Source organism: Hyalella azteca, unplaced genomic scaffold (genome assembly GCF_000764305.2).
Source record: "Hyalella azteca isolate HAZT.00-mixed unplaced genomic scaffold, Hazt_2.0.2 contig3106, whole genome shotgun sequence".
Taxonomy (NCBI): Eukaryota; Metazoa; Arthropoda; class Malacostraca; order Amphipoda; family Hyalellidae; genus Hyalella; species Hyalella azteca.
Window position 1 is genome coordinate 946 of NW_025933359.1, and position 72,089 is coordinate 73,034.

Below are 72,089 nucleotides of genomic sequence, written 5' to 3' on the forward strand. Positions count from 1 at the left end.
TCTATGATGTTAACAGAATCAAGAGGCTTTGTTTTGAATTTAATAAACAAATTGCGATGCTCATATTCTGACGGACGTGGTGACTGCAATGTCATGAAATTTCACAAAAGATTTTCAATAAAAATAATATTTTTTGGCAAAGAAGGGCAGCGTCAGCCTATCTTTAAAATACTAATGCATTCTAATAATAAATAAATCTCGCATGTGTAAGAGATTTTCTTATACCTCCACATTCGCAATGTTATCAGTTTAATGAATTGAATTTTCTGTAATCAAGGAATTTATGAGGTCGATTAATTCCTGATAAGTTCATAATCCCTTTTATTTAAACTGTCATCAATGATGAAACTGAAATCGATAATTTTTAGTATTTCTTATGTTTAATTTTTATTCTATATAACTTAAGATGGCAGAGATGTGCAGAACAAGAGCTGTCATAACAGACAAAGACAGAATTGATGATTCCTCAGTAGAGTGAAACTATATAATTGCAACGATGCTATTATCCAGCAGCCATTTCCTCGGAAAAGCCATTTTCTAGCTATAACAATATATAAAACTATATATAAATGTGGTAGACGAGCAGCCGTCCTGTGATAATTTAATCTATCAAAGGTGGATCAAACCACGATGGATGGTTAAATCTGCTGCACATCTCACTGTACTGTAACCACAAAGATATCAATTGAAAATGTGTTTACAGCAGTTATAAAGGTAATTGAAATTCTGTATGAGCTGTCATAACAGTAATTGAAATTTGGTATAAGCTGTGATAACAATGATTGAAATTTTGCATAAGCAGTGATAACAATGATTGAAATTTTGTATAAGCTGTCAGAAAAATGATTTAAATTTTGAACAACCTGTCATAACAATGATTGAAACATTGCATACAACAGCCACAACATCAATTGCAACGGCGAAAACAAAACCCATAATAACGAATGGAACCTATAGAACAGCAGTCACAGCTGTTGGACAGCAACATCAGCTGCTGTGAACAGCAGCATTTAAATAAATTTCAAAAAAAGAGCTAAACAATAACTAGAGTCCCAAGCATGACAGCCCCAAATGAGAACTCACCCTCATGAGGGGAAAACTTTATGTGTACGGCGGTGGAGGCTGAGGGGAGGGCAGGGTGGGGAGTGAAGCCCTGAGCAGGGGGCGCACTCTCCCCTACGCCCTTCCAGTCGTTGTCATGCGCGTTCTCTTCAGTGCCAAAGAAAATTTTTGAATTAATATTGTACGTTTGTTTTTTGAAAATTTATGATTTTACTGTAATAATTTTTGCATGTCAACAATATTTAAAAATAATAAATACATATTGCATTTATTATTGCATATCGAGAAATTATCAATGCCAAATTTATAAGTTAGCAATGCCAAATTTACGTATAAATTATCATGTGTAATAATTTATAGCTACTTTATTGCGAGTTAAGAGTATATGAGACTTTACCAAGAATCAATTACTGAATCTTAGCTTTCAACGTCATGCAGACGATTTCTCTGTTAAGAGAAAGACCTCGTGTGTGCAATAATCCTCAACGATAAACAATAATGATTCAACAACTTGTCTTTTATTGTAAAAAACAACATCGAAGCGTCCATGAAATCTCATTGGGCAATACCGAGGCATCTGTCCAGCCGGTAATTGGCATGGGAAACTTATCGAGAAGAATTGTGTGCAGTGTACGTTCAGTAACTTTTATTGCTTAAGCCCTGGCATCAAAACTTTGATGTTTGCTGGCGAATTATGATGAGTAATTATGATTAAAAAACAATTAACATTAGCCTCGCTATATTACAGGCTACCTCTTGCTAAAGGGTATAACGATCCGATATTCTATTGAAATGCAAGACAGAGGCGACCGATAACCAGCCACGCGTTTCCTGTTATAATTTAATCTATGAGATCAGCTTCCCATTCAATGAAAAGGGAACATGAACTTCTAAGAATCACATGATTCGGTTACAAAGCAGCTCTCATTTAAGCAGCACGGCTGGAAGGCCGGTGTGGGAGGTTATATTGACGATAGGTATCTGAATACGTAAAGTGGACGTCGAAATTCGGAATTTGAATGTGGTTACAATAATAATAATCATAGCTTGTACACAATACTTACTACACGAGAACTTAACGCTTGGTTAGTTCCCAGTAAACGAGCGCGATGAACCAAGAGACTTTAAAAACCTTTTACCATCACCATATATTTATCTTGAGTCAATTCTTCGTTCTTTTAATTAGAGGACGTGATCACGAAATGTTTCAGTTTCAGATAAATATAGAAGGAACAATAACTTTATTTCATTTGTTGAATAGCTAAATATGTTAACACTAACCATTCGCTGCAAAAGACAAATTCGAAACACCTTCACGATGATAGTATTGACGTCCCTTTCCTTGTTTGAATCGTAAATTAACTAGATATTTAAAAGCTAAGAAAAGAAGTAATTAATTAAAAATAACGAATAACGATTGCGTGACATCATCCCAACGTACGCAGATGCACATCGTGCACAACAATATTGATAAACTACGGACGATCGCATTTGAACAGAGAGCACATCTTTGAATCTAAAGAAAGAGCCGAGTTTGAAATTGTATACCAACACAACTTGAAGATTGACATTTGGGAAGTATTTGTTGAACAAAATTTTTAATTCTGTTGGCATAGTTACGGACGCAGGGCCGAAGTATGGAAAAAAGCAATAAACAAATTTCTTCTCATCGCTTTCTGGAGCAACCTCACTGTATCGCTTTGACATGAATTTCTTGATTTGTGTACACCAGACTTGCAGAAAATCTATTGAGCGCGAAACTATTGCGCAAAAATTCAAATTCAGCGTGCATAGCATGCTATGTAGAACATATACAAAAGCATCGGTAAAATAATGTTTGAAGACCATTCAACTTGAATCAGAATGACCAAAAGCTAAAGAAACTGGTACTTAGGCCGGTGAATGCCGGCTTTCGGAACACGTAAGACTGAAAACGGCCATTAGATTTGGTAACATTACAATCGAGGAAACACAAACTATTGTTAGATTCAACCTCCATTGTAAATTTGATGGAATGATGATGGAAAATTGAAAGATGTCAACGACGTATCTGCCCTAGAATATTAAATCTTCCAACTGACTTCGAAACGTTTTCTATATGATAAACTTTTATAAAATTTTCTTAGCTTTCAAATTTGACGATGATATTCCCATTGGAATCCTATATTATTTTAGCTACTCCACAGTCACACAGTTCAATTCTCCCGCTAGATCTGACTATATTTGGTATTTTTTTGCATTCTTGAACGATTTAACCCTTCACCCTCTCAGCATAAGTAAGCGATGGTACCAACCGCTCACTGACACCGCTCACCTGAATCATTCATTATCAGTTGCTCAGCCGCGGTTTGATCATCCACATTTAAATCCCCAATAAGTGATGACTCAACCAAATTTCCGTTCTCATTTTGGCACGATTGTAGACACGCGGATTCCTTTTGTAGACCCGCACACTCCGTCAACTTTTGTTCAATGTTCTGCTGCCAGGAGCTTTTCTTTTCTTCGTCGAGTCGCGCGTTGGGCAGAGCGCTGAGGGCGCCTCTGTAGCACTGCAGCGCCTCCTTCACGAGATGCAGCTGCTGGTAGCAATGACCTGCGCGCTCCAGCACCTTAAGTAATGTAAATAAACCAATAAATTGATGTTGTTAATCTTCATGCATGAATAAATAGCTTTTAAGGCTTGAAATTGTGCATTCTTGTAGGAAAAAGTTACATGTCATATATTTAAGAATTTAACTCAACTCCATTATTGTAGCCTAACTTATAATAGCGATATTCTCAGATCCTTAGTCATCTAACATCGTTGAGCCTTCGCCTGTATTACATGCCACATAGCGTGCCTCCACACAGCACATGCCGCTTACGTAACTTGTTCTCTCAATGCCAAGCCACATTGTGAGTTCCCTCATGGCACAAGCCACATATAACATGCCACATGGCGAGGTCTCTTCATTTCACTAGCCACATTTCACCAGCCACATAACAGGTCACCACATAACACATGCCACCTGTCACCGGCCACCTTATAGCGCAGGTCTTGGGGGTAATGATACACCAGCGCCAGACGTAGGTCACGTAAGCACCACCTGTAGAGCTTCAGCTGGCACAGCGCGGCAGACCTGTTGCCGTATGCCAGCTGCAGGCTGCTGCCTTTATTAAGCAATTACATTGTTATTCATTCTAAAAATAAATTCAATTGAAATAAAATAATCAAAAGTCTCATTCAATATAAAAGAATTAAAATAATTCATAATCTATCAATAGTGCAGGAAATAATAGCAAAATACCATAAATTTAATGCTGAAGTAATGTCTACGTAGAAGTGATAGGCCGGTGTTACAAAACATCAAAATACTTTAATTGATTCGATATAAGAACAAGCAGAAGAAGACACTTTCTTCTCTCGGAGAATTGATATATTAATTATCGGCAACAATTACTATCAAATAAATATTAATAAAAACATAACTGTGTGACGCATCATGAGCATGAACATAGGAGTAACATGTAATTGTAATTTAACTTAATTCCCATTCAGAATAACAGTTCCCTTTCACTGGATTTGGTTCAAGGCTTTGTTGTCAAGCCACCGCCAATCATCATTTATCTGCTATTGATACTCTATAACTACACATCCTCTCCTCTCCCTATCTGCACTCCGCAGTGTATAGCCAAAGAAATGCTTTTGAAATAAACTTAAGCCTGAACATAAGAAATTTGATCAGTACTCACTGCAATGAGTGACAGAGAGCGCATTTTCTCGTTCGTCCGTCTGTGAAGTCACGGACTGATGGACGGACGTACATGACGAGCACAATAGCGCCTTTTTTCCATAAATGAGAAAATGCGATAAAAATGGTGCCAACTCCTTTGTATTGTTTCCTATGAAAGAACCATAACTCACCAATACATGTTATTTATACGAGGGAATTACGTTTCGTTTTAGTAAAGCAGTACACATGCATATATCAATGTCAATACCATACAATATCGGGACATGAAAACATGGAAAATTTCTCATTCTTATTCGCTTATTAAATGCAGACAATTTCGGATAAAATCTCAGGCGTTAATATATCTTGAAATTTTCCATGAATTTAGTTCGTAAATCAAGAAAGTAATTTTTCTTACTCGTGTAGATTTTAAGCGTATTTTCTCATTTATGGAAAAAATGCACTATTGTGCACGCCATGTCCATCCGTCCGTCCGTCCTTGACTTCACGTTTTCGTCGACGAGAATATGCGCTCTCTGTCACTCACTGCAGTGAGTCACAGAAAGCGCATTTTCTCGTCCGTCCGTCCGTGAAGTTACGGACGGACGCGACGAGCACAATAGCGCATTTTTTTCCATAAATGAGAAAATGCGCGAAAAATGGTGTTAATTACTTTGTATTGTTTTCTATGAAGGAAACATACCTCACCAAGACATGTTATTTATACGATGGAATTAAGCAAAGTAGTTCTCATGCATATTTTCATAGTCAATACCATACAATATCGAGACATGTAAACATGGCAAATTCGTCATACTTATTCGCTTATTAAATGTAGACAATTTCCGATAAACTGTCAGGTGTCAATGTATCTTGAAGTTTTCCATGCATTTAGTTCGTAAATCAAGAAAGCAATTTTTCTTACTCGTGTAGATTTTAAGTGTATTTTCTCATTTATGGAAAAAATGCACTATTGTGTTCGCCATGTCCGTCCGTCCGTCCGTCCTTGACTTCACGTTTTCATCGACGAGAAAATGCGCTCTCTGTCACTCACTGCAGTGAGTACTGAGTTACATTTTTTTGTGTAGTACGTGCTCGTGTTGTATTTTTTGTATGTGTATCACACACCTGTATGAGGAGCCCGAGTCACAGCTTGGCTGTATCGCTCCAGCGCCGTGCGCACTTCACGACGCTGGAACGCAGCGTTACCTTCCTCCCGTAACCTCGCGGACGCCTCGCCGTCCTTGCTCTTGTAGAACCTTCCTACCTGCAGGCTGTGCACCGGCTGTACCGGTGTTAATTATTGCTTTATGTGTAATAATAGAATACAATAATAATATGTAATAATAATGTAATAATTCTATTACTAGTAATAATAATAATATAATTATTAAAATTATCATTATTATTGTTACTATTATAATTATTGTTTTCATTTATTGCTATTATTAAGTATTATTAGGAATATCGTCTGTTGTTATTAGCAGCATAGAGTCATGTATGAAAATTTGGGTCTAGTTTTTGCTGTAATTTCTTACTTGGAGTTATGAAGCTGAACACAACTGTTCAGGCTATGTTAGTGTTCTTTATAAACGATGCTTTAAATAATAAAACAATGGTAATTCAATGGACGAATTAATGTACTTCATAATCACTTGCCACCAATTGTGTGTTGTTGCTTGCAAGTTCTTTTTTAGATTTGTTTTTGTGAAGTTTTTTCGTTTGTTAACACGCGGGAGAAATATTTTTAGAAACCCTTACAAGTGACACGTTATACATGTGTGAAAAATTTTGCATTTAATCAAAGATGTTGGTTACGAGCAGAAGTAATTTGAAATTGATAAGCCAAAGTAATTTAATTAATTCTAATCAAGTTATTTCAAGCAGAAGTGATTTAAATTTGATGCTCCAAAGTAATTTAACTAATTTTAATTAATTTAATTTAACCAGAAGTAATTACAAATTTATCAGCCGCAAGCCCAGCCAATGAACCGTTGCCTATGGTGCCTTATTTTCAAAGGCATAGAAATCATTTTTGCAATCATTGCATCATTCATCCTTCCACTTATGATATTAATTATGTCCTTGTCAAATTTTATTTAAAAATTTAAATTCAAGTAATATCTTTTTCGCTGTCTCGTGTTGTCGGAGAGTAATTATACTCGTAAAGGTTTGTGCCATTATAAGCGATGAACAAGACTACATTATACTGTGTATGAAACTTCACAATCAAGTGCGATGGTATAAACCTTTCCACAGCCGTGATATATCAACTGGATTAATCGTTACCGTTCTTTGTAACGGCAACATAGTCATTTTCTTCAAACTTTCGCTGCTGAAGGCTAGAAGTAACTTTCAAATGCAAGTTTGTGAGTGGAGGCTCGGAATAGCTCTTTCTAATTTGTCACAGCGGCGCGGAGTAGCTGGGACCAGCCAAGCAGTTAACTTCTTGTCCTGCGGACAGCGTTGCTGCCCACATCTTCTTTTGCGTGGAATTTCCTCATTACAAACTTCGAAAAACTATTAAAACGGGGTACAAATTCATCTTGAGCCATTCAATGAAGGCACGATTTTTTCACGTGAAATAAAAAAAGCACACTGCATTATCGACCATGTATCTTTATTTCCCGTTCAGCGCAATCATGTTGAATATTTTTGTTCATTTCCATCAACGATTAAAATATTAACGATTCCCATTTCTCGAGCTTTAAGACAACCTTCACAATTCTCAGACGGATCAAAAAAAGAGATGTGGCGCAGCAAAGCTCGCAGCAATATTATTGCGAAGATATAAAAAATTAGGCAAACAGTCATCAATATCGCAAATAGCCAACGTCTAGCAAAAATATAATATCTTTATCTTCGACCGCAAGCAAAGTTGGGAAGAAAAAACTCCGAGCTAAGTTACCGAACTCGGAACTTTGATCACGGAAACTTACTTTAACTCCCCAGACCATCTTGATCCTGTCATAATCAGTGGCTAGTCGACTGAATCTCGTCACGAAATCTTGCGATATGTAGCCAGAGATTTGGTCAATCCAGTGCGTAAAGAAGCCGTCTTTGTCAGCGACGAGCGTGACGTCTGAGCAAAGCTGTCGCAGATACGAGGCCAGCGCAGCTTCGCCGGCGCTCGCGGGCGGCTGCCTGCAGTAAAAAACGATATTCCAGAAGGACTGGAGTGAGAAAATTAGTTTGAAAATAATGAGGATTTTAAAAAGAACAATATTGGAGACCACCTGTTGAATATGCGTTTAAAATTTATAATCTAAGAAATTTTGATGCAAATAAGAGGGGAATGTTTGAATTCAGTTTTCGGGATATCTAGGTACAGATTTTGTAGGAAATTTGTTGACAAAAAGACATAATTAAACAGTGGTCTTCAAAGCCACATATAGTCTGATTATATCTAAAATACTGTAGGCATAAGGTAGTGCAACGACAATTTTTTCGAAGCAAACTATAAGTAAAGTCTCAAAAGACGAGAAGTGGGTGGCAGCTATATAGGGGAAAAATCAGAAGAAAAATAAATACCGAGTGCTTTCCCAAGGGCACCCATGTACAAAGCATGAAAAAACCGCAATTTATATTAGTAAAAATCTAATTCAAAGTGATTTATGGAGGACAATAGATGTAGAATGTAGGCATTTTAGATGCTGTATTAAATAAATGATGTGGGATATTCAATTAAATTTATCTGAAGCTAAAACACACAAATGCCGTTATTTCCAATAATTTAAAACAATTTAGTTCATCATCTTCGTGTAGCTCATTGAAGTATTTAATTAGTTATTCAAGTATTTAATTAGTTATTGAAGTATTTAATTAGTTATTAGTTGGTTAGTCTTAGCCTCTACTTTATGCAATGCATTGTCATATGTTGGATCTCAGTAGAATTATTACGTCTTTTTACAAATAACAGTCAACCATGGAATCAATTTGAAAAATATTTATTGGAATCATCAATTTAATTACTTTTTAAAAATTAAACTGATGTTTCGTTTTCATGCCCAAATTCTGAGCAGAAATGTAAATGAAAACCTCGCTGCACGTACGGAAAAGCATGTTTCACACACAACACACGCAAAAACAAACATGTTAAAGTTATAAATAATACACGTAGAAGCGCAGGAGCAACCTTTGAGGGAGGACTGTTAATTTTTTTGCAGGAGGTAGAGCTGTTGTAAGCCGATTAGCAATTATTCAAAACACTACTACCGCACTTCGTTCAAAAATTTTATGTTAAAAACAAACCCTGGTATATTTAAAATATCACGTAAAATTGCGGCATTTCTTGCGTGTTTTTAAGGGAGTCAAATTATTGTACGTCTGATTCACAATATTGTACTAACACAGTGCGCATACATGTGTCATGAATTTCAAAAAAATTATATGGTAAAAATAAACTCTCGTTTATCTGAAATATCACTTAAAATTACGGTATTTTCTCGTTTGTTTTTGAGGGAAATTACTTGTCTGATTCAAAGTATTATACTAATACAGTGTACAAACTGTACATGCATGTGTCACGAATGTCAATAAAATGGGTTCTGTTTTACAATCATTTATTATAACTCACCCGGACCTTGACGACTGCATCCAGCTGGAGACGTGCGAAGAAATATCGATAGGTTTTACTATAGATTAGGATATGACGTCATGGTAATTATTTAAACAATGCTCACGACTTAAAACAATGTTTACAAACGGAAAATTCTAAACCGAATATTTTCCAAATTTTTATTTTTACATTTAAGCCTAAAAATTATATCACATGAAAATCCTGAGAAAATAATACATTTAATTAAAAATATTTTGTAAATTTTTTTACCTTTCAATGAGAATTAATACGTTGAAGCAACAATAATATGCCGGACGCCGCTGCTTTTATATACCCGCTTAATATATATATAAAAAATGTATCTCATATCTGAATGTCATAATTACTTTTTGAAACCGACAGATATTTTCGGAATTTACTTCATTCCATATTAATAAATTTCATTAATAAAATTAATGGAAATATCCAGAGTAATCTTTAAATTGTTAATACCTAAGCATTTTAGGGCCAAGCAATTGGTTTGCTTTAAAACTTGTCTGACCACGTCATGACCATCTGGTATGACTGACCACGTCATGACCATCTGGTATGCCTGACCACGTCATGACCATCTGGTATGCCTGACCACGTCATGACCATCTGGTATGCCTGACCACGTCATGACCATCTGGTATGCCTGACCACGTCATGACCATCTGGTATGACTGACTACGTATCTCATATCATTGACATTACTCACCTTCATGTCTTATCTCTGAGCATGTCAACCATTTTTATATCAGTGAAATGATAAGAAAAATAAAATATTTCCAGGCTCGTCTACCTAATCCTATGTCACCGACATCGTCAGCATGATTCGTTACATATCTTACGTTATTATCATTCTAAAACGTTGCTTCATTTACTTACTCGCTCGTAAAATAATGTTGATTGTAACAGTAACATGTCTTCAATAAATATCACTTATTTTTTCAATAATTAAGTGCAAGAAGCCAAATTAAAATATCCAACAGCTTTCATTTTGACTTGAACTGTGAAGCAGTTCTTCATGCACCTTTTGTAAACTCAATAACACGATGACATCTTTCCAGCCCGGGAGTTCTACTAACGTAAAATGCAATTCATTACATCAGCATCCCGAGGAAATACCAGCCTTTCTCAAGTTCTGAAGAATCTCAAATTTTCAAATATTCCGAAAATACATTCACATAAAAAGCTAATTAGTTTGTTTGAAGTTTAAGTTTGTTTGTTTGTTTTTTAAACGAACTTCGTGTCAAGTGCCGAGGCAAAAGATTTGTATTATAGCATAGCACAAGCTGAGTTCAGGCCTCGATCATAAGTTGTATTCTAACTTTGTCATGTGCTATTTTCAAAACGTTCTTTCCCAGATCGATTTTATAGACCCGTCGAAGATTTCTAATTACATTAAAAAATATAACTCAGTACTCACTGCAGTGAGTGACAGTGAGCGCATTTTCTCGTCGACGAAAACGTGAAGTCACGGACGGACAGACAGACGGACATGGCGAGCACAATAGTGCATTTTTTCCATAAATGAGAAAATGCGCTAAAAATGTCAATTTATTGACGCCAATCGAAACTGCAGATTTATAGAAGCGTGCAAGTTTTGTGATACTATTGCAAAATTCGTCATTATATAATCATTGTTCACTCGTTTACTGATACACTGTATTTATTATCACTGGCTGTCATTAGTTTACATGTTCAGTAGGATAACATCTAAATGCTCGGAAAAGTTGCGGTAAAATATTTCTCACCATAGAGTCAACTGGATTTAATACTTTATTGCTATAACTCAATGCAGTAATCGAACATAACTGAATTTCAATGGCTGATTTACTGTGAACTTTAGAAAATTTCCAGTATTTCATTCGTTTTTTGTTCCTCAACTTTGGAGTTCCATATAACACGAGAATCTTCTCTTAAAAACAATTCCCCTAAGAGGCAGTTTCTGCAATGCGCCGAAATGAGACGCTCTCTATTACAATGGCCAACTCAAGATCTTGAGCAGTTATTCTTAGTTCTACACTATAGGGTTTTTAACGCGAACGCCGCTATTTTAGTTTCTGTTCCATACGCATCAGCGTCGTACAATTTTATGGAATATTGCACATACGAGTTATGTATTTAAAATCTCTGTGCTTTCATTGGTAATAAAAGAAAACGTTTAAGAAATGACCCCCAAAGATACGTACTCCTACATCATTTTTTTCTGTTGAAGATTTTGTAGTTTGTTTTGTATGACTTAGATGCGTAATTCGACTAATGCATGCGCAATAAAATAAACTTTAAGAAAAGTCCGCATTTATAATAAGTTTTAAAGGGACTACTAAACGGAGTGGTAAAAAAATCACGATAAAATTTATGAAAAGAAAAGCTTCATGTGAGCAAGTTTTCGCTTAAAATTCCAACGTTGCAAAGAGCTCTAGAATATTTCTTTTTTCCCGGAGACAATTGGATGAACGCACTTCACTAATGCTAAGAATATTATGCAAATGAAGGATTGACGTAGGAGAACATCAGCATTTCAACGTGACTCCTCAATGTGATCAAATTGTTTCACGTAAATATAAAACAGATGTTTCTGAGTGATCACAGCGCCTGATTTTTTAGGTGTTTCCGTAAACAAGTTATTAAATGCAGCGAATTTTTGTTGCAGGTCATTTCATCTGGAATCATCAATCAAGTTTCGTAATTCCATTTTGCATGAAAAATGTTAATGAAATTTGTAGCTGCAATCAAGAAATTTGAACTGGAAGTGCGATGTTATTATTGCTTGTATTGTTGACGTTATTTTAATAGGTCGCAATAATGCTGCCGAAGATTTCGAAAATTATTGATCACTGATCTAGCCAAGTAAATGCGCATTTGCGAAGCAGTGCTAAGTTAGGAATCGAAAATACGGAGTCGGTGACGACGCGATTGAAGTTATGAACTCATAAAGTATAGCTTTTCGATCGCCATTGCAAGCTATACTGTCTATACACATAGAGTTCAATCGCAATTGAAAAAATATAACTCAGCACTCACTGCAGTGAATGACATGCAGAGAGCGCATTTTCTCGTCGACGAAAACGTGAAGTCACGGACGGACAGACAAACAAACAGACAGACGGACGGACATGGCGAGCACAATAGTGCATTTTTTCCATAAATGAGAAAATGCGCTAAAAACTGTTAAAAATTTTAGGATTTCGCTGAAGGTTATGAAAATGACTTTTTTGACCGGAATTTTGCAATAAATACATTTTGTTTGTCTCTTGTTAGGACACTGGCCCGTTAAAGAATGACTAAGTTTCTCAAATTATCGTCATGGTGTCAGGACCAAATGACGGTGATAATTTATGTTCTACATGACAACTGAGCCAATAGATTTTGACTGTTGCTCTCATATTGCTAAATATTGTTACTATATCACGCTCCTACCCATTATTAGCGTAAGTGATACATGTTTAGCGGGTAGTGCACACAGCACTGCGATATCGAGGCGTCCACTGAGCACTGCCAACTGACTGCGGTGCTACTACGACAGTCGAGGGGAGGTTCGCGTATTTTTAGATGCAGTCAGTTCGAGTTCTGCGCCAGCTTTGCATGAAGTGAAGGAACTTTAACCTGTGAAATACCGGTTAATAAACTTTCTCGATTTGCTGGACATACGAAGTACGTTTTGGGAGACATTACATGCTTTGAAAGTGATTTGCAAGATTACGCCTCTTCAAATCAAAAAAAAATTATCAACAATTTACTGTTTGAAAAGTAGAAATATCCGTCGTAAATTGATTCAGTTGATTCAATTGTGTCTACATGTCAGCTTTAAATTGAGTTAGAATAGAACTCGTTCCTTCTTTTATATACGAAGTCAAAAAGCAGAAGATTTGCGTGGTTTCAGAACGATGTAATCTATTACGAGTCTCTTATATTTCATTCCCTCACGCCACTCACCTGGTTTCTCGGTTGCTTACGTACTCTCTTCAATTTGACCTATTTGAACGCTGCTTGTCAAATGCAATTTCTTCGGGCTCATTGCTTAGATTAGGGAGTAACATTTCGGTCGGAGATTGACTGTTGTCATTTAACCTGAAGCTAATTGTATTGAAGGGTTCTTTATTATGAAGTTCTTCAATAATTAGTCATAAATTAAGCTGGATTTTTTCAGTAGATTACATGGTGTCAGATAAAGTTGGACTGTATTACAGGGACCACTGCCAGAAGCCTGGCTTGCGTTGCATCTCAGTTCAGAGCAGTTCATTGGAGAAGCAACCGCTGCGGGTTGAGCTGCAAGAAAGGGGCATCCGGCCGGTCAGGGCGCCCAGGCACTCTCCACTCCATAATAATAACGTTATTATGGAGTGCTATTATTAATAACTCGCTAAAACGAGTTAACGCTATTATTTTTAAGCAATAATTTGGCAGGGTGGCCCAGTGGTTAAAGTTCAGAGTGCCGGGATTGGAGCAGAGAGGCGCGGGTTCGATCCCAGCTCTGTGCGCCAGTTTCTGGTCAGAATCGGCAAAGAGGCCGGGCGGTTAAGCACAGCAGAATTGTAGCAGTGAGTTGCGAGTTCGAAGCCGCAAAATGCTGTGAATGTTCTGCGATGTTAAGAATCGGCGACAGGCCTACGGCCTAATAAACGCTGAAACCGCTATTATTATTATTATTATTATTAATAATAGCGTTATAATAGGCACTCTCCATAATAATAACGCTAATAGTGGGGATAAAAACCATTGCTTTTTCTCACATAATCTCTCATGCTATATTCAAGTCTACTCTGTTCTAGTTTAGAAGTAGCACGTTTTTATAGGGTCGGAATCTACTAATAGGTATTTGCTACAAGCCAGTCAACTTATACGTAGTGAACATGTTTGTAAATGGAATAGGAAACAATTTGGATAAAGCTGCGTTAACATGTTGACATCTTTAGCCTGCTCTACATAATATTGTACTTCGAAGTTCGGCAACAGGAAACAAACAGAACATTGAATCACCATTCAAATTCAATAAAAAAACATACCAACCTGGTGATAAGTAAAAAAAAACCAACCTGATAAGATAAAAAACCAACCTGGTGATAAGTAAATTTTAATAAACCCATAATGCCTTATATATGATGTATCCATAGCATTGTGGTTCATCATAACATCATATGCCATTAGAGATGATAACTCATGATAGTTCTTCACAGTCTCTTGTGACGTCGTGGCATCAGAGCCTGATGATATCATAATATTATAAGATATCATCATAATATATTGAGTCATCACTTCTTCTTATAGTTCAAGACATTTAAAAAGGACAACTCTTCGTAGCAGGAACTGCCCTCGATGTTCAGGGAAGCGTATGCGACGCAATATAAGCTTGTATTGAACGCACATGTTCTAGGCAGCCCCGATGGGTAACTACCCTCCTAGAGATACTTTATTTGCTATGTTGCCGGACTGAAGCTTCACAGCAAATAGCCTAAATTGATCACTTTAGAGCGGCTGACTCGTCACACCAGGAATACGTCAAGTGAATACTTTGACTCGACCTAGAATGGAAAATGCCTTTATAATTAATATCAACTCTCGTATATCGCCAGTTTCACAGGGTCTTTATCGTGTATGCATTAAAAGTGCCTAAACATTGAATACACGGAAGCTCTAATGAGTGGTGACCGTTGCTGCTTTAAATTGCTTGGATTACGGCAAAATCGAATTTCGGTTCTACTGAGATTTATGATTACAATAGATTTTACATTACTGCATGAAAATTCAGCGAGAAAATTCCTGAAAAGTATTTAGAAATTAATGGAAAATGGAATAAAGCTTCTGTGCTGAAATTAATTTGAAGAGTTACCCGAGCATTTGAATTGATTCGTCCGCACTATTTCAAATAGTTTTTAAATTACTGTATGGTTTACGCCAAGTCAAATAAGGTTTAGAATAGTCAATATTTCCTTATCCAGCAAAATGGTTTATTCACAAATCTATTGCAGGAAACTGATTTTTCATCAGGAAACCATTTGTTCATAGCCACTTCCAAAATCGCCACACAATGAAACTATTGACCAGATTAGTTAACTAAATTGTAACAGCGGATGTTTTAAATTAGTTCATATGGTACTATGATATTTGTTTACAATCATTCTCGTGATAAAGATTAACAATCTTAGGCAACAAAATGCTGCGAAATACGAAGAAAAAAAAACTTTAATTTCACTTCGGAGCCGAGTTAAAAAAATGCTATTTGGCGAGGGCGTTTCAAATCGTTACAGAAAGCCCACAAGTGTCATTAGGAAGACTTAATTTCACTACAAACTGTCCTCAAGTCTTTTGTAGAATAAAGTAAAATACATATTATAAACCAAATTTCATGTAGTAATCAGTGCAAAGTCGAAGCATAAACACAACGCGTTCGGAAAGTAAAAGAAGGGAGCATCAATCCCGATGTATGTAGTCGCATAGACAACTTTGTGGACATAGACATCTTACTCTTATTTATTAATTCAAACACAATTCAAACACAAACAATAAAAACTATGAATGCATTAAAATTTTTTCATCGATCAAAGCTTTTAGTTCATCGCAGATTTAGCTTATCAGTGGAGAAGTTCTTAGAATTACTGATAATAATTAATATTAATAGCGAATGCATCATCATATCAACGCAATCATAAAACTTTTATTGATCACTGAACTGATCATTTCAATTGATCATCGAACAAATAATTCTATTCATTATCGTTTAATCATTCAGTGCACCTTTAATCGACAAACTTAATCCCAATACAGTTTTTAACAACAGGCGCTGAGTATTAACATTGAAGATACAATTATTACCACGATTTTTTCAACAAGATAATTGAATAATTTTCTTCATCTGCGATTACTTAACGAATTCTACATGTCGTCTGTTCCCGAGCGCCAGCAAAATCAGCCAAGGGTTTAATAGCATAAGCCTACAATTGGTGCAATATTTTGAAAGGTTCGCGATAACTTGAACCTTTATCATCCGTCAAAACTTTAACCTCTAAGTCCCCCGCGGTAACTTATAAGACGGCAACTTGTAACGTCAGAGTTTCGGCAAATGCGAGGCTTCGCTTGTAATCACTAAACGAATTAATGTTTTGCTTGCGTCATCCAAAACACGAAAAGAAATTCTCATCCGATAATAAAATTATTGTGAAACTATTCAATTTTTTTACTTATAATTCTGAGAAGTGTACTAACGCTAACCTTAATTAATTTCTAAAGCAACTTAAAGACTAATGATTCATTAACTATTCAAAAACTCTCCTTTCCAGCGTAATGGATTAAAAAATCACATCAATGGTACTTTTGGATCGCAAATCTTTCATATGAGATGGATTTTGCTTTATATTTTAATAAAATAAACTTGAATCGTAATGGTATTTGAAGAGAACGCAACGTTTTTTTTTTAAATATGTTCCAAGTTGTCATGCGGTTTAAAAGACTTCGCCTCGAAACATCGTCGTTTCTATGATCAAAAAAACGAAAGAGTCATCGGGAAATTTTGCGATGGAAAAATGTGTTGCAATATTCCTTGGAAACAATATTAAATACTGAAGAACAATTCTTCAAGTAACCTCTTCAGTTATGTGAAAGTCTTTCAATACAATGAGTGTGCAATGAGCCGTACGGATAACCAAACGCATTATATTGTTGTATCCACACCATCTCTGTGAATACATGAAACGTTCTTAAAACACTGACTTAACTGAAAAAAACGAATACATCTTAAACTTGCATCTCCCCTGAAGAATGATATGCATGAGGTTTATAGTTGTAATATACTCACTACTAAATTAAATTAGTAAATTATGATGACGTTAAAAGTTGCCGGTAGTTTTACCTTTTCATTCATTTTTTCTAAGTTCACTTAAAATGAGCATTGTGCATCTAAGAATATACTTCAGGTGCTAAACATTCGCAAAAATCCCTACACGTTCATGCTTCACAAGATGGTAAGACTCACCACGACCAAAACTGTTTCGTATAAGGGTGAGTTAAGAATTGAATAGAAGTGTAGGCACTGAAGAAATAGGCCCATGGTCCGTTGCCGATTCTTGAACTTTTCGTGACTTGATTCACAAGGGATCCGGCCTTTGGAACCCGATATTTCCGTAACTGACGATTGATTTGAGATAGCTGCTGGACTTATTGCCTGGTCCGTAACACATGTGGAGACCTCAGTTCGTGAACGCATTATGAAAAACAAATAACATTTTCTCAAGACAGACAATCTCGACGTCATCTACTGCATGACGTTGACGAGCTCCTTGGGCGAGACGTAGCCGTCAGAATCCGCGTCAAGAAACCGAGACACGAGCGACGTGGCGAGGGACGGTGAGGACGAGATGAGTTCACCGACCATCGAGACAGGATATCTGGGACGAGGAAATAGAGTCTGTGGTGAGTAAATATTTCGTACCATCACTGAGAACTTTTAAAATAGTTCTCGCAATAAAATAAAATAATTTTCGCAATAAAATAGTTCACACAATAAAATAGTTTTTGAAGTAAAATAGTTCTCACAATAAAATAGTTTTCGCAATAAAATAGTTCTCGCAATAAAATAGTTCTCGTAATAGACATGGACAGCCGAGGGACACAATTTTGAACATTGGCATGATTTAAAAACACGTTTGTTAACTTTTATGGCGGAAATATTTTCACGTAATAAGTGAAATTCGTCCTAAAAGAACTTTCCAACAAAAATTCGGTCCTATCATTCATTTCGATTATTATTATTTTAATCATATACGCAGACAACTAAAATTGATAGAGACAATTCGTTGACATGTAAAGGTTTAGGACCAGCAAAGTTTGATGAATTATTTTGAAAGATCGATTTCAGCTTTAATAGTTTGCTCGCATCGAAGGGATCAAAGTAAACTAATAGTTTTAAAAAAGTTTCATTGGTCTACGCTGCATATTTTTTACCTTATTCTGCTATGTTACACTTAATTTCGCTGCTTCCAGTTACAATGACGGGATATTGCCAGGGACTGAATAAGTTGAAGTAACGGATAATTGAGCACAGTTACCGGGTCTGGTTTAATACACAGTATTTTAAATGCTGCAAAAAGTGACTTTATTTACGAAAATACAATTGTTAATTATATCTCTGACATATTACTCATAGATGCAAGTTTACGGTAGTCAATATGTCATCTTTATTTATTGGATAAATTCAAGTTTAAACTAATTTTCTGTTTTTGTTTGTTTTGTGTTTTCTATTTCTGATTTGAAACTTTAAGTTATAACTTAGGTCTATGTTAACAATTGAAAAATTAAAACTATTGAACTCGAAACCTCTAAAATTCACGTGTCATTCACGAGTGAATAAATAAAATCACGAATAAATAAAAATGCTTCGCGCAAACGGACCGTCGGCACAATACCGACACGTTGCGTGGAGCTCGAGTTGTCTGCGTTGTCTCCGTGGCACTGACGAAGACAAACGACTTCGCTCTGACATGTGGGCCAAGTTGTGTCCATTCGAGACTAAATCCAGCCTTATCTCATTAATATTCCATATTCGTCCACAACAAGTTTTAAAAACCATACTATCCTATTTAAAATAGTAAATTGTTATATGCCTGATGTGAATGGAAAGTTGTTTTTCATTCGCTTCTTTGAACTTTATTGTAAGGAAAGTCATCGTAGCCAAAATGTCTAAGGCTTCGGTAATTTTGACTTTGAAATACTATACATGCATGCAACCTCATCAATAGTATATTTTTCGCCTAATGTTTTCATAGTTCGCTTATTGTGTTTAAACAGATGCAAAACTCGTCTAGGTATTGTGTTATCGCAGAAAAATATTATGCTGCAAAAATTTTATCAATTATGAATCCCGACGTACACTTTCAAGCAATATTGCCTTTGGCTAAATTTCTAATCTATTACCAGAAACATGCAAAAAATTTTCTACGATCTGTTTATTCACAAAAACAAAGATTACTTCCTGTAGACTTGTTTGAATATTAATGATATCTGAGATAGTTTACGGAAGAATATCGTTCACACGATGCTGAATTGTATGATTTTTCATCAATCGAGCCGTGACTCCTCCATGCAATTGTATTGTTCGATAACGATTCACAAAAAACTTCACAATTCGTAGCTCCAGCATTTCATTAGAAAATATGGTGATGGGGAAACTCGGGATCAAAACTCCCATCACCATATACTCTAATGAAATGTTGGAGCATGGGAAAACCGCAATTGGTACTTCATCAATAAAATCTGAGGTGCTTAAGGCTAGCGAGATTTGCGAGCGCAATAAAAGTGTTTTCGTTTTCTGTTTCATATCCATCGTTGTGTCAAAAATACACATGACCGATCCGGCTAATTTCCATCATTATTCTTTTAGCCGAAGCCGTGCAAAACTTTTGACGATCTGCACGATCAGTAGAGTAAAGTTTGTTCCCTGCATAAATAGCTGTACGCTAAACGAGCAACTTCCCAGGCATCAATCGTAGCGATCTGAACTACTAATCTCTTCTGTGCCACACAAATTCACGATCGTTGGCGGTCATTTGAACACGCGATCACATGCATAATTCTAGGTTAGCATTTCGACCGTATAAAGGTCGCGATTGTCGTAATGCACATGCCCTGTGACGGAAAGTGGGTCGAAGATCTCGTTTCTTATTGACTGTCAATGTTCGTTACAGTCAGGCACTTCAACAACGCCGGGGGCTGAGCCCCTTTGGACGACTGGGAATGGTGAAGGTCGAACAGCGACAATTTATTCTATGCTGGTCGCGGATGTTCGATAACCAGCTTTAATTGTAATTCTTTTTTTAAAACAGATATTCTAATCACAACAATGTCGGACACTGAAAAACAATCGCTAAAACTGTTTCCTTTGCATGAGGGAAGAATTGTTGTATTTGTCCTGTCTCTGTTTGACTTTCCGCAGGAATTAATTTTTACAAAAGGTCTCAATAAATTTATAAATTCATAATATTAACTAAATATTACAAATAAAAGCAATGACCCAGGTTCTAACCTTTCGCCAGGAACGCTGTTCTTGTCGAGCGCTGCTGCTTCGCCGCCCCTCTTGCCGTCTGCCAGCGACCTGTCCCTGCCAGTGCCCTCCAGGAGCTTCCAGTGACCATCATCCGCCGCACTCAGCACGGGGCCGTAATCTGCGCCTTCTACAGGTGACTCGAAAGATTGAGTGTCCAGCCATTTTAGTACAGACAGCGAAATGTCCAAAACATAAACTTGACTAGTTTACACAAGAAGGCTGTTGAGCTCATTCCGTCTTGAATGGGACAGCTTGGACTCGAACAAGTACAGTAGTTGTATAATCGAGGCAACAGACCTTCAGGCTTCTATACCACTTCAAATCAACCCCGCTAAATCAAAATTTTACGCTAGATTATGGGCTTCAAACTTGACTACAATTCAACACATCAACACGTAAGAACCGCTCTCCGAACCCAAAGATCTCACGTCAACATTGGAGCACTCAACTCTCCCCTCCACATGGGAAGAACATAAAATTTTAAATATAATTAAATCATATATATATCCACGATTTAGCCACAAGACTGACCATGAGAGTCGTAGTGCAGGTCGGAATGGGAACGTTTACCGAAGCCTCGCGCGGTCGCCAAGGCCGAGTTCTGAAAGCCTCTTCTGAGTCGGTCTGCAGCCTCCTGACGAGCCCGCGCCATGAGGGCTGCCCTGCGCAGGCCGAGCTCCAGGGAATGGCCGCTCAGAACTGCGACTGTCAGCACCAGCAGCAGCGTCAGCCACACGCGCCACCACATCCTCACTCTGACCAAGATTATACAGCACAATGTTGACTACACGAATAATTGATCGTTTTATTTGTAAGCAGATAATTGATATTTGCGGTTAACGGCCGAGAACAAAACTTGAGGAAGATGATAAGTCTTGACTTAAAAAGGTGTTGCAAGTCAAGCAATATTACATCATCTCAATGAATATAATAAGGAGCGGCATGATAATGTTGTGTCTGAATATAATAATTCTTCGCGTTTCCCAAGGACAATAATGTGATAACATCTACGCTCATTTTTTAATTTTAAGAAATGATATTATATTCTAGATTTTATTTTAAAATATATTTCACTATTGTGTAATATATTACATTAAAATATATTAGATTATATCATATTGATATCTGCGCTGAAGAATAGCCCTGATGTGGCCTGTCGCCGATTCATGTTCTTTTCGTGACTTGTTCACAGGAAATCTAAAAACAGGTCCTTTGACCGAATCTTTTCAAAATGACAATAAATTTATTAACCATTCTTAACTTTCTTGAAAAAAAACGCAAATACATTGGGCTGTAGAAGAAAAAAGTTTTTAATGTCCAGCCAGGTCAATTTCTATTATATTTGTTTTACTTGTGAAAAAGTTCTATGGGTGAGAGTTGGGCCATAATATTGTCTCCTTACAATACTTACGATGGAGCTTCGTCTCAAACATTTTTTGAATAAACTCATAGGAGTTTAATTGTTAGATTCTGATTTCTATTTTGGCTATCTAACGGGTATAATACACAGTCTACGCCAGAATGAGGTTGGGCTCGCAATCATTGCATGCGATGAAAAATCTTTATCGTGAAAAGTTTCAGTGACGTCAATTAACTGTCACACAACTACTGGACAAACGCATAAACTTATGCGATTGTTCGGTCAGTCGTGTCATGGACATTACGGTAAAAGTCACCGTTATTGATGACCAGCAGATTATCTCTGACTGTCAGAGAAACTAACGCGGTTTTGTCAGCTGAATGCTAAATGGGTGAGAGTACGAAATGCGACAATAGTGCTCAAGACCTCACGAACAAACTTTTTGCGTTTGATTCGCGATGACATTGCTAGATTCGTTTCTATGGTTCCCGAAATGTGATAGCGAATGTGTTGGATATATGAAGCTCAAGTGGGTCATCGATCTAATCTAATAAAAGAGCAGTGCAATTTTTCGATGTGCTGCATAAATCATATGAAGCTTTCAGAATCAGTATTTTTCACACAAACTGTACTGCCAAGAACTTGGAGCGTAGGAATGCCAAAAAAGTAACCATATCTTGATTGAAAAAGCTCCGGAGATCAGCTTCATGATCAGTGTTAAAATACCGATTTGTATCAGTTTTGAGTATGAGCTTTTGTCAATTAAAATAGTCTGAAGTTACTACATTTCTCGATCGTGCGCGATTGTAAGTATTTCCATCTCTTTATTGTGACGACACTCAATCATTGTATTTCCTTCAGACTAAGTGGTCAAGTGCCAATATAACGAAGCTCTTATTATCGTTTTAAAAATGAAGGTTGAGTGAGAGGGCGTTATTATCAAGTACAAGCCGTGGTTCAATACAGTTTTGTAATAACATTGAGCGCGGCACTCGCTAAGTTCGCGCTCTGATCACCGCTAAGTGAACAAAAGCCTCGCAAAATGAAGGTCATTTGGGGCCGCCAAAATAAAACGTTCATCGTCATTCACTTAACTATTACTGATGCTTCTGAAATATTAACTAATACTAATGCTTCTGAAAATTCATGCAGTGATAGAAAGAAGCCAAATCTACTATCCCTCGGCTTCTTTTAGGTGCTCATGTCGTTAATCTTTGCTGGAAGAAATTTGGTGGGAAAAATCCCATTTGTTTGTCTTCTCGCTATAATTATTGATTTTATTGAGTTGGTCTATCTCAGTAAAATTTCTGATTGTATGAAAGTTTAGCCATAGAAATTCTAAATTTTAGCGCCGAAAGTTTAGAGTATAGAGGTAAATTTTTACCGTTCCACAACCCACAAAAAAATTTATAAACTTCTACCTAAACTTCGAAAAATTTCAACCTAAAGATTGAAAATCTAGATTAGAATCTTCAGTAATTTATCTAATTTATTTTACCAATTCATGGATTAAACTTGACAAAACGTCGCAGAAGTTCGACATATGCAAGCATGTCAATTCAGTTCGACATTCTCCCCTGTACCAAAGTTGTGCGAGTGCAAACATTCTGTCATGTGGAAAGAATAAAAGGTTCATAATTTGAGATGCAAACGTATTTCACGTGTGATTTCCCATTAAATTCTTTAGACTTCGATCGGCTTCCGGGGCCTTTTTATTATCGAGTTAGAGCGTGAGTGACGCACGGCAAAGCAGCTACGCATTGCGACACCCAGGGAGGGCGAACGCCTCTCGGGGCAACTGAAGTCCAGGGCTATGAAGGTCGTACTATTTATCCTCACTGTTTGAAGTGTAAATATTTCTTCACTTCAGGTGTCTTTAGCTATAGCAGATGTATCGCTGTGGTGTGAGCTACCATATGTAAAAGTAGGACGATTTTTTTAATTTTAATCATATAAGTATATAAAATATACTTTATTTTCATTCTTTATTATATACTTTATTTTTCTAATGTCCATACTTTACATACATATAAAGTATAGACATTAATTTATTTTTGGAGCATTACGCAGTAATGTTATTGGAAACAATGAAGGCTCGAAACATCCAACATCCATTGCTGCGATTTAGGCGCAATAGATAGGTCAATAGTGCTGTAAATAACAGGCAGCATCAAATAAGACAATTGCAGATATGTAATACTGTACAGTCAGACCTGTGTGAATACGTAGTATACCAGTTAGAAAACTAACAGAATATCTTTTTTACGAAAGTTGAAAATACAGCATCTGGCATTGAATTATTCTAGTAGAATAAAATGACTTCTTACATAATAAGTCTTTTTCGGGAATTACTTTCTAAACTAATAATAATCGAAAAAAAACGTTCTTAGGAACCTCAAGAGGCTGGTGAACAAAGCCCTCGCCCATCCACGAGGCTCATAAACAAGAAGATGATGGCTTTATGAGCAAGCGATGTCTGAGGCAAATTGCCGCTCATTTCCAACGGCTATTCTGATCAGAAGAAATCTAGTCGATGATAGCAGCTTCGCATCGCCTCGCTTACGAAATATGTTAGGAATCGAAGACCATGAGCCTCGAGAAAGATAAAGCGCGTGAAATTTACTTTTAAAAATCATCAATCAATTGGGACATTAGTCTAGATTCATGGATGATCAGCGTTGGCTAGGTGCATCCGTTGTGTATCAAACAAAATTTTAAAACGGAACTTATGCAAATTATTGGAAGTTTTTAAAGTACCTAAGAATGCATATTTACTGCACGAGGATCTTTTATTCTGCTTGTGCTCATAGATATTCTACAGATATAATGGATTAAGCATCGCTCCTGCGCACATTATAGGCCGCCGTGACTTGAAAAAGTTCTGAAAAATGGGGAAAATGAAATGGCTCTCATCAAGCAAATTTAAGTGCAACGGCGATCTTAGCTAGAGTTGTCTCTCAATACATATATGAGCTGAACATTTTCGCCACATAGAAGTGGTGCAGAATTCAAGGGCAGCATTTTTATTTAGTCAGGGTTAGCCACAACGCCCGAGTTCATGCGTAAAGCTCAGATATCGAGACCTCATTTCAGTGATGCGTTCTTGACAATGCCGGACCAACGCTCTAAATTGCGCTTTTCCAAGGATGAATTTACACTCGATGCTTTTTTGCGACACTGTTTTCATCCCGACTCAAAAATGTGTGCATTCTCGAACATGGATGTGGGAAACCCATATTTTGGAAGACGTCTTATTCTTTTCCACGGAAACAATGAGAAATATGCCACTCTACTAAATTTTTGTTGGAAAACAACGCACAAAATATAAGACTTCCCGAAATTGTCAAGAGAAATGTTGAAAAGTTAGTAGCATATGATTCGGGTTATGAAACTGGAGGAGTTTACGATATTTCACATGTATTCTTTTAAAAAGATACAAACTGCACAACGTTGACGCAATCGTAACCACACATAAACATAAAAATGCAGACAATAGTTTTGTTCCTAGGCGCGATAAAAAAGATCTAGTTTTCAGACATTGAAGGTAATCGGACGATTTAAAATATAAAAAAAAGCCATGAGCTCGCCGCCGCAAGTGCAGGTGTTAATAAATGCACAAGATTCGTCGGATATTCTAATGCGAAAACATTTGAGCTGACAAACGCCCTGTGTTTTTTTTTTTTTTTGTTATCAAAAGCTTCGTCGTGCATGCAGATTAGGCTCAGAAAACAAGACAGGCAGTTTTTCACAGCGTTAAGTTCAAAGTAAAACTTATGAAGGCCACCCAGATTTATACTGCCAAAATTTTGCGCAGAAAAAAATTGATTATAATTCATGGAAACAAACTTGAAATATTTACAGGCATGCATTAATATACGAATTTAAAAAAAAAATCAAATGCAACATTTTAGTGCCCAGAGAACACTTTGATCCATCAGATTTGAAAATAAATCTTGATGACATGAAACTATGAAAGATACTATTATTCTCAGAAGATAATTAAAGCAGACTCATCAGTGATAAACCCCTGGTCTAACCGTACAACCAATTTACGAAACAATAATTCACATTTGTATTGAAAGAAAAGTTTTGTTGCATTTTTTAATGCCATTTTTTAACCATATGACACTGAGGAAAAAAGAAATATGCTGCCCGAATATTTCTAATAATGCAGCCAACATATAGTTTGTAGGTTAAAGTGTGGCCAAGTGGGTACAGTTTAGAGTGCCAAGATTGGAGCAGTGAGTTGTGGGTTTGAGATGCCAGCTAACTGGGACAATTTTGGTCAAAATCGGCACAAAGTGGCCCTGCGGTAAAGCACAGCAAAATTGGAACAGTGAGTTGAATGTTCGAGATCCGCAGCAAGCTGTGAAAATTCAGTGACATTCACAATCTGCGACAGGTTTAACGACTGCTTTAATGGTCTAATCAACGCTAGCGCGGCCTTTCTAGGTGTAACACGACGTAAGCAATTGTCAGGCCATGTCTGGTAAGATCTGTGTTTCGATAGGCTGGTCAATTGGCTTATGAATGCCCATCGTACAAAGATTCTATGATAAAAAACGATAAAACTATACATTAAAAGATACTTTACGTTTTCAAAACTTTCATTTTCTGGAAAGTGCGAACCATTCATCCTGTATTAAAAAATCGATATATGTTCTGAAACTCTTACAAAATTATTCTCTATTACTTGGTCCCTTGCTTGGTTCATTGTTAAGGGAATTTTAAGCCAACTCATGTCAATAAATAACTCCAAAATTACTCTTTTGGCCATTCACATTGACGAATATTCATTCAAGAGAAATAGTAACAAAAATACAATTATTTGCAAACATCAATAATATATAGGCTATGACTTTAATTTCCCCAACGCGAAAATTCACCTTCATTCAGTGGCCTGCGATTCCATAAGAGGTTAGCATTCTAGTCATCATTGCTAATTAAATAAAAATCTGTTCAAACCTAAATTTTACTCTGAACATCGAACTCTTTTGCTCTCGCTTAAAACTATGAAAATCCCATTTTGCGCTTCCTAGGTTAAATTTGTATGTACAGTATATGTACCAAATTCAAACTCAACATTATATTTGTTATACAATCAGTTTATCAATTTCCCACAATACTTCCATAAAGAAAAATTTATTCAGGTTCAGGAAATATCGTAAAACGATAAGTGTCGTGGAAACGCTCCTGACCAGCCCATGTACAATTTATAGGCCTACGCCAACACGCATCAAAAACAATTTTTACATATATACATTAAACTGTTACATGTTTGCAGTTTCACAGTAGAAATCTATGGTTGAACTGATATTAAAAACATCCTTCTGACCGTTTTTCATAATAGACTGCTTGTTTCGCAAACCAACATCAATGGTGAAGTTAAGAAACAGTATCGAGTTGATGAGCTCTAATTAAATATTCGGGTTAGAAACCGTAGACTTCATACGAAGGTCCCACATTACTTTTCTATATCAAGTTGAATGAAAAAGTCGATTAATTTACTACTAAGCACTATGAATTTGCATGTTAATCTAGTACAATAATAATTAAAAAAAATTTTCCGATTGTTTAGTAACTTGATCTAAATCTCAAAAGTCATTTGTATCGAGTGTATAGACAGTAACACACATCGAGTGTACAGGCATACGTAGTGCGCGTGTTCACCGTGAATATAAGAATAACGTTTGAATTGAGAGTGTAGATCGTGAACACTTCTATGACAACTCACCTGGTATTGACAGGTGTACGCTTCGGTCGGAGTTTTATAACTTCCGAAAAAAATGTATATGCTAGACAGAATATCAGTAAAATTCTTTATTTCAAACGATCTGTAGCTGTGCTGAGGAATGTGCGAGTGTTACTCTAGGAGCGCGTTCCGCAGAGCAAGACTGTTCAAGTCACTGGAGGTTAGGTAGCGGCGAGCGTAACTACACGTGACGACAGTCGGCGCTGGAATGAGCTCATGGTGACCCTTCCCGAGCTTATATACTCGTGTGGGTGTTGAAAAGCTCTTGGTCAAAGAGACAACAATCTCAGACAATAGCTAAAAAAAGTCCGAAAAATCCATAACACATAAAATACCGAGGAAATAAATGAGAGCTTTGCAGTCAATTGCAGTTACATTTCGTCAATTCCATTCTCGGAGCGGTCGCTGAGAGGCTGTAAACATCGGATCACAGTAGCAAACTCTTCAATCATAATAGTTTACTGATCGTCCTAGTCATCCACGATCGTACCAGCATATGCCCCTATTTCTCAGCATGTGGGAAATTATCTTCCTTGTATTCTCATAGAAATTACCTTCGACTTCAAACACTGGGTCCACGCTGTTTTCGTCTTGTGGAGAACACCCTTCCCTATTTATATTTTACTATTCGGACCTGATACAGATCGCGCCATCCTCAACAACGCATGAAACTGATTTCTAAGATGTACCTTACAAAGAGGGCTAGATATGCAGTTTCCAAAGCTGTGGTAATGATACACTACGTTCTGGAAAGTTTACTACTTCATTACGACGTTGATGCAAAAAGGCTGATAGAGGCCTAAAGGCTAGAGCTTTAGGCTGATTAAATATACATTTTCTTCTAAGTCCCAGCGTTGTGTAGGCTCAATAATCAATGGAATTTTAAAATCCCAATATCCCGAATCCGTCATTCCTTTAATCTATAATCCAACTGATAATAAAGCTTCCGTATGCTTACTAGGAATTGACCGATTCAAGCCTATATTTTACATAGAGCTGAAAACTTCCATTGGAATTTCGTTTGATAATATAGAAAATTGAGAATTTTAAATTAAAATAATAATTTCAATTTAAAACTAAATTCAATTTTTCGGTCAAGTACTCCTTCCCACTTTTGCAATACCACTTTAACCTCCTACAAAGAAGAGATTTTCAGGTCCAGGTAATATCTCAGCACGGTTAAGTACCGCGGATAATCGCCTGATCAGCCTCTATATATTCCGGTGCCAGGCTTCACAATAACTTAGACAAATATACAAGATATTCAGGCGGCTTAGCAAACGATGGCGGTGAATGAAACGAGCAGCGAAGGGTTATCGTAAACTGCATACCGAGTGCACAGGCTCGAAGAAGAGAGCGCAGCTTGTGCAGTACAAGTTTCGTCTCAACACGGCACAACAAAGATACAAGATTGACCAACAACTACTCTTATTATACGTTACGTAAAAACAAAAGTACTAGTTTAACAATTAAGAAATAAATAGCCTGATAATTGTAGCTGAATAATTAGAAAATTCGACATCAATAAATTCATACAAAAATTTGGGTAACTTCTGTTGACATACCCAGTAAATAGAGTAACTCAATTACCAAGTAAATGGAGTAATAACAGAAGATTGAAATAAATTAAACGACGTCGTCGTAATAAAATAATTACGACGGTTTAAACGCGACGTCATCAATTCAACATCTTTCAACTAGAGAGCAATAATAATCGAGGAACCCTGCAATACTTGAATTAAAATACCAGCAGGATGAGCGATTCCATTGTTTAATTATCCTTAATCAAAAATTGAAACGCAAACATCTAAATATTGAATTACAGGTATTATCTACACTAGAATTAATTTCGATTACGGTTTAAAATACGTTATGAACATGGCAAGTTATCGGATATTCGTCTCTTTCATGAATGATCATGCATATATAATCAGAAAACGATCGAAAAACTGGGCAAAGGAATGCTCACGACGAGGCAGCGTAAATGAATGATCCGAGTGCCATCATTGCAGTATGAGTATTCAAGGTGCCATAACGATAAAACTCACCTCCTGTGCATCTTTACTGAATTTACAGATATGCTTAAACGTTACTCGGAGCATCGCTCGTAAACTGAGTTCGCTGAAATTCCCTCAATTAAAGTGAGCGCCCATTACGAGTGGTTGGTGCGAAGAAATCGGCATTGGAGTTAAGCCATGTAAAAAATAAGTCATGTTTCCAAGAAGCGCGCATGCTTGTCATTCGTGAGTTTTGATAGCCGTTTCTGCAAATTTTTCTCCTATAGATGCCACACAGCAAAAACAGGTATCAAATAGAAACGATTTGGCTACAAGCGCTGATGATGAAATTATAAGCCGTTAAAGCGTTCGCACTTCTCTCATTGTTATGCCAGCCAGCGTAATGAGAAGGTGGCATTTAAGGGCTTCTTCGTCAGATAAGAAGCAAGTTGTGGCATTTTCGCAGGCAGGGATTTGCTTACTGATGCCAGCCAGCGTAGGCAGGCAAGTAAGGGGAAGGTTGTGGCATACCCATGGGAATCTTTTCCTTAAGCTGATGTTGCTGCTGCTGTAGAGCATAGAGCGCCTCGCTGCCGTTACGCTGTAGCATTACAGGAGGAACGGAGACGGGAGCAGGGACAGGAGGCGGCACTCCAACGGGAGGAAGCGATGTCGCGCTGCTAACAGGGTTAACGGAATTGCTTTTAATCAAGGACAAGATCCTGTCTTGTAGCTCAGGCTTTGATGGTGCTGCTACAGCGCTGGGTGGAGGTTGGCTGTGCAGTAGAAGCCCTGACATGTACCCTGTAGGATACTGCACGGCGTGTGACGGAGGAGGACCGCCCACCGTTGGGTTGCGGGGAGCAAGAGTAGGCTGCGGTGGAGGTGGCTGCTGGGTTGCAGCCGCGCTTAAGCCGGGGTAAGTGACAGCAGCAATAGCGGCTGAAACAGCAGCCGTGCTCACAGGCAGACTGGTACTGCCAGCAGATGCCGAGGTACTACCAGCACCTGGCCTGGCACTGCTGGCAAAGCCGCTGACAGCAGAGGTCGCGTACTCGCCGCTCGTGGCACTACCGGAGTAGGCGCTGCTCGAAGCGTAGTTGTATCCTGGATACGTTATGGGCTGACTCGAGCGAGGGGCTTCCAGCGCAGCGCGACTTCCTGCATACAGAACAGAGCGTCAATGCAACCATGACAGAATTATTGAACACCACATAAACAATACTGCTGTATACAGCAATCTAGAATTACAAAAATGTGTTACTGAGTCTAACTTGCTTGTATGTTAGTGATCAACTTGTTTCGTGTTAGTCAAATTATTCATCTCTTGAGAAGATCTATAACTGCACAATAAGGTGGTCCCAGTGAACTTTAAGATTATAATTGCTAGCTACTGACAGACTACTTAATGATGGCTGCACGCAACTAATTTATTTTTGTTAAAGCGATCGTAAGGACAAATGTGGTTCAGTATAAGGAAGCACAATATTTCACGAGTTGAGGAGGACAGAGAAGAGAGAACTAGTTATGAAACGTACGTCCAATCGAAACTATCAATGAAACTCACTGGTAATTTTTGATATTAAGCACAATCAAACAATGGTTGTACATATCTATAGACTCAAGATTGAACGCATCATCCCAATAAAAACGGATCAACTTAAATAAGGGGAAAATAAGAGATGCTCAAGACAATTTTCACATGAGGTCAAGTTTGAGATGGCAATTAGAAGTCATCGTTGGATCATAGATATTATCATCTTAGGATTTATACAAATTGAAATCAAATTAAGCCAAGTTGGCGTAGGATTTGCAGAGGATCCTGTTATTTACCTGCCGTGAAGGACGCAGGACTCACCTACCAAGGGCAGCTGTACTGCAGGCGGCGACTCACGAGAAGGTCTTCGGCGTGGTTAGAGACTCACTCGTCCTGCTAGCTCCCTTCATGACTTTCTGTGGGACTCTTTTCTGATGCTAAATCTTCCAGAGTAAATTCTTTTGAAGCGATTGGCCTTCATATTTTTCAGCGTACAGATTTTCTTGACTAGTCTTTGAATTGATTAAGCTGTAACTTGGCACTTTTTGCCTCCAAGTTTCATTGATAAAATGTATTTTCATTCCAAATTTTGTTGTCGACCAGCCAGAACTCTAGTAGTGGCGACGGATAGTTGAGAATACCAGAATCACAAGTAGAAAGTTTAAGCTCGACAAGCCCCGACGTTGACCAAATCCTGGATCTAACCGCGGCTAATATAATGCGGATAAGAATCAAAACCGCAAGAAAGAAAGGATAAATTTTCCGGCGATCGATAATACGTCTCCAGAAGATATGGAGTGAGTGTGGAAAATTGTGCACGCTAAATTTCTCTAATTTGGACCCCTCGAGAAATTCGAAATGTTTTGGGTCAGCATGGCAAAGTCGTGATGGCGCAAGGAAAACTTGACCATCGATCAATCCTAAGGAAGTAAATGAATCTAATAGATACAGAATGCGACATGCCTGTCTGTCTGTCGATTACACGTAACCTTGAAGGCCGAGCCATAACGTCGATGTTCGACTATCACGAACGAAAACGTCCGTTGCGCAAGGTATTTCGAGGCATAAAAACACGCGGCACGCACGACGACGTTGTGAAATTAAACGTTATTGAAATTATAATGAAAACCAGAAGGCTCAAATGAACGACCTTTAATTGATAACGAAATACAACGCGGGTTTGAATTGATATGAATATCGTGTAACACGCGAAATGAACGATCATTCATTTTTAATAAATTATTTTACCCCAGACGTCTGAAGGCAAGTTATTCACACAAAAAAGCTACACGCGATCAAAAACACGAGAATTTCTATAGACTTGCCTTAAAAATACCAGAATTCAGCAAAAGAACATCGCGGCGCAATGAACAATTTAAAATCATAATATTGGAAATACGATGGAACTGTACGACAGCTCATTCAGGAAATATTGGCTGGCTCTATTGAGCATTAATTAAAACTTGTCGCGATTAAAAATTGTATCACGGTCGCATAAAATATCATTTAAAACGACGAGAACTACGCAGAATTTCAAGAACGGGCTTGGGCGCAACGAGTAAAATTGGAAGGCAGAGTAAGCCGACAACCGCGGGTATCACAGACTCGGTTATACGAGGCAATTTATGAACGCCAAAACCAATCGTCTCGTCGATGACACAGCCAAGTCACTCAAACGAGTTGAGAAAATACTTACCTAGAGCCGAAATTATCAGACGTACTTCTTAAAATTAATTAACAAGTATAAAGAACATGACTCACCTGCACTTTCCCGCTTCTGCTCGATTTGATCGTCAACAAGAATGTTTTGCCTTTCTTTCAAGTACTTGATCAATTTATCTAAGTCTCCCATGGAGAGGCTTCTCGCTTCGAGTAAATCGAGCATCAAATTTCGAATGTCGGAAGGAACGATCTCTCGAGAATTGCGGCGACGCGCGAGCCGCACGTAAGCTTCGAAATCACGTTGCACTAATACTAATGCATCGTCGACAGGCATGTTGCGGTGCTCTGATGGCGGTAGGGAGAACATCATGAGCAACATGGCAGTAGAGAAGCATAAGTCACTTGACAGTAGAGTGACATACGCCACATGGCAGTAGAGTGACACACGCCAGATGGCAGGGTACATAGGCGACGACAATGGCAGCTTTAAGAGCAGAACATTTCGGGTGACATGGTTCGGGTTCATAAACATGAAGAGCGCTATGCGCTGCATAAGAGTACACGTCAAAATATCGTGTGCGGGATGACGTAAGAGAGGTTGGTGCAGAATAGCATTAATTACATGGCAGAAAGGTGGTAAAACATGAATGACATGGCAGAAAGGTGGTAAAACATGAATGACATAGCAGAATGGAACAAAACATGAATGACATGAGAGAAAGGGCAGAATAGCATGAATGACATGACAGAAAAGGGCAGAATAGCATGAATGTCATGACAGAAAGGGGCACAACATGAATGCCATGACAAAAAAGGGGCATAACATGAATGACATGGCAGAATTGGCCAGAGAAACGTAAGTGAAAGAGCACAAGAAAGGCAGAAATATGAGTGACGTAACTCAGTTCCATATTCGTGCCATTAATGCATGATATAACACAGTATCATAAGCGTCATAACATAATATCATCAACAACATTATCGGGCATTATGAGCGACATAAAATGACATGATCCTGATTTGGAATTTACGCAGGGATAGAACGATAACAATTTACAATTTCCACGTGGAATTAAGTCATTTAAGTTTGAAGCCCACGTTGTTCTATGCAATTAGACAATGAAACCTGCAATTCAAGTCAGAAATTTTATGTTAAAATAATAATAAAAAAGCACCTCCTGCAGAATTGAATAGAATAATGCGTCATAAACTTTTAAGTAATAACGCGGAATGAAATTCAAACTGCTGCAATCAATTTGAATGCAGACTTGAGAAGATGAATGTCTTCTGTAGTAGAAGATAAAGACAAGGTCCAAACAACCTCGATGATGATAGACAAGCCACGTCTGACACGCATAATTCAACAAAAGACTAGGAAATGAATGACCACCCGCACACGAATACATTAACAATCATCTCAAGATTGATCAGCAGCCTGGGGATAGAAAAATCATCTTCATACACAAAATTCAAATGAAAAATTACAACGAACGAAAATATTGTAGCGTAGCTAGAAAAACATCGCACATAGCACGGAAAATTAAAAACCTGCAACACAGAATTTTAGAATTAACGATCAAAAGGTGCGGCAATACCGAATAACATCGAAAGATTTAAAAAAGACGGCAAACAGCTCTAAGTTAATGAGGTCTATGCGTGTGTTTTTAGCGGCACGCAACTGCAACAATGCCGGTCCTGCGACAACGATCACTCAGAGCACAATAGACATAATTATCATTCACTAATTGGCAAGTCTATAATGAAAACACTGGAACTTCACATTTTTTGCAACAAGATAGTAGTTGGAGAGATGAGTATGGAGTAATTCGCGGGGCTTAAATATGCGATAGGCTGATAGATAATAATTTCGACGATCGAATAGCCACCAGACTAATGGTGCGTTTGGAGGGACAAAATCCAGATCATTAGACTTTCGTGCGCCGTGAATAATTCATCTTGATGAGATCAACGAGTCAAGATATTTTTCAGTGGTTGGTATAAATAAATTGTGCCTGACAATAAGACTTTAGTGGCTTGAGAATAGAATAGATTCTTTCATTAAACGAAGTACTCAGGCAATCATTCAGAAACCCTGCAGAGCAACCAGCGTCCTTCGTTCAAATGTAAAAGTGAGAAAGTTATGCTGAAAGAATTCTGCTGAATAGAAAAAAATCATTAATCGTAACAATAAAGTAACTATGAAGAGATCTAAGATCTATTCAACAGATGAATGCAATCATTATCACTATTGCATCTTTAATTTTAACGCCATTACGTCAAAACGGTAAAAGAAAAATATACTAATCTAACAACTACTGAGAACTTCATGAACATATCTAGGTTACATTCAGTCTGGATAAATAACCTCAATGGTTTTTTGAAACAATTTTAAAAGTTTCCTAGCAATCTCGAAAGCTTTGAACGAACTTCAAATATGAAAATATATAGACAGAGGTAACCGGACCAGTGCTCGGGACTGGTACGTAATAAAATCATGACGAGATGATGAGTTCATACCTTGTGGCGTGCCGTGCAGGATGTTGAGAGTGAGCGAGCGATGCTTCTCGTTTTCAGGCGTCACAAAGACAGCGTAGAGGCAGCGGCGGCCCGCCAGGTCAGCCAGCACTCGGCTGCTGGAGACGTCGCCGGGAGGGAAGAGGATGTCCACTAGCAGCCCGCACCTCTTGAGTTCAACCTCAATGCTCTCAGCGTATGCTCTGCAATACAACAAATTTTAGAGTGACATTCTTACCTGAGCTCTATCTACATTCTACAGGGTGATTCATGGAAACTTCCTGTGTTGTATTTCGCGGCCAAGTAGCCAGATTTTGCAAAAAAAGGCATTGAGCGTTTCATATATAAGGCTAGGTCATGAAGTTATGTGTCCCGCCCAGTCAGTTGCCCCCATGCATTGGACCAGTGAGCAGCGTGCGTTCACAGTCGAGGTGTACTTTTGCCGTTCCATTATTGCTACTTAACGAGCATCTCGTACTCGATTCCGTATTAGTCCTTCAGGTCGGCTTTCTGATCGGGAATCAATTGTTACGTGGGTGAAAACATTTAGGGCAAGTGGGAGTGTTTTTATGGAGTTATCTTGAATTAATTGTTTACAATGAGTGTCCAAGATCCTACCTAATTTGAAGAACAACATACGCAAAGCCATCGTCAACATCAATATGCTTCAGCAAGTTGAACGGAACTTGAAAAATTGACTAACTTCCTTAGTTGCTTTCAAATCAGCAAGTTTCCGTGAATCACCTTGTGTGTGAGCTCTGAAAGACAAGGTACCGTAATGCTAGTCTGAAATACCGTGATGCTTTGAAAATGTAACAACACCAGTCTCAAATTTGCTTTTGTTGATTGATGATTTTGATTGTTCACCTTCATCGATAGTAGAGATATTCTCATAATTCACAAGTCAGTGCTAGTTAACCGGCGATCAGGAGCATAATTGGCTCTGAAAATATCACTGTTAATAAACTTGTTACCCCACCGACAAGTGCATTGGCAGCAAATGAAGCCATATTCCGGGTAATATGTTCACTGCAATACGAATAATAGTAACTATCCATCCACTTTACACAAGAGGCATAATATACATGGTAACATGAAGGCTCACCGCTGCATCTTGTCAGGCACCACAATCTCGCAGTCGTTAGGCCGGCCGGGGTCGAGGGGGTCCAAGACGGGCAAGGCCGCCCCTGGAGCAGCTGCCCCAGGACCAGCTGGTGGATACGCAGCAGGAGTGGCAGCAGGATACTCTCGAGGAGCTAGCCCAGCAGGGGCAGGATCCCGGTAGTAGCGATCATAGTATTCACGATAGTAGTCAGGGTAGTCGCTGGCATAGCTCGCAGGTCGTTCACGGCCAGGAGCGCTGCCGGCGCGTCGGTCGTTGCCTGCTTCTGATCTGCTGATGAAATCCATTTTTAATTCACTGATTTATATAGAAGTCAATATGATTCAACAGAAATGATCGAGAGATTAAAATCGAGATAAGTAGAATTGCGGTATTATTACTGATGCAAAACTTTTTAAATGGTGGAGTAGTATAGCTACAAACGTTCCTAAAATCATTAGAACTGTTACGAGCAAACAAGGAAATAAACAAGAAAGAAAATTTAGGCAAAATATCAGAGATTTTTCTTATCAATATTATTGTGGCAGTTACTGAAATAAATAATATTTACTGAAAAAGAAACATACCTAGATATCTATACATGTCAAAGCTGTTAGCGTGACTGTAAGAAACTAACACTTTATAACGCATTGCTGCCTTCACTTGCTGCCAGGTGACGAGAGAGCGCACCTCCAGTTTACCTTGGTTATCTACCGGCAGCCGATCCAGCAAGGTCTTCAATCTTACCTCTGTCCTGACGCTTGGCATACGCTTCTGCAGCGACTACAGGCTCTTAATCCTTACCAAGACTATTGTTCTCCTGTATTATTATTTTGTGTGGAATCTAGCAGGATTTATTCAATATTTATTTCATGTGAAATAAAAAGGTAGGATTTATCTAAATCTTACAATAATTCACGTTTACGAATAATCGCCATTTGGGACGCATTTGTTGATTCTAGCTGAAATACCTTCACTTGACCTATTATTTAGTGAATTGAACAGACATGAATACGAATGAATCATTCACCAGAAAGCTTTTCTTCAAATGGATATATGGTTGCGGCAACGGTTCACAAAGGCCGGTAAAGCCATGCAATGCGTAATACTGCCAATTGTTTATACTAACACACTAGCCTTTCCATACTTGTAATAGGAGTCATAGTAACTGTCGCGACGCCCATCTTCAAAATCCTGTCGCCGCGCGGGGGGAGCATCGCCTCCCCCTCGACCACCTCCTCTCATGGGGCGGTCTCTACCTCGTCGCCCACCATCGCGCGGACCATCATCATCACCACCACCAGGTCCTCCATACCGGATCTTGGCCGGCTTCACATCTGGTAGAAATTTGCATTTTATTGAAACTAGTGGAAAAAATTTCATACACACTAAAAATTATACAAAAACAAACTAAATACTGAAAGTTGCAAGCTACATAGGGGGTAATTATTATTTACATTAAATTAGATTGATAAACTAAAAGATTATACCAACTGTAGCTTATAAAAAGCTTTGGGTTAGGGAATTAAAATCAGCTCATAGCTTCACATACATTGCCTATTAAGAATATGAATGTAAAGAGTCTCATAAGTTGAATGTTAAGGAATAGCAAGCAAATATCATGAGAATTGTGGACAAAATTTCACTTTAAAATATTTCCATTCAAATTTTAGGTATGACTCATGGGCAGATATTGTAGCACAGAATGTTGTACAGATTTTCACTGACCTATTCACTGAATTTTCACTGACCTATTCTGTGTCCATCAATGAGCACATTAGGGCCATCAGCAAGACACTTGGCGCTCTCGTGCTCAGAGGAAAACTGCACGAATCCAAACTTGCGCTTGGTGATCATTACACCTGCAACATGAATCAGTCTATCACTTGACATCTATAGAATGAAGAGAGTTTCATAATGGGTACTAAAACATATTCAGTGATAATGTCAAAACTAACTCAACAGTACCTTGGAAATGCAACTTGATTGAACAAAACAAGTTGACATGAATTAAGCATCAATTTAGACACTAAATAACCTGAGCTGGCATAGAAATTGAAAATAACAAGAAAATTAGCAATATGATGCCTTTTTTCTAACAGGGTAAAAAACTATGGAATAGGAATTAAATAGATATAAATTAGTTGCTGAATGAGTGACTAACCTTTGACATCACCATACTTAGAGAAGTAACTTTTGAGCATTTCCTGGGTGACTTCAGGAACAAGGCTTCCAATGAAGATACGAGCATCCAGCGTCCTGGGATCAGTGGTGGTCTCAGAAGAGCCACCATGACCACCGGGACTGCGGCGACCAGCTGGAGAACGGGACCTGGAGTGGCTCCTGGCAAACAAAATACTTATTGAATGCACAATTTAAATCTAACAAGCAAGAAATTACATTCAACTAAAAAGCAAAATTTGAATGCATTCCTGAACTGGGCTATCTATAGCCTTGCCTTCCTATCCAGAGGGCAGATTTGCTGTATCCATAACTCACACTATATACTAGAAATTTAAAAGAGAAGAAAACACCAACAAAATTCAGCATATCTTTATTGAAAATGTTTTGGAGACCAGCTCCATCGTCAGTTTGATAAATCTAGAACAGAAATAAAGTCAGAAAAGTAATAAAGTTTGGAGTCAAAACTTTTACACTAGGGTTGCTGAGCATAGAGGGAGGAGTTATAGGACTGGGCAGTTACTATCATGCCCTCCTCATTCAGCTGTGCGCACTCACGCCAAACAGTGCAACAATCCAGTGTCCGACACTGACTTTAAAGTTTTAGCTTATAGTTCTGGTGCTTCCAATCTGTGTATTTAGGAATCATTGTGTATTTTTAAGGAGAAGCCTAGCTTAAATGCTGCCTATAGTATTATCCATTAGAAATTGTGAATAGATAGGTACTTACTTTATTATTCTGCCCTTTGTCTGTAAATTCAGGTTTTTAACTTTTGTATTTTTTTTACTCCAAACTTTATTAATTTTCTGACTGTATTTCTGTTCTAGATTTATTGAACTGGCAATGGAGCTGGTCTCCAAAACGTTTTCAATAGAGATATGCTGAATTTTTGTGGTTTTTTCTTTGCTTCTAAATTTCCAATGAATCTGCGAATAAAGCAATCTAGTGACATTATCACACTATGTATTCCAACAATAACATTATTATTGGACATCTAGTGGCCTTTTCTCAAAATGGCTTGGACATTAGTTGTTGCAACCTGGTTGAACATTATATCAATACCGTAAAATGGGGTAACTTAGACCACTTTTCATTTTTTAACAAAAAACCCCCAAAACTCAAAAACTATTTGACATAGAAAAATTTTGTCATAGGGTCATTAAAGGCCTAATACTGAGGCTACATAACACAATAGAAAGATTTAAAAAGTTTGCATATCTAATAGGTTAAAAAATTAAAAATGTGACCCATGAAAGGGAGCTATTATTTAAAGCCTGTTGGAGTACCCCCTCCAATTTTTTTATTTTTTGGTAAAATAACTCCAGGTTTGGATGCATTTTAGTAGAACTCTTCTAGTTACATATGCAAATGACAAATTTTAGGAAAGTGTCATAGGTAGTTTGCAAATGGGGGGCACCGCCTCCCAATGGGGGAACTCAGACCACCTAATGTCAGCCCTGAAGGGGTAACATAGACCGGCTTGGAAATTAATTTAAAATTACCATATATAACATACTTCATGTTTGGTAAACCTCTTAATGTTTTTTCTTTATGCTGCAGACTCTACAGAGTCTTATATATGGTAATTTCAACTTAATTTCCAAGCCGGTCAATATTACCCCTTCACAGCTGACTTTAGGTGGTCTAAGTTCCCCCATTTGGGAGTGGTGCCCTCCATTTGCAAACTATGACACTTTCCTAAAATTTGTCATTTGAATATGTACATATGTAACTAGAAGAGTTCTACTACAATGCACCAAAACCTGGAGTTATTTGGAGTTATTTTACCAAAAATATATTTTGATTTTACCACCCAGTCTAAGATACCCCAAGACCTGGGGTAACAAAGACCATCACTTTTTTTTAATTACATAAAAACTATGAGATGCAGGAGCCAGCAATTTATGGTGAGTGAACCTAGAGTATAGACCTGTATTTTGCACGTTTCAATTCAAGTTTAATTTATGTAGTAAACAAATGGCATCATTAAAAAAAATAGTCTTAAGTTACCCCATTTTACGGTACCGGAGATCACGCAGAGATCAACATTATATCAATACTGCAAATTCTTGGATAATGATTTTCCTCTCTAATATTGCATATTTGAAATGTGGAGAAAGTTCTTAAAATGCATCCACTCTTACTAAAAATCATCACATAATATTTGGAGGCAATTCAAGAACTCTCTGCTGAAAGGTACCTATAAAGTAGCTGCTTGTGTGTCTATCTTACAGAATTAGGAGGCAGCAACTGCTGCATGCACATTGTCTCTGGCTCTGGGAGAAGCTATGAAGAATGCAGTAACATAGTGGCAAAGCAGAGACTTTTATACACTACCTGAATGCCTGAACTTCATTTTTGAGTCCTATAAGTTGACAAGGTAAGTATCATGGATATCATCATACCAGAATTATCATACATAAGAAAAAGGTTTAAATCTTGAGTAGATGAAGAAGTTAAAAATGAACTGATTCTAAAAAATCTCTAGTTTGCCATTATGTCCAGTAAACAAAATCTATTCTTTAGGTTCCTTTTCTAGGTCTTAGGAATTAGGATTAACCCTTTATGCCCTGAATTTCTGGGACAAAAATTGTAAAATTCACTTTTTCGGTTTTATGTCTCACTTCGAAGCTGACATTCTGACCTATCCAATGGTACCAAAGTCATCTCTGTACGTTGATTTATGCCTTGACGACAGTTCGTGAAAGTGTTAGGGGTGGGGGAGTTCTTTCACATTTAATATAGGCGAAAATTACTGGTTGGGCACATAAATATGCAACCTGAAGACGCTGATCTTTAGTTACCCGGCTGCTGTCATGTGGGATGGTACTCATGCAGTCGTTCCCACTATCCTTGACTGAATTTCAGCTCCAGTAATGTCTAGTCTTGCATCCATGTCACCTTGAATGCCTATTTTGAGGCGCTCGGGACTTTGTCGCGCTCTACTGAACATTCACACTTATTGTCACTGCAAACCTATTTCCTCCCAGAGTTTTTAAGCTACAGCAATGAGTAATAAACCGTTCGATTTGCAAATAAAAGATCTAGAGATTGGTTAAAGCTTTTTTTCAATTTCGTTAAAAGTTTTAAAAATATTTTGAAAAAAGGGGAGGGGAAATTCGAAAGGGTGGGGGGAGAAATAATTTTTTTCAAAAAATGCCCACCCCACCCACAAAAATTAGAATTTACCCCCCCATTTGCAAACTATGACACTTTTCTAAAATTTGTCATTTGCATATGTAACTAGAAGAGTTCTAGTGCAATGCATCAAAACCTGGAGTTATTTTACCAAAAAAATATAAAAAATTGGAGGGGTACTCCAGCAGGCTTTAAATAATAGGGTAAAAGCAGTATATTCCAACATCGTGGGTAATTCTGACACCTCTCTAGTTTTTCCTTTATATTAAGCTTTGTCTTAGTTCCACACATTCATTGATGGTTGAAATAGTGAAGTCATACCTTTGCGCACCAAACTATTGCCAAAACACTAGGTTTGGGCCGTCTGGTGGGAAAATGTTGAGATGATGAGATCCAAAGAGACAGTGCATGCCACCCAGTGAGATCATCAAGAAATATGTCAAAGTTGATAGTTGACCTTGCTCTACCAAATAGTGATAAACTATTTGTGTAGAAAGAACATTATGGTTTGAGACTTTTAAATGCGTCTGTGACTGTGAATATATTAGAAGTAGGTATACTTGCATTTGCTGATTTCAAGTGGTAAATAAATTATTAGATGATTAGGTCAAGAAACAGATTTAGACACATAAAAACTAATTCCGACACAACTTGAATTGGACACACACAGCTCGTTCCAAGCTGCGTGCAATAATTAAAAGCTCAATAGCTGTTAATTAAAAGCCTATTTAGGTAGTGTTCAATATTCAATAGTGTTCTAATTCAAAGCCGTTTTGTATTCCAAAAAAGCTCACACAGCGATTGGAATTCGAACACAAGGATGTCGGAAATCGGAATTACGTATTAGTAGAGTTTGAAGCACGGCCGGAGTTCGTCTCACAACGTGCCGACTGCCGAATTTAGTCACACACAGCGTCAGAATATAGGGATTTGGTAGGTTTGCATTCTGAAGGCTTTTAAATAAATATGGCAACACTTTGTGATGTTTCATTGTTGCTGGCGAGTGGCGCGTAGTGCAGCGTTTTGACTTTTGACTTTTGAGTCACGTAAAGCAAACAGAACTTGAGTAATGCATAGTTATTTTTTTATAGTTTTTCATTTCTTGATGCGTCCTTAATGTGTCGGAATATACCGCGTTTACTCTAGCTCTTTTTCTTGTGTCACATTTTTAATTTTTTAACCTATTAGGCTAGATATGCAAATTTTTTAAATCTTTCTATTGTGTTACGTAGCCTCAGTATTAGGCCTTTATTGGCCATTGACAAAATTTTTCTATGTCAAATAGTTTTCGAGTTTTGGGGGTTTTTGTTAAAAAACAAAAAGTGGTCAAAGTTACCCCAAGAGACAAAGTAACACCATTTTATGGTAGTAGGCTAACAAATTACCTACAAAATTTTAGTTAAATTTTATTTTTACAATTTTGTCCTGCTGTACCTAACCTACCTATTTTGTAGACATGAAATTTAATTTTGATTGCAAGCTGTCTATAAATAACAATTGATTCTGATGTTTAAAACAAGATTGCAGTAGGCTACAAACTACAAAGTTTGACTTTTTATTTCACAATGACACAATCTTGCACCAAATGCAGCCATATCACCTATGTTACAATCTATGTTGCCTGGCAGGCTGGCCCTGGTAGTGTGCCTGTGTGTACTGTGTAATGTGTGTATGACTAGTGAACTGAATACTAGTAGGTAGGTAGCATAGTGGCAAACCAGAGCTTTTTTGGAAGTTGTTCTTTTTTGTTTCCTCAATAACACAAAATTTAAACCAATTTCTCAAGTATGATAATGCTGGTATCCATGATACTTTACTGGTCTACTTATAAAGTTATAGGACTCAAAAATGAACTTGAGAAGTTGAGGGAGAGTTTAAAAAATTCTCTGCTTTGTCACTATGGCCTAGACTGGAAAAGCGTATAAAAATTAAAATATTTTTTCCAGCTCTCTTAATGAAAACCTAGGTATTCCAATTTTTGCAATGTAGATTTCAAAACATGAAGCACAGAGTGTCAGAGTCCAAGAGACCAATTATTTCAAATGTTTGCGTACGGCCATCCGCCATAGTCCACAGAATCAGAAGACTGTTCGAAAGGCAACCGTGCATAGCAATTTCTGTTCGATTTGGAAATACCTAATAATAAAAACTCACCAATCATCATTACGTCCTCTCTTACTGCCCATATTCTCACGACGAGACATTAACGTTAGGTTAACGAAAGTCCTGAAGTCTTGACGATAACAAGCTTCGCTGCTTCAAGCCTTCAACTCTCGAGCTCAAAGAGAATTCTCGTCTTTAGCGTCGGTATCGGTAATATGGCGGAAGCTCTATGGTAGTTGGTAGTACGGTAGGCAAATTGCTTTTCTGAAATCCAGTACGGATTGTAAATGCTCTTGAATGGATTGTAAAAAGAACAGTTGTAATTCTGGCAAATATGAATGATTAAAATAATTTCGCTTTTAGTATCATTGAAATGACTACTTTGTTCATGAAATAAGCATACAACACTTGTTTGCGCTGTGCGTGAAATCGATTTGCCAAAAACATAAATGCATGAGGTCCATGTTTTTAATCTATGCAAAAAAGCCTTGACTATATTCATGATAAAATTTCGAGTATAGGCTATGCGTACCGATTGAACAAACTTGTGCCATGACACGTTGCACTTGAAATTATTATTCGTTTACAGAATATATTATTAGAAAGGTAAAGGAATATCTTGTGGTAAATAAAATCTCTACTGTCGTACTCTCTCGGAGAAGTGTCGATTCGGTACTCCCCTCAGCAAGTCATATTCACATCTGCTGTTTCCAGCATTGCAGGGCAAAAATTGTATTGTATTGAACAATAATCGAAACAAATCCGCCTTCCATACTTCTCCAACACATGTTCCTCCTCAAGCTGGCAAACAAGCTGCATGGACTTGTTGGCTACACAGTCGAGGTCTTGCGCTAGGCTTGGTTTGCTGGCAACCCTGATGCATTGTCGAGCAGCCCGTGCACAATGCCCATACTTTCGTGTCATGTAGATCTAGTCTACTTATAAGTATAACTTAGGTAGTTCGATTCGATCATGCTGTGAGGCTTTCACTTTGGAACTAAGTGAGTCGGTATTGGACATTTATATCTGAAAATCAATTATATTGTGAGGAAGGAAACGCAAATCAGAATTCATCAACCTAGTGTAATGTTCTATCGCTGAAATTAGGTTGTAAAAATAGTAATCTGACAGTCTTCTTCGTTTTCTCATTACTCCTGCTGATTAAGTAAATAGTCTTTCACATGTTTTTTGAAGTTATATTGTATTAATTATAACAAATTTGAACACAAGTGTAATGCGCGACTTCTTTTCCATTTGGGTGTTAGGCGCAGTTGATCGTTTTCAGGGTAATAGGTGGCTTATTCTTTCTTTAGAGTTTGATGGGCAGTTGATAATGTAAGGCTGCGGCCAGACTAAAAGCGTTGACGACAACGCGGGCTGAAGCTGCAAGCGGAGCGGCGGCACGGTGCGTATATGATTTTAATTAAGATGAGTTTGGGACTTAAGTGTCTCCGGTCACGCTGATGCGCCGCCTTCGACGTCCTCCGTCTCCGAGTCGTCGCTATGCATTGTTTTTTGTTGCATTGAGATTAAATTTCTTTTGATAGTATTTTTGAATACTATGCGTCTCTATACATAATTTAAATCACTTTTCCTGTTAAGTTTGTGTACTTACATACATTAAAATACGATTTTTCAAGTGTACGAATATATATTTCCCCCCACTGTATATAACTACAGACTATCAAGAGCTCGGCGTTGTGTAGAATGCACCTTTGGCATTATGACTTCAAAATTCAGATTTTTAACGAAATCCATCGAGACCAGCATGGATAATATGCTGCAGAAATAACTAAAGCAATTACGGTTTTGCGCAACGTGATTCTTTTTACTTGTTAGATAGAAATTTGATAAAGACACGGCATATCAATGGAATTGAATGCATCAAATGATCAACCTGAAACTATAATTGCTCCTGTTCTTAGAAACAGCTGCAGAATTGCAACAGATGTTCGGGAAAAATTCACAAATTTATTTCGTATCAGATGCAGGAAAAGTTGCTTCTTGCTTGGCAGTATCATATGCTCTAAATAAACAATAAGTATATCCTAGTGCACTGAGTGCTAAGTTCGTTCACTTCTATTCTCTTTGTTTAATAAAAGAATGTATTATTACTGTTATTAGCTGAAATATTGAGTGAATCAGCTATCATAGACCAATGGATGCTGATGTTTGTCCCATCACTGTGCTGTGGGTGAGAGGCATCCCAGATTGCAGGTACCGCCTCAAGTGACGAGAGCAATGCGTCGACATCCTTCTCTCATGGCTGCTTCAAGGACACTGAACGCGCGTGTCCGCGTCGAAATATTTGTCTCGAGTAATGTCGATTTTCCACCGCGCGGCAACGCGTGTGTACGTTTGAAGCAGCTTCTGCCTGTACGCGTTTAGTGTGGCCACTCTTGTAGAAATACATACATATAATATCGCAGCGTGAGCGCGCGTACGCCTGCGTACGCGCCAACGCTTTTAGTCTGGCCGTACCCTTAGTGTGGCGTCTTATACGCCGGTCTTTCTGTCTTATACTATATGAAGAATAAGAAGCCAATGCAATCTGAATAACCCAATTTCGAACCTGTTAGGCCTATAGTTTAATACCCCGACGAACTTGCCCCGTACTGCCCAAGTCTGACTACTGTGAAGTCTAAGTAAATCTTATACCTTTGTTTTCATTCTCTTCATTAAATTGTATAAACAGTAAATCCAAAGTCATTGTTCGTTCATATTTATCGTATCTTAGTAAATAGCCATGTTTTATACTATATGTCTCAGAGTTCATTATTTGTGTTTCAGCTTACACGATAACGGTAAAGGGAAGTGTCCATCTGTCCATCTCCTTTAGTGCTAACGAGCTAGTTAACTGTCCGAAATACCATCATACTCTTAAAACTTGGTGAAGTTACACTAAGTCATCCTTAGCATAGTAAGGCTTTACCTTACTATGCTCTCACTAATAATAAATTGTCAGGCCCACGCCTTGACCCAACAGTATCACGCATTAGCGCCCGATCTGTCTTATATATTCAGGGCGCCTGATTCTTCAAACACAAACTTAGGCAAATTCAAATATGATTACGCTGCTCGGTTTAGAATTAATTTGCAGACAGGTGGAGAAGAATGAAGCTTCCCTGGCCTCCCTGCCTGCCGAGGCTGACCTCCTGCGCTCGGATCTTGCTGGCAGGGATCTGCAAATTTCGCAGGTGTTAACCAAGATCTTCTCTTTAAGGCTCATTACTCCTGCAGAGAGGCAATAGGCGGGAGGCTGGAACCACGTTTCCCATTCTGCGCATCTTCGTCAACGAAGATTTTATAGAGAGGCCCGAGACGAGAAGGCAATACCCGAAATGAAGCGAGTCACGCGGTTGCAATTATCCATAAGTTGATCGAAATATTTTGCCTGCCATTAAACCTGCTTTTAAATGAAACCCATACCTTTTTCATTCATCCTGACACATGTTTCACATGAGCCTTTACAGTTACTGTTCGTGCGTTCGTTAAATAAAGCTTAAAATTCTTAGATTGTGTTAATTCCGTGAAGATTCACAATATCCTGCCTTTTGAACCAGATCTTTCCATAACTATAACTTCATTATTCTTTAGTTTATCCTGCAAATCTCGTACAAATTCTGCATGAATGCTAATGTGGCTGTAATTTTCAGGGACCAAATTGTGTGCACAAAGTTCCAGTTGGTCGACCTCGCAGGCAGCGAGTCAGGGAAGCAGCTAAAGGAAACCATCGGTATTAACAAGGGCTTCTAGCTGTTGGACTGACTAGTCAGCCCCCACGCAGCGAAGCTCAAGAGTATCTACACCTCTAGACTCTAGAGAATCGAAGCTAACTCTGCTACTAAAAGGTCAGACTTTATTAAGAATAGCCTTCTTAGGTCAAGGTCGGAATTGCCTAGATTTAGGAATGAAATTGATGCTGTGTTACTGCTAATTTTTACTTGTCTTGTAACATAGTGCATTAGAGACATGCACGTACATAGTAATTAAATATCTTGAATAGTCTGATTAATTTTAAAAGTTTCAAATTTATATTTTTATATATTCTTGTTATTGTTCTTCACAACATATTTCATTTCTGCAGACTTTATTGGCGGCCGTTCTTATTGTTTGATGGTGGACTGCATATCGCCTGCCCACAACTGCCTGCCCGAAACCTCTAGAACCGCAGATTTTGCGGACCAAGCGCGGCAAATCAGTTATAGCCCAAAGGACATCACAATATATCGTCTCAGACAAGAGGTACAGTCTATGTGAGGTCTTGTACAGAATACTTTTATGTTTGAAAAGTGCATATTAATTAGATTTTTTCGTAAACTTTTAAACACCAAGGTTGTTGAAAAAATAGTTTCTTCAAAATAAGTGAAATTTATAAGCGCAATTTTTTCCCTTGTCGATAGCAAATTTAAGAAAGCTACGTAAAAATACACTTTGCACAATAAACTAGCGTTGCATAAGGACAGACGTTTTAGAACGGGAACATTACTTGCACATCCTCCTCCACATCCTTCAACTGCGCCTCCATGCAGAGCAGTGAAATGTTTCGGTGTACGATAATGACTATGTTCTGGGTCAGACGTGCAGTTGTAGGTGCACTTTTGGCGATACACGGGCAAATTCATGTCAACTTTGAAAAAGTTGAAGGTTGGAAGTTTTTTTTCCACAAAATGTATGTCCTGTCTGTGTCACTGGTAAATTTGCTCGTATAAATTTCAGGTAACAGATCTGCAAGAAAGGGCGATGGAGCTGCAAATCCAAGTGGTGCGGCAGGATGACGAGAACAGCGGTCTTAGACGAGAGGTACAATCTATATAGGTTCTTGTACAGAAAACTTTGCGACGAGAGTAAGAATTGTTTAAGCTCAAGAATTAGATTTACGCTGAATAACCTCAGGAACTGTAAGGTTCTTCGAGATTTGTAACTGTCGTCGACGACGAACCGCTGCCAGATGAGCAGCGAGTCCAATATTGTATGACGTTCGGTATTATCGAGTAGGAATTCTTCAATCCTGCTCGATTCTTACTCTCAATCTAAGAGGTGCCAGACAGTGTGGCTATAGACGAGACAAATCGGATCACGTGGTTGCAATTATCCATAAGCCATAAGTGAACGAAATATTTTGCCCGCCATTAAACCAGCATTTAAATGACCCACAAATTTTTCAATCTATAAATTTTTCATGCAATTTTATTTGTGTTGACAGGTTGGCGTCTAATGGAAAGAAAATACAGATCGTTACGAAAATATTAGCATTAGTCGCTAACAACAAGAGGGCTGTTTGCTCAGCAATCACTTTGAAGTTTGCTCAGCAAACGGAAATGTGATTGAATCTCGGGGCACTTTCGAAGATCAAAATTAGGAGCTCGCGCTCAACCGTCCTGAAAAGGAATTTCTTAATATAGATAGTCCGATTGATTAGCGGTGTAATAAATAATTTGAATTGAAATGTTCAACTGATTCTTCGTTTCACGAGACCAGGCTTTTCATATCGTCAATTAAAAGCATTATTGCCGACTTGAAAGTTTACGACTGTGGGGTACTCGGTGAAGATGTCCGCACTAACCATTGTAAGCTCGCTAGTATTTTCAAAGTTGCCTTCAGCATTCAAGCAGGAGCTCGCCAGAAGGTTGGGTTGCAACTATTGAACTCTTAATATAAAATATAATATTTGACAAATATGCAGTCAGTGTATGAAGTACAGATTCGATGTAACGCTCAGTGGTGATCGATCGATACACTCCGGGCTATTCGCTTTAGTATATGGTGGCGATAAGCTCTTGATATATAGAACAATATGATCTGATGGGCTGGTTACTGACGGCAGGCTGAATATGCAGTTTATAGTGGCCATACGGAAATGTGATAGCCGTTCTATTTAGGGCTGATTAGCGCACAAAATTTGGTAGTGCACGGCTGCGTTCCCCATATGCTTAGATGTACGCTTTACCCTACGCATCAAGCACGCGTTGACCGATGTGAAGTGTTTAAAATATGACTTCACTGCACTAGTTCAAAGCATGTACAGTTAAATTAGATTTATTCAAATTCTGTAAGGACAATACTTATTTTAGCATTGTGCCCGAAGTTCAGTGCTTCAGTGCCTCAAGCTAGCGTTAACGTATACCTGTATACCTCCGTTGATAAAAAACAGCTATAATTCCTGTAGCTAAAGGCGATAGGGTCAGAAACTGCCCGAATGCTTCTTGACACAGGCTCACAACGTTCGTATTTCTCGGGCGCAATTCATAGTTAGTATAAATTCCCAGATGATCGAAACAGATATCCTTGCACTGGTAAGCCTTTCCTTGACGAAGGATTGAAAGAGTTATCCTAAATTGCACTTCGAATTGCTTTTCCGACAGGGAAGCAAGTTACCAATTTAACTAGACGATTTATTCGATACGTTGTTCGCAGTGCAGTCCCTGTACCGTGCAATTAAATAATCTAAAGCAAAAGTTAACGACTCCCGATCCTTCCTAGGCTGAAACTAAGAAGCACGCACCCTCGTCGAAATTGTGGGTATATGTGGCGGCTGGATCGCAAATGATAGTGCAGTAGATTTTACCCAGGTTCTTCACCTAGATGACAAGTATGAATAACTCTCTTACTAATCTTTCTCTTAACAATGATGAGAGAGAAACTTCGCTATTAAAACAAGCAGAACTGAATTGAGAAGAGTACTGCCATCTACGCTTGCTAATGATTGACTGCCTGGAGACAGGTAAGGCGAACCAACGTTAAATTGCCGTATACTGGTATACACATTACGGGATGATCCCGTAAGTTACGGTCGGGACCACATCAGGTTCCCGACATCCTGCCGGCCACCAAATTATATGCAATAGACATTCAACAACTACCTTGGTAAATTACCTATGCAAAGTAAATAGTAAAGGCAAACTTCCCTAGACTAAGAAACACTGAAGATTTCCCTTAAATTGAATTGAGCCCCGAATTACGGCAAGAACCTCTTCGGCAGCTAGACGGCGTGGTCTAGAGAGGTAAAGAGGTGTCGGACAAATTTACAGCCGGTCTCGCGGCCGGTCTCACGGCCAACATCCAAATTCAATGACCAATGAATATATCCCAAACTAATGAGTAGTTCGATGAGACTTGGTAACGTATTCATTTGGAACTAACGATGATGTTAAGCTCGAGAAAAAATTTTCCGTATCGCCTTCATTCGCCAGTTATAGAGCAATTTGGGCCAGAATTTGCAGTGACCAAGAAATTACTTCTAAACTGCTGAACAGATTTGAACGAAACTTTGAATATACAAAGCTAACCTCCCAACGCTGACGTTTAGCTTATGACAATTTTTTTTATTTGCCTTCGTTTGCGAGTTATACGGCTATACGTATAACTTTTAACCCTTTGTCAATGTAAATTTAAAAATCGGCCTCAGACACGCCGGTCGTTTCTCCATATATCCGTATAACTCGCGAACATAGGCAAAATCGAAAAAATTGTCACGAGCTAAACATCACCGTTGGAAGGTTAGCTTTGTACATTCAAAGTTTCGTTCAAATCTGTTCAATAGTTTAAAATAAATTTCTTGGTTACTGCAAATTTCGGCCGGAATTACCGTATAATTCAAGAATGAAGGTGAAATGGAAAAAATTTCACGAGCTAAACACCACCGTTAGGTCTTATGAATACGTGTACCAAGTAAAAGCCAAAATATAATATCATTGGGTGGAGTGTATTTAATTCATTAATTTTCTAGTGTATTTTGCACCTTACAATGAAAACAAACGACAAGAACGTATCGAAATGATAGCACAATCAAGTGCGTCTTAAATGCGGATTGTTAATGAACATGTCTGAATGAATTGTAAAAAAGAATAGTTATTATTCTGGCATATATGAATGATGAAAATAATTTCGCATTTAGAAGCATTAAAATGACTACTTTTTTCATGTGGTACGCATACAACACTTGTTTACGCCGTGTTGCAAACGCTCGCCAAAAACATATGCAAGAGATCTAGGTTTTATGCAAAGAAACCTTCACTATGTTCTTGATCAAATTTCGAGCCTATGAGTACCGATTGAACAAAAGTGTGCCCTGACACGTTTCCCGTGAACTTATTATTTGTTTATAAAATATATTATTAGAAAGGTAAATGAATATCTGGTAAGAAATAATATCTCTACTGGCGTACTCTCTCTGAGAAGTGTCTACTGTTTCCTGCATTGCTGGACAGAAAGTGTATTGCATTGAACAATAATCGAAGCTCATCCTCCTTCCATCATCCCCAACAGATGTTCCTCCTCAAGCTGGCAAACAAGCTGCATGGACTTGTAGTCTTGTTGGCTACACAGTCGGGGTCTTGTGCTAGGGTTCTTTTGCTGGCAACACAAGCATTGTCGAGCAGCCCGTGCACAATGCCCATACTTTCATGTCATGTAGATTTATTCTACTTATAACTTGGGCAGTTCAATTTGATCATAGTTATGAGGCTTTCACTTTAGAACTAAGTGAGTCGGTATTAGAATAGAAGTGTCGGCACTGAAAAAATAGGCCCATGGCCTGTTGCCGATTCTTGAATTTTTCGTAACTTGATTCACAAGGGATCCGGGCTTTGGAACCCGATCTTTCCATAACTGACGATTGATTGAGATAGCTGCTGGACTTATTGCCAGGTCTGTAAGGTGCTAGGCATTTTAAGACTGAACATATGCTCCTGCATAGCTTCGTCTAGTCTGTTCTTGAAGGCGTTCATACTCGGAGCGTCAACGATGCTATCATGAGAGGCTGTTCCACATATGTCGGTGACTCGAAGCGAGAAGAAATGTTGTCGCATGGATGCGTTATAACGCATTTTTTTAGTTCATAGCTGTGGCCCCTGGTGTTGGTTCTTGTTTCAAATTCTAGTAATCCTTCTGAAACCTTGTATAAGCCATGAGTATACTTGTATGCTTCAATGAGTTCCCCCACGCAGACGTCGATAATTGAGGCTTGGAAGCTTCATAATATTTGATCTTTCCTCATAGAACTTGCTTTTCAAGCCCGGAATTATCCTTGTTACACGTCTTTGAACACTCTCTATTAAATTTCTGTCCTTTTCAAGTTTCGGTGGCCACACGACGTTTCCAAACTCTAGGTTCGGGCGCACGACGCAACAACAACTGCTTCATCGCTTCTGCATCTAGGAACTCGAAAGAGCGTCTGATCAGTCCAAGTCGTTTATTGGCTTCATTAACTTGACCTTCAATATGCTTAGAAAATTTCAACTCATTGTCGATATTAACTCCTAAATCTTTTTCCATTGTCGACTTCGACATCATCACTCTGTCGTTGCAACCGTGTCTTCTCATACTGTAATCTTGCTGTTCATTATTCTTGCCGAGGTGGATTACTTTACATTTATCAGCGTTAAAACGCAGCTGCCACTTATCCAACCAGCCTGTCAAGATCTCCTTGTAACTGTACTTTTTGCGACGAATTCTTCACTGTATTATAAATTTTTGTGTCGTCAGCATACATCGAGCACACGCTAGACACAGCTTCTGGCAGATCGTTTATAAACGCAACGAATAAAACAGGCCCGAGAACGCTTCCTTGTGGCACGCCGCTGCGCACTGGAGCCCAGTTTGATAAGGACCCATTAATACTGACACGTTGTCGTCTCTCTACTAGAAAATCTCTGATCCATTTGAGTACATTGCTGTCAATTCCCAAAGACTGCAATTTCCGCAACAGCCGATCATGTGGGACACTGTCAAATGCCTTGGCAAAATCGAGGTACACTGCATCTACTGGCTCCCTTTCGTCCAGCAGGCGAGTCCATTCGTTCAGAGTAGACAAGAGGTTAGTGGTGCAGGATCTCCCAGCAATAAAGCCATGTTGACAGTCTGATAGGAGATTATTAGCAGTCAAATGATCTATCAATCGATCCCTCACAACATATTCCATTACCTTGCAAACGACACTTGTCAAACTGACAGGGCGATAGTTGCCCGGACAGGTTTTGTCACCTTTTTTGAATAACTGTGTCACTTGAGCTTCTTTCCAGTCAGCCGGCAAGAATCCTTCGTTCAAAGTTTTTCGAAAAAATGACGTCAAAGGGACAGTTGCTAACTCTTTGAGTAATCTGGGGTGGAAGTCGTCTGGTCCACATGACTTGTTTGGATTTAGAGCGATAAGGCGCTTGAGAACCTCTTCTTCTTGTATTTCATAACTTGTTAATTTAGAGCTGACTGGGCGCTCCTCAATAGCTGGAATACTCTTCAAGTCCTCTTCAGTGAATACGCTACTGAAAAACTGATTAAGAACGTTAGACTTGCCCTCATCAGAGGATATCTTTCGTTGATCTACTTTCAAATCAGAAATACCGTCCTTCATCTTGCAGTTCGAGCTAGCGTACAAAAAGAAGGCTCTCGGGTTCTTTTTTGCATTCTTAGCAATATTTTTTTCGAGGGTTTTTACTGCGGTGCGACAGCTTTATTTAGCTTGATTTCGAGCTCTTGCGTATAGGTTATCGTCAGCATCGCTACGAGTCTGTAAATTACGCTGGTAGGCTTCCTTCTTTGTTTTCAGCTTATCTAGAACTGTACTGTTCATCCACTGAATCTTTTTGGCCCCACCAAGCTTAATTTTAGGTATACACGCATCAACTGCAGACATAACCGTGTCCTTGAGAAATGACTATGACTCAGCCACATTCATATCCTTAATACTGTTCGAAATATTCACTGCATTCACTGCCTCACGGAGTTTATCATAGTCGCCTTTCGCAAAATTCAAACGCTCACGCTTTCGAGGCGTCTTCTCTGTACAGCACTTTAGACTGAAAAACAATGATTGGTGATAGCTTTTGCCCAATGGAGCCTCGTGACGAAGCTCATCTAACATTGATTCATCACTACTAAACACCAGGTCTAGAATATTGGGAGTCTGTTTACTTCTATAATGGGTTGGCTTAGTAACGTGCTGGACTAGGAAGGAGTCTCTCACAGACTATGAACAAGGATGCTGGGTAATTCTCATCCCTTGGAGAGGATCCATCTTTCCAGTCTAGCTCTGGATGATTAAAATCACCAACGATCGACGTGTGTGACCTACGGAAAGCCATGCTCGGTAAAAGACTATTTAGTACTCTATCGTTATCAGAGGAACTGTTTGGTGATCTATACACGACGCCTATGAGGAGGCTATCTTTGAGAGAAAGTTCGCACCACATTGATTCTCTAGCTGATTGATGCTCTGCAGATAACTTGATTTGCTGGGCCCCATAAAAGGTTCTAACCCACAAAGCTACACCTCTACTGCACTGCTCTTCATTCAAGTTTAAGCTCTACTGCTTAAGATGAACTCTGATACCGTGAAAGTCTGGCGAGAAGAACATCGTACATTTGAATCGTTCGCAGTAGGTCAGAAGGTAGCTATTAAAGCGCAGAGGATAGGTAATCAGGTCTCTGATAAGCTGTGGCAGAGGTATGACGGGCCATATGTAGTGACGCATGTGAGGCCTAATGGTGTAACTTACATGATCAAACATGTCCTGATAGAAGACAAGACAGTGAAGGCTCACCATTCCCAGTTGAGGGGGAGGTATACCCTCCAAAAAACTTTTTTGTTTATGAACGGATCACTCTGAAACTTGGTACACTTATGTAAAACAGAATTCTAAGACATTTTTGTTCGTGTAATTTTTTCGAAAAAATTGATAGAAAACGTGAAATTCATAGAAAACGCACAAAAAAGGGGGTACTGTAGAAATCTATCTCCTAGGGTTTTGAAGCTACAGCAATGAGACATATACCATTCTATTCGTAAGGACCATACCAATTGAGTAACACAGCCCGATTTTTTATTTTTGCTTTAGTTTTTTTACAAGCATTTTTCCATTTTTTTCATTTTTTCTCATTTCCCCCCCTCCCCCTTCCCTGAATTTTGAATCCAAACTATGCACAAATCTAAAAAAGGGCCGTGTTACTGCATAGGTATGGTCTTTAAAGAAACTATATTCAAAGATTTCAGCAGCTAATTACTTTATATCTAATTAGTTAAAGAACTCTCCCACCCGCTTCCCTTTAAAGAGACGTCATGAACGTAAATATTTACGTGCAGAGATGGCAGTGGTACCATTGGAAAGAGCAGAATTTCAGAAAACCCAAAAATGCCAAATCTGAAAATTTTAGGGTATACCTCCCCCTTAAAGGAGTGGAAATCGATGCCTCCATATCTGTCAAAGATTTTGGTGCAGTTAACTCATATAGATGCTGGCGAAGACTGTAATTGTAGCGATAGCAGGCGCACGCATTCAGTTCATAGGAAATGCTATTTCATCTGAAGACAGTAGTTATAGTGGAGAATAGTTTAAAAGGCGAATACGCGTAAAACAGAAGGCTAAAACCAGGTCTCGCTCAGGTAATCAAGAAGCGAGGTATATGAATGCACCAAAACCATTCAATGAGTTACCATGTTCCGAAATACCTAGAGATTCCGTGATAGCGACGAAAGATCGTAGCATAGGAGAGGCAGCCGCGGAGCTTGAAGCCACTTGCACATCATTTGAGGCTGCGACAACTCCGAATTTCTCAAGAGAGGTACCCAATTTAATAGAGGAACAGGAAAGTTCTGATCATGCTGTAATGATGATGAGGTAGTAAGTAGTAGGGAGCAAGCGGAAATATGAAGTCCGGAGGAGGCTTCAGTTAGTTCAGCTTCCGGGGCCGGCGGTGCAATAGACCGTCCAGCACAGCTGCATGGTGAGGGTGATATTGCTTAATTCAGAGTTTTGAGAGCTCGACTAGGAAAGGGGTAGAGTCTACGATGCCAATGGTTTTAGAAAGCGAGAGTTTTTATGGAGTAGGTGAGGATAATTCCAGTGACGTAGGTATCTCTGCTAAGCGTAGGGTTACGAGTATGAGGAAGGAACTAGGATTGAGAGCCCGAAGTAGAAGTAGCAGTCCGTTTGGTTGCATTTGGGAAGGCACTAGGCAGATCAAAGAGCCATCTAGAAGACTAGAACAGACTGCAGATCTGTCTAGGAACGAAAAAACAACTACAAGAAACGAAACTTGGTTAAGAGTGCCTGGACCCTTGACACGATCTAGAGGTCGTGCCGAGAATTTGGACAGAGTGCAAAAGTGACCGATTGAATAGAGATCGGAATGAAAGAAAAGCCGGTGTATGAGCTTTGTTTTCACAAAGAAAAATTTTGTGATTGTGGTTGTGAATGATCCGGTTTGCGGTGTGCCGTCTGGTGTGCATTTATTTTTTTTCACTCCCAAGTTAAAGGGGAGTATTGCGTAGAGATCTTTGGTGGAGTCATTGTGTTGTCCTTTCGTATCTTTTTGGTGGCAAGTCGGAGTGTGGTCAATGCATTTGTCGCTTTTGCTCGTACACTAAAAGTACACGAAGCACCCGGGAAACCCACGACGCATACTGGAGTGTCAGCTGCACTTGTGGATCAGCGACAAAAAGAATGGCCCGAAAACTTGAGGCACTACCTCGAGTCCAGGGCCAGTCCGGGGGCCGGGATTCTTCTTTTGGAGGCTGACCGCTACGGGAAGTTACCTTTTCCTGACCTCGGTTCGACGAAAATTCGAACCGGCCCTAGCCAAGTCATGGAACGGACCTGGAGTAATATACTGTATTTCATTTCCCTGTAAAAATGCCTGGTGTTTTGTGTGTGTTAACAGACACACTTGGTGGGGGGATATGTAAAGAATTGAAACCTGGACTATTCTGAATGTATTTTTAATAAATAAACCAGACGTATGGGCGATGTTGCCGGATTGACCCTGAAGTCCGGGTTGGTAGCCACTAATAGCCTTATTCTGTTTGCGCCACCGCAGGAAACAGGTGTGTACTGTGCACGGGATAATTCGATATTTTTAAGCAGGGCCCATATCGTGTGCTTCATTGTGACCTGGAATATATTAGTGTGATGTCAATCCGTATAGCTATAGGTGTAAAAAGATCTTTGTTTTTAAGATTTAGTTTTAGGCATAACCCAATGTGTACGTTTAGTGTCTGTAATAGTTTTATCTCATACAGAGAGACCTCCAAATCTTGATCCGAAGTCGTGATCCAACTTCCAAGTCTTCAACTTACACCCACTGTAAGAATTTTACGGAACGTACTTCTCCCGTGTACATAAGGTTGGGACCTATTAGGTAGAACCAGAGTTGATGAACTCGGGCAAAATTCAGTTTTAACCACACTTGACCTAGATTGTTCAGCAATTTGGTACGTGAGCATATACTTGTGTTGTGATCATTTATTGCTTGTTAACCTAGATTATTTTCTCTATATTGTTTATAATTTCGTATAACCTCAACTTTGTGTTCAAATTGTTCATTCTTTGTTTTCAGAAACCGTTACAATCCACAACGAGTTTTCATTCTGAACAATCCCCTGAACAAAGAGCCATATTCTTTACACCCACTCTGTTTATCTCGTCGCCATTGTTTAATGAAAGTTATGCATTGATTGTCCTTATTCTCCTGCCGGTTACTGTGTAATCTGCAAGAGGTGTGACGAACCGTGATTGGGTTGTTGCGGAAACGATAAAGTCTCGCGTTACGCCCAGTTGATACTGGCCCCGTAACAACTATAACTTCATTATTTAGTTTATCCTGCAAATCGCATACAAATTCTGCATGAATGCTGATGTGGCTGTAATTTTCAGGGACCAAATTGTGTGCACCAAGTTCCAGTTGGTCGACCTCGCAGGCAGCGAGTCTGTAGAAGAAACACGCGTGGAGGGAAGCAGCTAAAGGAAACCATCGGTATTAACAAGGGCTTCTAGCTGTTGGACTGACTAGTCAGCCCCCACGCAGCGAAGCTCAAGAGTATCTACACCTCTAGACTCTAGAGAATCGAAGCTAACTCTGCTACTAAAAGGTCAGACTTTATTAAGAATAGCCTTCCTAGGTCAAGGTCGGAATAGCCTTAATTTAAGAATGAAATTGATGCTGTGTTACTGCTAATTTTTACTTGTCTTGTAACATAGTACATAAGAGACATGCACGTACATAGTAATTAAATATCATGAATAGTCTGATTAATTTTAAAAGTTTCAAATTTATATTTTTATATATTCTTGTTATTGTTCTTCACAACATATTTCATTTCTGCAGACTTTATTGGCGGCCGTTCTTATTGTTTGATGGTGGACTGCATATCGCCTGCCCACAACTGCCTGCCCGAAACCTCTAGAACCGCAGATTTTGCGGACCAAGCGCGGCAAATCAGTTATAGCCCAAAGGATATCACAATATATCGTCTCAGACAAGAGGTACAGTCTATGTGAGGTCTTGTACAGAATACTTTTATGTTTGAAAAGTGCATATTAATTAGATTTTTTCGTAAACTTTTAAACACCAAGGTTGTTGAAAAAATAGTTTCTTCAAAATAAGTGAAATTTATAAGCGCAATTTTTTCCCTTGTCGATAGCAAATTTAAGAAAGCTACGTAAAAATACACTTTGCACAATAAACTAGCGTTGCATAAGGACAGACGTTTTAGAACTGGAACATTACTTGCACATCCTCCTCCTTCAACTGCGCCTCCATGCAGAGCAGTGAAATGTTTCGGTGTACGATAATGACTATGTTCTGGGTCAGACGTGCAGTTGTAGGTGCACTTTTGGCGATACACGGGCTAATTCATGTTAACTTTGAAAAAGTTGAGGGTTGGAAGTTTTTTTCCACAAAATGTATGTCCTGTATGTGTCACTGGTAAATTTGCTCGTATAAATTTCAGGCAACAGATCTGCAAGAAAGGGCGATGGAGCTGCAAATCCAAGTGGTGCGGCAGGATGACGAGAACAGCGGTCTTAGACGAGAGGTACAATCTATGTAGGTTCTTGTACAGAAAACTTTGCGACGAGAGTAAGAATTGTTTAAGCTCAAGAATTAGATTTACGCTGAATAACGTCAGGAACTGTAAAGCTCTTCGAGATTTGTAACTGTCGTCGACGACGAACCGCTGCCAGATGAGCAGCGAGTCCAATATTGTATGACATTCGGTATTATCGAATAAGAGTTCTTCAATCCTGCGCGATTCTTACTCTCAGTCTAAGAGGTGCCAGACAGTGTGGCTATAGACGAGACAAAGCGGATCACGTGCTTGTAATTATCCATAAGTTGAACGAAATATTTTTCCCGCCATTAAACCTGCATTTAAATGACCCACAAATTTTTCAATCTATAAATTTTTCATGCAATTTTATTTGTGTTGACAGGTTGGCGTCTAATGGAAAGAAAATACAGATCGTTACAGAAATATTAGCATTAGTCGCTAACTACAAGAGGGCTGTTGCGGAGCAGCAACGTTTTTCTTCGCAGTTTGTACAAAAAAACTATTACTTTAAATTTAGCTCAGCAACGAAATCAAGAGCTAGCGCTCAACCGTCCTGAAAAGGAATTTCTTAATGAAGATAGTCCGATTGATTAGCGGTGTACTAAATTATTTGAATATAAATGTTGAACTGATTATCCGTTTCACGAGAGCAGGCTTTTCATATCGTTAATAAAAAGCATTATTGCCGACTTCAAAGTTTATGACTGTGGGATAGTTGTGGAGATGTCCGCAGTAACCATTGTGAGCTCTCTAGCATTTTCAAAGTTGCCTTCAGCATTCAAGCAGGAAGGAGCTCGCCAGAAAGTTGGGTTGCAACTATTGAACTCTTAATATAAAATATAATATTTGACAAATATGCTACTTTCATTCAGACTCTTGCCTTGCGAGTTACGCATGATAAGCCGAACCTTCGACTCCTGTCTGTGAAGCTGCTAGCAGCGAACGTTTCCGCACCAGTCGTACAGATTTGAAGACTAACAAAAACATTTGAAGACAAACATCTACAGATATTCAGTAAGTGCCCTTGCATCAGCCAACTCGAAGCGCGCTAAAAGTTTTGCTCTTTCATCGCACAGGCTTCGGGATTCCCGTCGAAGACCACCACTGCTGTGTTTTGCCTGAACTTTCATGATTTGTTCTCTAAAGAACGTAGCCTATAAACTTCTTGACTGTAACGTCATCAGCTGCAGCCACTAGACAGATCACACCCATATTGAAGTAGACCAATCAGCCCACAGGAGAACAACCTGCAATAGTTGGGCCCATTGCTCGAAAACATTCTGCACCACTCTTTGACACAACTGACCGCGCGTCGGGGCTTTACAGTAAATTTGTAGACTGTATTCATCGTTTGCATCTTATCAGCCTACGGTCGAACGGGGGCTCGTCGATGGACGATAGATTTTGGAACAGAACTATGCTATCTGTAACCTAAGCCCAGATGCTGTGAGCTATAAGTGACCATCTGGTGATGCACGGCAGGATTCAAGCAGTTTCACTGGCTAGATAGGCAGATTGATTGCAGTACGTTGTGCGCTGGCTACAGTTCGAGCCCAAGTCAGGGTATGAAGTAAAGATTCGATGTAACGCTCAGTGGTGGTCGATCATTACACTCCGGGCTATTCGCTGCAGTATGTGGTGGCGTTAAGCTCTTGATATTTAAACCAATATGCTGTTATGGGCTCGTTACTGACGGCAGACTGAATATGCGGTTTATAGAGGCCTTACGGAAATGTGATAAGAGTTCTATTCAGGGCTGATTATATAGCGCACAAAATTTGGTAGTGCACGGCTGCGTTCCCCATGCTTAAATGTACGCTTTACCCTACGCATCAAGCACGCGTTGACCGAAGTGAAGTGTTTAAAATATGACTTCACTGCACTAGTCAGTAGCATGTACAGTTAAATTAGATTATTCATTTGAATTCTGTAAGGACAGTAGACTTATTTTAGCATTGTGCCCCAATTTCAGCGCTTCAGCGCCTCAAGCTAGCGTTAACTTATTCATGCATACCTCCGTTGATAAAAACTCGGCAAATATCTCTCGCACAGTTATGATTCCTGTACAAAGCTAAAGGCAGCAGGGTCAGAAATGCGCGATTGCTTGTTGACACAGGCTCGCAACGATCGTATTTCTCAGGCGCAATTCATAGTTAGTATAAAGTCCCAGATAATTCGGAACCGATTTCCATGCACTGTTAAAACTTTCCTTGACGAAGTAATGAAAGCGTTCTCGGAAATTGGACTTCAAATTGCTTTCCCGACAGGGAAGCAACAGTTACCAACTTGACGACGCATTCGATAGGTTGTTCGCAGTGCAGTTCTTGTCCCGTGCAATTAAATAATCTAGAGCAAAAGTTCACGATTACCGATCCTTCCTTGGCTGAACTAAGGAAGCAAGCACCCTCGTCGAAATTGAGGGAATATGTGGCAGATGGACCGCAAATGGTAGTGCAGTAGATTTTAAGAAGGTTCTTCAACTCGATGACAGGTATGAATAACTTAATCATATGATGAGAGACAAACATAGACACTAGTCAAAGCAGAACTGAAGTGAAATGAGTTTTGCCATTTACGCTTGGTAATGATTGACTGCCTGGAGACAGGTAAGGCGATCGTACGTTTAAATTGCCATATACACGTTACGGGATGATACCGTAAGTTACGGTCGGGACCACATCAGGTTCCCGACATCCTGCCGGCCACCAAATTATATGCAATAGACATTTAACAACTACCTTGGTAAATTACCTATGCAAAGTAAATCGCAAAGGACAACTTCCCTAGACTAAAAAACACTGAAGATTTCACTTAAATTGAATTGAGCCCCGAATTACGGCAAGAACCTCTTCGGCAGCTAGACGGCGTGGCCTAGAGAAGTCCAGACTCCAGAGGTGTCGGACAAATTTACAGCCGGTCTCGCAGCCGGTCTCACGGCCAATTTCCGAATACAAAGACCAAGGAATATATCCTAAACTAATGAGCGTAGTTCAATGAAACTTGGTACACGTATTCATTACGACCTAACGGTGATGTTAAGCTCGTGAAAAGTTTTCCATTTCGCCCTCATTTGTGAGTTATAGGCAGAGGTGGGCAGTAGCGCGCTACATGTAGCGGCCGCTTCATTTTCAGTAGCGGTAGCGGTAGCGGCGATACACTTAAGGCAATGTAGCGGTAGCGCTTAGTTTGCTTACAGTTATTTTTACACAGTTATTTTTATGCTTCACCTTCCCTACATGGATGTCTACTTTAATCCACCATTCTCAAAAATAATCCACATATATATACAAATAAAAGACTGATTTTTTATATGTATATGTGGATAATTTTTGAGATTGGTAGATTAAAGTAGACATCCATGTAGGGAAGGTAAAAGTTAAAAATAATTGTAACTTTTATTTACTGTACCATATCTAACCCGTACTAGTTCGGTTAGGTTAATTGCTATAAAGTTGCATTGATATGTTTTGGAAATGTTTTCTTATCATTAAATGTTTATGAGTAAATCCCAATAGCAGAACAATAAATATTTAGAGATTTCCAATAATTTTGGCCATCGTAGCGGCTAATGTAGTGGTGCTACATTTTACTGTAGCGGTAGCGGTAGCGCTCGCTACAATCTAGTGGGTGTAGCGGTAGCGGTAGCGCCCGCTACATTTAGAGCATGTAGCGGTAGCGGCCGCTACATTTCAAAGTAGCGCTGCCCAGCTCTGGCAGTGCATGACGGCGTACAGAAAAGGTGTCACAATTTGGACAAAACGATCATTCACTTCTCTGAATTCAGAGAATTATCTTAATTTTTAATATCTTTGGAGTACATTAAGACATTTAACTTAAGAAGTTATTCAAACCATGATTTACTTTATCAAGAACATGCGTAACTTTCCGAATCGGACAAGGATCATGTGTCTTCTTTACCATAGTGTCGACATCATGACGCAACATTTTGGCTGGTCATCATGGAGACGCAAACTCATGCTAGGCACCGTGACTTAATTAATGCAACAGAGTGAAGAACTATCCATGAACAATATTAAAGCTTTGAAGTAGAATTTTGTTCCTGAATTTTCATTATGGTTTCTTGAAAATACTGACAATTAAGATACTCATTCTGGCACCGAAATAGACTTCATTCAATTTCACCACCAAGAGTAGAAGAAACGAAGCAGTTCAAAAGAAATTGTAATCAACACGATAGAAATATTTTGGGCGTAAGTTAACACCAGTGCTGCATGACAAATATCTTTTCTACCATAACGCTTAATACGAAAGCTGGCACTCTACAGAGCGCTCCTTATCGTGGAATGCAATAGTAATATTATAATAAATAAAATTCTTGTAATATTCCGACATAAAAAGTGACTGTAACACTATGAGACAAAAAATGTTCGTAGAGACGGTCGTTCTAACGAAATTCTTGAATTATTCTCCTTATGATGTGCGTGACTTTTATTTAAAATTACATTTATCGCGAAATGTTCCTTTATTATTCCATAACAAATTAACAACACAAACCTGACTCCGAGCTGGACTTGACTCGCTTGCAAGTAATGTTATGGAGCTGCTGCTTCTCAGCGCGTCCGGACAGTGCCAGGCAGGCGCCGAACAGCGTGATGTGCCACACGTACGTCGTCAGCACCGGAATACCTACGCGCATTTGATTTTAAATTACTCGTAAATTTAAGGTCCAAGAAATCTACTGATCTTACAATGTGCGTGTATGACAACAGCGAGCAGAGATATGAAGAGTTTTATTTAGTTGAAAATATTTGGAAGCGTAATACTTTAAGGGTGGGGTTTACCCTAAAGTTTTCGGATTTGGCTTTTCCGGTTTTTAGTCTCATCTTAAAGCTGACATTCTGCCCTATCCAACGGTACCATTACCATCTCTGTACTTGGATTTATGCGTTCACGACAGATCATGAAAGGGGGGAGGGTGGGGGAGTTCTTTAACAAATAAGATAGGAGGTAATTCGCTGCCAGCACTTTAAATACAGTGTCTGCTTGAGGTGCAGCTCAGTTACCCGTTTAGTCTCATCTTAAAGCTGACATTCTGCCCTATCCAACGGTACCATTACCATCTCTGTACGTTGAATTATGCGTTCACGACATCATGAAAGGGGGAGGGGGAGTTCTTCAACAAATAAGATAGGAGGTAATTCGCTGCCCAGCACTTTAAATACAGTGTCCGCTTGAGGTGCAGCTTAGTAACCCGCCTGGCGTCGTATGAGCACCCGCCTGGCGTCGTATGAGCAGGTGTGCATGCAGTCGCTCCCACCATATGGGACTTTGTCGCGCTCTGCTGAACATCCACACTTATTGTCACGGCAAACCTATCTCCTCCTAGAGTTTGAAGCTACAGCGATGAGACATATACCATTCGATTCGTAAAGACCATACCTATCGAGTTATCGAGCCTGTTTTTAGATTTGTGCATAGTTTGGATTCAAAATGGGCGGAGGGGGGAAATTTTGAAGTAAATGAGAAAAAAGTTAGAAGAAAAACGGAAAAATGTGTGTAAAAAAACTAAGGCAAAAATAAAAAAAGTCTCGATAACTCGATAGGTATGGTCTTTACGAATCGAATGGTACCTATATGTCTCATCGCTGTAGCTTCACAACTCTAGGAGGAGATAGATTCTTAAAGTACCCCATTTTTTGTCCGTTTTCTATGAATTTCACGTTTTCTATTAATTTTTCAAAAAATCATACGAAAGAAATGTGCTTGTATTTCGGTTTTACATGTATGTGTGAAGTTTCAGAAAGATCCGTTAGTAAATGTGGAAGTTTCCTGGAGGGTATACCCCCCCCTTAATTACTTCCCAATAATAGAACTATTTTATAAACACCAAACTTCTTAATGGACTCTATGGCTTTTGGCTATAACTTCCCTAGAAATAGAATAATCGTACATATACCGAATGCAGAACTTGGTTAAAAAATTGACGCCACTAATAGGCTCAGTAGAATTTCATTTCGTGAGTTTCGTTTATAAAATTAAACATAACTTTGATTTCAACATCTTTTGCGATAATTTCCAGCAATATAAAGTTAAAAATGTATAACCATTAACCGAAATTCTATGTCGACGATAATAAATCCAGATTTTTAGAAGAAGTCTGGTTGTAATTTTGAACGTAATAACGTAATTAATTTTTTACAGCATAATTAGTTTAGTTCGGGAAATCTTGTGATGATATAATAACTGCTAAATTCATTAGGGTAGGATTCCCAAAAGTTTTTATTCTAGCATGGTTCACCAGAAATAAATTCCATGACGTCCAAATTTATATCAGAGTCAGATGAGATGAAATTCATTGATGAAACACTGAAGACATAACCAGAAAAGTTATTTTAGAATCTTTGTTTTAGAATCGCGTGTTATGCCTTTATAGCGCTTAAAAATAACTTTAAAGTAAATTTTATCGTGTACCTATTTATTTATTTCTGTCAAGCCACTAATTTATGTTCAAACCGAAGAATTTCTTCCTACGAGTGAAAAAAATTCCTCGCATGAAGGTTCCGACTCTTAAGTCACGAATAATTTGTTGGCACCAAATCAAAATCTTCAGCCTTACCCAGATAGAGGCAGAAGACCCTGACGGAGGAAAAATACGAGAAGGTGCCGACGAAGAATGAAATCATGTCTGTGATGGAAGTGATGCTACTAGAGAAGGCGGATTCCGAGTAGGTTTGAGCCATGCGTGCGGCAGGTGTTATGCCGCCTACTTGGTCCTTTCGAATGTTTTTCATCAAACAGGTTTATTTGCTACTAAAATGTGTATTTCATTGCTAAATTATTTAAGTGTGAAGATGAAAAATATACAGGCTTCACTTATTATTATTGATCGAATACCCACTCTACTTAATTGAACGGCTATACGATAATCCCTCAATAAATACATACAACCATTGATTAGAGTAATTTAGATGATATGAGACATGGTCTCTGCCCACTTACTTTGTATTATACCTCTGAATTTTACATTCATTTAGCTAGAATATCGGGTTCCGGCCGCTCCCAGACTGCTGTACATGCCGTGTCTCAGCTTAAGTTTTCAGCCTAAGAATCCCGGGCTCCTCTACCTATGGAGATAATTGGGACCAAAAAAATCAAACGAGTATCGATTGCTGAAGATTTAGTCCAGCAACCGGTTCAGGTAGAAATTTTTCGAGCTCGAATGCAGCTGGCAAATAGGATGCTTGCATGACCGGATTGCCCTCCAAATTCAAGCGAAACAGGTTACAGGTGTGCGCACCATTATTATTATAATTATATTATTATTGTTATTATTAATATTATTGTTTTTAATAATATTATTGTTATTATCATTATTAACATTATTATTATTATATTTTTATTGTTGCTACTCCATAATATTATTTTCTATTAAAAACTTCGGCATGAGAATTTAATTGAAATTTAACGCATAATTGAAGACGGATTTAATATTAGACACAACTCGCATATAGAATTAGGAGTCAAAATAAAATCAATTTGCATGGGACTTCTTCCCATATGATCGTTACTCACCTGGACGTTTAAAATGCGATTCGCATCGAACGATAATTTTTCGGTAAAAACCTAATTTTTCTCTCGAAAAATGTTTACCGCTGCTTTTAATAAGCATGCCGGCAAGGTGTGCTGAATGAGCAATATTACTAAGTCATTACTTCATCAAAGGGATGACATTGATATTTAATTAATTTGATTATTTAATTAATCATATTTCATTATGCCTCAAGCTCGTAATATGGCTGGTTCCTAGAGCGACTACGAGGAGAACGGAGCTGTTGAGAGTTGCTTGGTGAACCTTACAACATTAAATAGAGAATGAATACAGCATTCCATGACGTCTTAAAATGCGTTGTTTGAGCGCGAACTGGAAACGAGCCGCTTTATTCGTCAGTGAAATAAATAATGACTATAGTCATCGTTTACGCATTTGCTAAAATGACATCAATCTCGATAGCGAAACTGGATGCAATAAGTAAAAGAAGTGTAACCTACTGTTCGATATTTCAAGCAAGGATGCGAGAAAATTATGAAATAAATGCGGAACTCATCCAGCAAAAAAGCGGTAATTTTAGATTTAATTCCAGGATAGCTACAAATTATTGCCACTCTGGCTTCAATTGCTACAGCTTCAATAGGGTCTAGAGCGGTAGAGACAAGAACGTGCCATCATGGACACACGCGCTTCTTGAGAATAAACGAATAAACATGGAAATTAATACTACAGACAAATTTTATTCAAGGGAGAACGTTGAGGGCATTCTTTTGAAATATTGCGGTCTAAGTTCTGTCAGATTATCTCAGTTCTGCGTGGCAGCAAAATGATTTATAATCTGTTTAAAAGTTCTGGGCAAGACTTATATTTTACATTTTAGTCACGTGTAATCATAAATGTAAACTGAAAAGCGAAAAAAAGTATGAATTGTTAGAAATCTTGATACGTGGAGTAACCAAATCACTCTGTCATGCCTTGCAATGAATTTCCTTCCTGCCGCCGTACGTGTACTATGTACCAATTTAATAAATGTTTTTGGTTTGGAACCGTTTACACTTGCTAGAAAGCCGAAATTATACAAGATTGAAACAATTGTCAAAGACTTCTATATTTCCGTCTTTCAGTTCAGCTTTCTTTTTGTGTCACTGAAATCGAGAAACGTAAACAATCCCGTCATTCCCATGAGGGATTGGTTGACTGGTTTGATCGCATTTTGGTGATTGGTTAATGCCTGTGACGTCACTGAGATCAGTGACGCCACAGTCGAACAACGAAATACATCCGTAAAATGAGCTTCTCATGGGTCAACCTTATACTAGCTTAACCATGATTTTTACACTGTCTCAGCTCCGATCCGGCTACTGCAGTTGACGGGCTTCTTATACATTTCACATTTAGATCAACTTTATGTTGGAGTTGTGTATAAATTTGGATGGCTCGTTTTAGGGGTAAAATTTTCGTATTTCAAAATGCTTCACCTCAGAAGTTTCCACTCCATGTAAAAATTAGCTGTGTAAAATTTCAGGTCGATAGGAAAAGGTTTTGAGGTTGCATCATCAGTCTGAATTATAAAATTTGTTAGAATAATATAACTGAATAAGTGAAGTGGTCTCTCATATATATCTTCTACTCGTTTCCACGACAATTTATTTATTTTTCACTCCTGAAACATCAAATTTGAAGCTAATCCTCTTTATCGACGTTTCAGCTGGACGAAATTCATCCTCGGAATTCGAATCACTCGATGTGCTATTTTTTATAACTAATTATATCAATAATATTTTCCCATTTTGAAGTTGAAGTCATCGACAATAATTATTTCTTCATGCCATTCCTTTCCTTTCACTTTTCTTATAATTTCTCTAGCTTCGTTTAAATCTTGTGGATAACTATTCATTTTCCTATAACTCCTTTCTGCTAGTAAGAAATCTCGTTCAATGATAAGAACTTTCACATCTTTTCAAAAATATAAGAATCAAAAGAAAGACACTTGCAAAATAAAACAAATTTTCTGAATCCTCCGAAAAGGTACTCATTTTATCTCTGTTACTCAGCACATTGACGCGATTCGTGTAGTTAACAATTAGGATTCAATATTAATCGCATTAATTTTTCAATTCTGTCGCAATTCAAATATCTGTTAGCGAAAGAGGCGAAGCTTTGTTATAGATCTTCACAACGTCGCAGGTCATAGCTTTACAGTCACACGTATTGATGGATCTTTGCCACCATTATTTATTTTCAGTAGATTTTGTCTAGAAATATTGCACTTAATTAGATCTTCATGCGTGGTTAATTGTTGGTCACTCAAATCACATACACGGCTAAAAAGTGTATATTTTTCTGTCTTACGCGTTGAAGTAGCCTTATGAAATGCAACAGCTGAACTTTAACGGCTGAAACTCGCTGAGAATGCCTTGCAGTGACTCGAATTTCTATCTCGCACTCTCCTTACTTGTGAATGTCGTAATTAATTTTATTAAAGCTTCAAACTCGTTGATCATAAATCTCTGTAACTATATGTAACTGAATTATCTTCAATTCGTCTACTTATTTCACATTTCATCAATTTTTTTCATTATTAAATAATTATAAAATATTCAGTCAGTAAATCATCAATTCTCAAGCACGAATAGCATTCGTGTAATTTCTGAATATTAAAAAGTTTAGTGAATGGCGAAAATAATTTTATATTTGAATCGTGCCATGAAATATTGCGAATTTTGTTTAGAATGCCCTGTGGGTAACAATTAGCCAGTCGCCGCACTCCGACCACGAGCCTTAAGGCTTGTAGAGTGCGGCGAAGTCTGCATGAGATTTCTTCTTCTTTTCCGGATGTCCACGCTGGGTGGACTTAAAACCACAGGACAACCGCAAGGATGACCGAGTCTGCATGAGAGCGAGGTATTCGCTACCATCGTGTGAAATCCTCGATCTGCCCTAAGCTCGGCAAATCGCTAACCTCGAGCTTGTAGTTTTTGTAATATGATATACTTCCATAGCATTCACCGTCACTTTGGACTCTTACAGAGACGAAAGAAACTATGGGAATTATCTCCCATTTATGGGAATCATCTCCTTTCACGGGCAAGTTACCATATATAATGAAATCGCCTCACAAAGTGACCTATCATGGCTTGTGGTTTGCGTCAGCATGAGGCGTCATTATGCCCCAGTCAATCACAAGTTATCTTACGTTCGTTCCACGCATAACATCACCACCTGCCATGCTCAAAAATTAAATTATGAGCATTTGAATGAAGATTTCGACTATAATTGAATTGTATAAAATTTATGTTATTTTTTCATCTGTAATGAACTAAATTTTAATTATAAATAAAAACGTTGTGTTAATAAAAATAAATTCTTCAAGAGCGATTTAAACCTGCAATATGCATTATTTATAAAAATTCCATTCATATCTCGCTTACAATATCCATAAATTTTTCAATTCGCGCAATTTGCTTTTTGTGTGAGATCGCATCTCAGGCTAGAAACCGAAAGATCCCCGTGAAGAAAGTGGCTCTTAATAAGGCGGGTTAGAGGTGGAAGCGATTGGTAAGTTTTTTTTTTTTAAATCAGGGAGTTTTCGACATTTTTCATTTATTCATAATAATGAATTATTAAAAAATGAAATAAAAATACCCATTGACTTTTTTAAGTTTTAAAAAGTGGAGCTTTGTGGTTGTGTTCGATAGCAAGCACGGGCCCTGACTTCGCTTGGCAGCTTGCTGCTGATTTAGAGGTCCAGGTGCTGCAGCTGGAGCTGGAGCTCGAGGAGCGTATAAGAGTTCGAATCTCTCGCTACAATAATAAATAGCGGCGATGGAAGCAGCAGAGATTCAAGAAATTTTGTAAAGTTTATAGAACTCAAATCTTAACAGTTTTTTAATACATTGAACAATATCAAAATAATATTATTATAGCTGGTTAGTCAGACGATGCCGGCAATCCCCACAATTTCAGAATTCAGAACACCGAATTCGAGAAGATGACAGTCAGGTTATTTATTGTCATTTACGGGGATCGAGAAGATGGTATTAAGGATTACGGGATTCCATTGAGAATAGCAGTGCTTATCGATCGCGAAATAAGCCGTGCTAACCTGCTAGTTGAACATTAAAATCCCGTCTTCTTCTCCCGGTTTTGCATTGCCTTACTATGCTCTCACTAATAATAAATCGTCAGGCCCACGCCTTGACACAACAGTATCACGAATACGCGCCCGATCTGTCATATATATTTAGGGCGCCTGATTCCTCAAACACAAACTCAAGCAAATTCAAATATGATTACGCTGCCTCGGTTTAGAATTAATTTGCAGACAGGTGGAGAAGAATGAAGTTTCCCTGCCTGCCGAGGCTGACCTGCGCTCGGATCTTGCTGGCAGGGATTTGCAAATTTCGCAGGTGTTAACCGAGATCCTCTCTTTAAGATTCATTACTCCTGCAGAGAGGCAATAGGCGGGAGGCTGGAACCACGTTTCCCATTCTGCGCATCTTCGGCAACGAAGATTTTATAGAGAGGCCCGAGACGAGAAGGCAATACCCGAAATGAAGCGAGTCACGTGGTTGCAATTATCCACAAGTTGAACGAAATATTTTGCCTGCCATTAAACCTGCTTTTAAATGAAACCCATAACTTTTTCATTCATCCTGGCCTTTGTTTCACACGAGCCTTCAAATTTACTGTTCGTTCGTTCGTTCGTTAAATAAAGCTTAAAATTCTTCGATTGTGTAAATTCATTGCAGATTCACAAGGGATCCAGCCTTATGAACCAGATAAACCAGTTGGAGCAGGATGAGTCCCTTTTCTTATTTAGTAGTCGCTTTAAGGGAATGTACAGACTGCGTACCCTAAGGACGAGGTTAACACGAGCAAAATTTTACGAGAGAAATTTGCAAGCTCCTTGCTGAGAGATGCTCGCCTTGCCTGGTCTCTCAGACCATGGCTTCTAGAATGAATGGGTCGAAAGTAACTTGGAATAGCATTCAAAAGTTTGCTAGGGCGTATG

At 38.6% G+C, this 72,089-nt stretch overlaps 3 protein-coding genes across 4 annotated transcripts; all 3 read right to left on the reverse strand.

Moving 5' to 3' along the window:
- Positions 1-1,083: 1,083 nt before the first annotated feature.
- LOC108682510 (SET and MYND domain-containing protein 4) lies at positions 1,084-9,534 on the reverse strand (the record flags this gene model as incomplete). Its single annotated transcript, XM_018171688.1, is given in 6 exon segments — positions 1,084-1,209; positions 3,377-3,671; positions 4,085-4,212; positions 5,904-6,060; positions 7,715-7,919; positions 9,352-9,534. Coding segments are annotated over 6 exon segments (931 nt in total), but the record flags the coding sequence as incomplete, so codon positions are not given.
- Positions 9,535-17,496: 7,962 nt separating this feature from the next.
- On the reverse strand, positions 17,497-21,144 carry LOC108682493 (allatotropins). The gene is made up of 3 exons (XM_047885781.1): positions 20,927-21,144; positions 20,375-20,522; positions 17,497-17,741 (listed from the first exon to the last, which is right to left on the reverse strand). Exons 1-3 carry the CDS (start codon positions 21,141-21,143, stop codon positions 17,609-17,611), a joined length of 498 nt encoding a protein of 165 aa, XP_047741737.1. The 5' UTR covers position 21,144; the 3' UTR covers positions 17,497-17,608.
- Positions 21,145-28,997: 7,853 nt separating this feature from the next.
- LOC108682519 (nuclear receptor coactivator 5) lies at positions 28,998-44,161 on the reverse strand. 2 transcript variants are annotated; one of them, XM_018171699.2, is made up of 8 exons: positions 43,794-44,161; positions 38,484-38,662; positions 38,071-38,181; positions 37,467-37,656; positions 36,323-36,613; positions 35,221-35,420; positions 32,803-33,048; positions 28,998-30,665 (listed from the first exon to the last, which is right to left on the reverse strand). In XM_018171699.2, the coding sequence occupies exons 1-8, from the start codon at positions 43,841-43,843 to the stop codon at positions 29,983-29,985; spliced, it is 1,950 nt and encodes a 649-aa protein (XP_018027188.1). In that variant the 5' UTR covers positions 43,844-44,161; the 3' UTR covers positions 28,998-29,982. The 2 variants fall into 2 exon arrangements, with proteins under 2 accessions (XP_018027188.1, XP_018027197.1); XM_018171708.2 differs by having other exon boundaries at positions 36,323-36,610; positions 43,794-44,160.
- Between the last annotated feature and the right edge of the window lie 27,928 nt (positions 44,162-72,089).

What these genes read in the sequence shown, in the direction of transcription:
- LOC108682493 (XM_047885781.1), bottom strand. Translation starts at nt 21,143, where the DNA reads ATGTGGTGGCGCGTGTGGCTGACGCTGCTGCTGGTGCTGACAGTCGCA. An exon ending in CCTGCACTACGACTCTCATG is followed by an intron (nt 20,523 to 20,926) that starts GTCAGTCTTGTG and finishes AGTCACCTGTAG; the next exon opens with AAGGCGCAGATTACGGCCCC. An exon ending in AACAGCGTTCCTGGCGAAAG is followed by an intron (nt 17,742 to 20,374) that starts GTTAGAACCTGG and finishes TCCTCGTCCCAG; the next exon opens with ATATCCTGTCTCGATGGTCG.
- LOC108682519 (XM_018171699.2), bottom strand. Translation starts at nt 43,843, where the DNA reads ATGTCTCGTCGTGAGAATATGGGCAGTAAGAGAGGACGTAATGATGAT. An exon ending in TAAGTATGGTGATGTCAAAG is followed by an intron (nt 38,182 to 38,483) that starts GTTAGTCACTCA and finishes TTCATGTTGCAG; the next exon opens with GTGTAATGATCACCAAGCGC. An exon ending in CCTGCACGGCACGCCACAAG is followed by an intron (nt 33,049 to 35,220) that starts GTATGAACTCAT and finishes TACCGCCATCAG; the next exon opens with AGCACCGCAACATGCCTGTC.